The 72089-nt window shown below is 34.8% G+C and overlaps 1 protein-coding gene across 1 annotated transcript; it reads right to left on the bottom strand.

Annotated features, from left to right (window-relative positions):
• Positions 1-39729: 39729 nt before the first annotated feature.
• Positions 39730-71836, bottom strand: LOC149792611 (uncharacterized). The gene is made up of 6 exons (XM_089971241.1): positions 71509-71836; positions 56900-56960; positions 52646-54086; positions 51568-51718; positions 50602-50737; positions 39730-46073 (listed from the first exon to the last, which is right to left on the bottom strand). The coding sequence occupies exons 2-6, from the start codon at positions 56946-56948 to the stop codon at positions 45391-45393; spliced, it is 2460 nt and encodes an 819-aa protein (XP_089827367.1). The 5' UTR covers positions 56949-56960; positions 71509-71836; the 3' UTR covers positions 39730-45390.
• Between the last annotated feature and the right edge of the window lie 253 nt (positions 71837-72089).

Genomic DNA, 72089 nt, shown 5'->3' with positions numbered 1-72089 from the left:
ATCATTTTACTCCATTAATAAAATATAGGTATATAAAGTTGTTTACTTGTCTCAATGATTTCTTAATTAAAGTCGGGAACTAAGTGGGAAATAGAAACAGTGTTTCTGTTATTATGTATTTATTAAAAGATTCAGGTCAAACTGAATTTTCTGAAAAATATTCAATTCCTACTAAACAAAAATACATTACATTGACATATAATGAACTTGAAAATAAAAAGATTTTTAAACTTACAAACAATTACATTAAATCTAATATAGATTGAATCAAATAAACATAACATTATAACTAGGTCTTCTTATTTATATCTACAGGAGTAGTATATTTGATTAAGAGATACTTAACGTGGTCAGTGAAATTATCGCTAATAGACTTATTTATATATTTGTACAGGATTATATTTCAGTGAAGAAAATACATGTAACCAACGCTTGCTTAGAATTAATTTAAAAAAACAGGAAGTAGTCCATTTCTTGAGATATCATGGAATTATTTCCATAGGTATAATCAAACCCTCCACAAACTGAATTACACTACTTACTCAACGCTTGCGGCACAACATTCGGTGATAAAACCAACCTAGCTGTAATACATACACAGAACATGAATGCAACAGAAAAACAGAATACGGATATTCGCAATAATTTTGATTCTGCTGGCACTTTTTCCTAAACTGCTTCTAGTATTTACTAAATGAACAATAGAGGCCCTTATAATCAATCCCTTACCCTCTTTACCTACGCAATCTGACGGGGTAGGTATAACGATCTCTGCTTTAACTTGCAAATGTGCCAGAAACAAATATATACAAATTGTCGAACGGAATCAAAATCTTTTGGTAAAATAATTCATACTTATGTGTAGCAATCGTTCATATGTATGCATTGCAACTCTTCCATGCGTGTTATTGAATGTAGTATTTCATGCGATGTGTCAATGTAACCAATTTATGAATGTCATCGTTATACATTTTTAAATGTTTGTCTTATATCTCAGAAAAGGACCTCTCCATGCTTTGCCTAACTGCTTCACTAACTTTGCATGCTTGGGGTTTGGTATTCATGTCTATAAACTACCAGGAACATGGGTAGTGATAAGAACCCTTTAAGTTGTATAGACTAATAAAAACCCTTAAAGTTGTATAGACTAATAAAAACCCTTAAAGTTGTATAGACTAATAAGAACTCTTAAAGTTGTATAGACTAAGTTAACAGGGTCTCCTAAAGATTAGGAAAATCAATTTAACCTGGACACCGATGTAACATGTGATACTTGTCCATGAACATTCCAATGAAATATAGGACCTTTTTATTTCAAGACCTTTTCCTCTCTGCATGAGTAACCCGAGTTATGAAAGTTCTTAATATACTTATGTCTCCAGTAAAACATTTATTGATATTGAACATTTATGACTATACATTGTCATGTACAAAGTTTGCTCAAAATATAAAGAAAGGTGTATGTATGTATGTATGTAACACACATTGTTTCTGTCATTTGTCTTTAGCCTGGAATTATATCAAATCAATTTATTTCTCGTGTAGTATCATAGGAATTTACAATGTTTACCCACGTATGTTTCTACTTATATAATCTTCCTACGCTTAACACGAGACAAAATAGACATGCAGTTTAAATATTTCGATATTCTGTTAATCTGATATCTTTTCAGTGTTATTGGCACTATTGTCTTATATGGAAGTTGTAGAACTCTCTCTCTCTCTCTCACACACACACACACACACACACACACACACACACACACATTATATCCTAAAGATACTTTAGCTTTTCACTCTAAACAGTCCTTCTGTTTGCAGCAGTATTTATAATTATCGTTCTTTACGTGGTATTTTTCTATGATATTCTCCTGGCATCGTGGTCTTTTCCAGTCTTATTCCGGGGCAAATAATATTTACTTACACTGCAATACATCTTGTTCATTTGGAAAGGTTTGTATCAAAGGTGTCCTTTGCGTTATATACTGCTCTGTAATGTTCTTCATCTGTTATCAGAACTTTAGTATAATTCTCAAAGTTAAACATGTCAATAAACACTCCAACATTTTAACATACGAGGATACTTCTTTGAATTCGTTCTCGTATATTGTTGTAAGTTTTACTGAATTATCATTAGTCGTCCTTGTGTACAATGTATACCCTACTACATGTAAATTAAAGGAAGGCATCCATAACTTCAACAGAGTATGTCTCGATGGAATACCAACAGTTGTTATTTTTTGTATCTTTCCCTTTCTTCTTTTGCTGAACTACATATAAAGTAAGTTTAATTTAATATTTATATTTACTAATTTACTTGCAGATATTAAATTAATAATGAAATTCAATCAGAATCAAATTAACATTTGGGTCTCATTGGTAAATGCAGCCTCGCCTGATTTGGATTTCATGCAAGAAGTTAACAACAACCCATCTGTAAACAGGATTGATGTTCTCGACAAGCCATTTATAGATATGAACACTTCTGGCTTCCTCTTGATGCAGAAAATCAAAAGGACACTCTGGTGGCTCCACTGGATATCCACTGGGTATAGCATTGTCACATTATTTGTCCAAGAACTTACGCTAAAGACTGTATGGATATTGTAGGTGTGATAATCGACCATACATTAGGTAAAGATAGTCGTAAAACACTACAGAGATCACAACGTCTATGGAACCAAAAATACCAAGAAACACGTGAATCATTCGAATTGGACTTTAATACTTTGCCTTCGCAATCAAGGACTATTACATAAATGTCCAAGCTGTCATACGATATCAAGGAAGCTGCATCTAGGCAAACAGGTTTCTACTACCAGGTCTCTCTGCCATATTATAGAGATATAAAGTTTCTTGACAATGGATTGCTACGCTACAAGAAGTTCATTTTCCTGAAGAAGCCAATCCCAGGAGAATTTCTTGTTTCTTGCTATGACATGACCTTTTCTGGCATGCACACCAATAGCACCCACATATCTACAAACGTGACATGGAGGATCTCATTGGCAATCTTCGTAATCATGACGACACCGTAACTGATCGCAGTCCTTGATCCAAACTGAGTACAGCTGACCTTAACAGCCTGTGAAAGAATACATTTGGTGAAACGTTTACGATGCATGGAGCCAGGTATTGTGGAAATCCGCCCAAAGGAAAACTGTATAGCTTTGTCTCAATGGGTCATGGTCAATTTTCTACCAAGAAAACTAATGTCAAACTTGACAAAAGGTTTCTTCGGAGTATTTCTGATCATTATTCAAAATTTAAGTTACGAATCGCATGTAGTGCTGATAAGATGTCTGGACACCCTGTATTTATTCTCAGACAGAGAGAGAGACAGACAGACATACTGATTTTCGAGAGCACATAAATACGAAGTCGAACAACACCAGCATATTAAAAAGGTTATTTCTCTCAATCACCTGTAATATGAAAAAAACGTATATTCTTTGTCTTTCACCTATTCCAAATTAATCATACTGAAAGTAAACTTAGACCTGTGCATGAGAGAGAGGGGAGTACCATAATTGGGGGGGGGTACCATAATTGTGAGCCTGGGTGCTCATCAAGAGCGACAATATCATAACTATTTAACATGTTTCATAAGAATAAAAATGAAAGTGTTCAGTCTGTAAAAGTTATTAAATTCGTAATGTGTTTAATAATAGTCTGCTGCATGTGAGCTCAGTTTCTTGTGCAAAGATTTTTCTTAATGCCCCTTTTTCGTTGCTTATATCCCGGTTCCAAACTTAACATAATTCCACAGCGAATTTGATAAATGCCTTACTTACAAATAATATATCGATACAAAAGGAAAAGGAAATATCGGATTATAATAAATGATGAATATTTTCTCAAACTTTACCGTGATTGTTTTGCTTGCAAGTGATCAGGCGTGGTTTCCTGTTAGTGTAATTGCATCAGCAGTAACATTGAGAGTAAATATATAAATGTTAATGGCCACAGTATGAAGTCTTACAAGTTACGAACCGAAATTTGTTGCACTTGATTTGTTTTGGTTTCTTAAAACCTGCTGTAGAAACATTTTACCGTTGATCCATGGATTTGATCCAGTTCATATTAATGTTAAAATGGTATGGATTTGACAAACTGAGTCTAAACGAAGCAAAAGCCCTGTAGTTCGTAACAACATGACGGTTAGAAATCAATCATCACTTGGTGCATGAAGTAGCCAAAACAATATTTTTAACAATTACCCCGTTGTGAATGAAACATTAATGTATAATAAAGCAACACCATTTATGTAATCATAGACCATGTTAATTTTCCTTTTAGGTTTCCCATATAGTGACTTCCACTATGACTTGAAAGAAAAACGTGTATGACAGGTTTAAAGTGAGGAGATTTGCACGAGGGCAAAACCTTGATACAGCTGTAAATAACTTATGGTTGATGATTTTCAAATTGAATATTGAGGTAAATAGGTAATGGCTGTTACATTCGCAATTGTTTCTAATGTACCCTGTGCCTTTATCACATTTTCTTCAACGTAATAATACGACCAATACGGTATTTCAATTGGTCAATTTTCTGACAGAGTTTGAAAGTAAACATAGGTGTTTGTATGAGATGGGGGAGATAGTTATATTCCTTGTGGGCGAAATATTTTATTCTCTAATATATCTTATATAGATAATGAAAATAGTTATATGTAGAATACGTTTTATCCAGTTGGATCAGGGGATATATTACCTATGTGATCGTTGTTTAACCTGTCATGTGCTAATAAATGGCGTTAAACCCAAACCAGCAACATCAATACTGTATAAGGGTATACACATCTACATGGAAACTAAATGTATAATTGCTAACTGATATGATAGTTGTCTTAAGAGTTACAATCAGAAAATTGTTCTTTAAATACATGTCTCCTGTTCATATTGTGCTTAAAGTAGTGGAAACCGTATCAATACATTATATATATATATATATATATATATATATATATATATATATATATATATATATATATATATATATATATTGTTAGTCCATCTAAGTAGCATTAGTCTTAAAATCGTCTGGGACTTCGACCGAATAAGTATCAATGAAACAAAACTATGCATTTCACATCAATATATAGAGTCGATTTTCGCTAGCCAAGACTCACCGATCCACTTCTTTCCACATCACCCCTTCCGTTTCTAATGTGCATCAATGAACAAATGTGATGTGTTTTGGTTGGGTCTTTGTATTTTGTCTTCCAAAAGCGAAAAATGTCTTGATGTTCTTGTAGATTTCCTTACAAAACTTAATTTGAATGTTTAACAAAATATATTAATAAAAATTCTCAATATCCAATGAGCAATTTCTTACTTATCTAACATATTTTAGTTCGTTGTTCGGCTGTCAAGTAACAGAGAGCCAGTGTTGATGTCTTGAGTGTCTAAGCACTAGTGCCCCAGGCTGAGCCAGCCAGTTTGCGGAATCGGTTGATTGGAATGCTCAGGGACTGCTCTTGGTTGTCGTACGTAACCGGGATTCAATGCTGAATTTAGGTTGCAAGTTGGATACTTTGCTTCATCCATCCAGTAATGAGCGCTCTAGTTGAAAAGTTTTGCAATTATCAGAGGCATTTATCTTCATCGGCATAATTTTTTAATCCACATTCTGGGAAGATTATTTCCATCCAGTATTGAAATAGTGTGCGATTTAGTAACAACTGACAAAGAAAGATAAGTTGCTTATGTATCTTGTTAATGTTTATCATACTAAACTTTTGCAAAGAAATATAATTATATAACATTTTCAGTAATTTGTGAAATAGTCATTGCGTATCTGCGTAATACGTATGGATGAATTTGCATTTTGCAATATTAAAATGCCAGAAATTCCATAGTAGACAATCACAAAAATGCCAGAATTTTGTTGCTGTCTGCTTTAGAAACTAAAAATAATCGGAATTAATTTATTTGGAGAGCAGGTCTTCTATTTTGAATTACGATGCATTCATTTGTGTTTTTTTTTTAGGAATGCATGGATAATAGATACCTTTCCAAGGAAACCTTTCCTTAAAACCTTTCGAATTCAATGCCCATAACATTGTTTCATGACATTCTATTCCACAATGTGTTTGAACGAGAAAACTACCAATAGCTAAGTCGGTGGTTCTTACAGGGGTTTTTCCCTGGCTCTTCCTCCACCAGCTATAATGGCCGCTAAGAAATGACGTTAAACCCAAAAACAAAAAAAAACGACAGCATTATGTTTTCAACTGTGCCTTTCCTGCCCGAGGATTTGTGAGAGGTTTAAAATCATTCGATGCTACAGCACCGTTAGGGACCTTTGATTTAATAGCCATAAAGACATACTTGGTTGAGTCTTATTTTTACTTCAAAATATTTTTCGGACAGAAGGTGGGCTCATGTCTAAATTATTGTTTGCCATAGTCTCCATCTATTTTAGAATAATTCTCCATCTCTTTATTTGGTGGTGATCCATGTCTTAAAATGAGGTAATAATTTAACGCAAATTGATGTTCTTTACAATATGATCATGTGCGTTGTGTGTTGTGTGTCTGTGTGTGTGTATTGTGTGTAAACCTGGAGAGAAATCAGTTACCATTTGCACTATGATTTGTGTACAGTTCTGCTTCTAAAAATGCAGGATACGTTTTGACAAGAACTTCACTGAGTTCATCTATGAACACATTTGATATTAGCTCATAATTTTTGAAAAGAAATATATAGTAGAATGATCGATACGGAAGAATAACTGAAGGTAATATATAAATATAATAATTGTGCTCTATGGATCGACAGACTGACGGCCAGGCAGGTATAATAATTCTAAGTGCAAATGTGAATTAGTGAGAAAAGGAAATACAAATAGAACTGAAATGCACCTTGACCAAGAAATATTGATATTGGTATCAGGTGTAGAAGCAAATAACTTCCTGAAAACACACATGCAAGAGGAACAGGAAGTAAAACATCAGTCCATAGTATTTAGAACAGTTATTGCTGCGAATGGAATCAAATGTACAATCGAAATTGATTTAAAGAGATGAAACTTTTTTTTAAAATGTAGCGTTTTCAAAATGGCATTTTAAATATAAATAGTGAAAAAAGGTTTTGAATAAAATATAGAGAAAATTATCAGGTTAGGAAAATGATTTTTCTTATAATACGATCCATTAACCGCTTTTTGTCCTCTGCCTGTTTCTACTGTCATTTAAATTTGCAAGCTATTCAGTAACCATGGACAACTAGACTATTCATTTTCTTATTTTTATCACACAAGTGAAATAAATCGGATCTGCACCATTTGCATTTTAATCATATATTTTTATCTTATCTGACGAAATACTATCATACTATTGTATAATTCTATGGCACTACACTAAAGGTAAATGTTCGCGTCATTCTGAATAAGTATATAAACATCATTTGGTAACCTGATAAGAGACCGAAAAATTTCATAGTCGTGCAGATCGTTGGAATTTAAAATTATATATCATCGTGAAAGTCTATATTAAGAAATTTGCGAATGCAAAGTTTCAGGAAATCGAAAAATCGAGGTCATTTGGCAAACATGTTTCATCTTAATATTTGGTAGCATTTTCCAAATCTAAAACAAAAAATATAGAAACACATCGACTATCCGACCCTTTTTTTAATATGATGCAATAGTTTGAATTCTTAGGTGCATATTTAAATTTTACTAAATACGAGGAAAAAGTATGCAATCCAAATAAGATACACAAAATAACAATAGAATACAATCCGCTCGTGAGTTTATGAATTATATAATATTTTTAGTTCATGGGGAACAAATTGGTGAATGTAGAAAGGTTGCTGATGGTGACAATTACGCAGTCTGAATTATCAAAAATATATCCGGATACATGAGCTTCTTTATGCAAGCCACGATGTATTTCTGAGTAAACGTATGGAATCTAGAGGTTGTCAGCTTGATGTCAGAAGTATCAGTTAACAATAAATATATTGCCTGGACAAGGGATAATCATAAAGCGATAGTCATTTAATTCTGTAAATATATTGCCTGGACAAGAGATAATCATAAAGCGATAGTCATTTAATTATGTAAATATATTGCCTGGACAAGGGATAATCATAAAGCGATAGTCATTTAATTCTGTAAATATATTGCCTGGACAAGGGATAATCATAAAGCGATAGTCATTTAATTCTGTAAATATATTGCCTGGACAAGGGATAATCATAAAGCGATAGTCATTTAATTCTGTAAATATATTGCCTGGACAAGGGATAATCATAAAGCGATAGTCATTTAATTCTGTAAATATATTGCCTGGACAAGGGATAATCATAAAGCGATGGTCATTTAATTCTGTAAATATATTGCCTGGACAAGGGATAATCATAAAGCGATAGTCATTTAATTCTGTAAATATATTGCCTGGACAAGGGATAATCATAAAGCGATAGTCATTTAATTCTGTAAATATATTGCCTGGACAAGGGATAATCATAAAGCGATAGTCATTTAATTCTGTAAAGGAATTATTGAATATTCGGGATTAAAAATGTGTCAAAATGCGTTGAGTGCACTAACTCCCTGAGCATGCGCTGTTCAAGAAAAACATAATAATGCTTTTTTTCATTACGTAAGATAAAGTAAATCCTTGTTGTCTGTGATGCCACACTGTCAGCAGTGTCAGTTGTTTAAAAAAAGTCATTATATTTAGTTCTTAGCTTAAATTGATACTTTTGTCTGTGTATGCATACCCCCATTGACCACGATGGCCCATTTCCGATGTTTGTGTCACGAGTGACGTAGATCGTTTGTCTGCATTGATAATTCTTTTTATTTGTATACAGATTTCATCGTCGACAATGATGTACCATTGTCTTCAATCTTCATGAGTTTTGAAAATTATTATGAAAATTATTATTGACTTTCTTTTCAAATAAAGCACATATCAGCATTGTAAATGCATTCCTATGTCAAATTTAACAAAGGTACTTTATATATAATAATTATTATGAAAAATAATATAATTTAAAAAAGCAAATTCAAAAATGATATCAACAAAAGGTCAGTTTTAGATTTTATCAATAATATCATGGTTTCATATGTTGTGCAATAGGCTGATATCACCTATAAATTGTTTCTGATAGTATAAACTTACGCACACTTACAAGAGCGCAATAAGTGTCTTGGTGGGTGAGCTTCATTACAAAATCCGTCACGCGCTTCAGTCTAAATACATTGATGAACTGTATGGAATCAACTGGCTGCCACATTGCTGGATGAAGTAACAATTAGTAAATAACGACGGATGCATTACCTAGGGAAGGGATAATTATAATGTGGTCGTCCATTGATTCTGAAAATTGTTCACAATCTGTTTGAGATGAACAATACGAACCACAACTACGTCCGAGTACACTTGATCTCCTAGTCTGGACAGTTCATGTTCGGTTTAATAATGTTTCTCTTTATTGTCATTATGCAAAATATTGGAGTCCCAACTGATCATGACGTCACTTTGTCTACAGTTTCCATGTTGTAGTCAATCGTTATGCGTGTCCTTAGTTTGAATGGATTGTAAAAGCGAAATTCAATATTACTCAAAATTAATCATACTGCACTATCCTCGACCTATCACTATTTGCGATATATTTACTACCAGAAGCCGTATTTCTTTTCACTCAAAGACTGCCAGAATAAATGTCACCGGTTTGTGGTTCCTTACCAGAAAGTGTTTGGTTTTTGAACAGTAAATAACAATCTTTCCGAATGCACTGGATCCTGAAAAAGGCCATGTTAGTCAGAGGTTTTAATACCTCAAGTAAAAAAGATCATGGTCTGCATATCGGGCCCTCGATTATAGCATTGCTTTAACATGAATGGCCATGAATTCAAGTCAAATGTCTGACCGAGCGTGTAGCAGAATAAATTGCGTGGGTAAGCTCCCCTTTGCGTGATTAATCAGCAACGTGTTAAAGTGTTGTATTGTACTTATCAGTAATCTCTTTTAAATTATACAAATGATTGTAAATCTTTCTATTTGAATTACATTTCGTATTATTAACGGACACTCGTTCCTATCAACAATGCGATAGTTAGTTTCCGAACCAGCAACATTAATTACTTCTTTGTTTTAAGTATATCAAATATTCTATATATTAGACGATATCATTGTATAGACAGTAACATTCCATCTTGATTTTCCTTTCGTATCTTTTCTATCAAAACATTAATGCACTTGAAGATATAACAACTATCTTGAACATATACTATGCATCAACCTTGTAATCTATTTCTTCATCTGCTTTCAGTTATTCCTTCTTGTGGGACCCGAGTTTGTGTACTATGATCTCTCTGCAGTTATGTGTTAAATCTGTTACGTATATGCAAGGACTATGAATACAATGCATTATTTAAAGTACTTATTGACTATAATCGAGAGCAATGCAGTGTTTATTGACCATAATCTACAGTAATGCAGCGAGAATCACAAAGTGTCAGACGTTAAAAACTTCACGTCACCCCGGACATTGACCAGTCTATTCAGGAAACATTAATAATTACATTTCAGAGATCACGGAAAGTCATGGTCAAATTCGCCTTATATTTTGGTCCACATGACCAAGGCATATATAACAATGATCAAACAATCACTCTTTACTAATGAATCGAATCATGTGTTAAACATTTTATCGAGAGGAAGGTTACAAATGGTTACATTGCATTAGTCTATCGTCGTATTTCTCGTTTTATATGATCTTCTAGGCATACGAAATACAATTTTAATAAAACCTAATTTCTAAAATGTTATATTGGAGAAGCGATTTACTCCTTAATAGGCCGGAATCTTTTGTTTATCTTCAATTTTATGAAGTATGGACTAACTGAATACAACAATGAATCAGTAATAATACTGGATGTGAAAGACACAGTCATCTGCTTAATGATGACTGGCTTTATTTTTGCTGTCCCTGGTCATGGTTAATTAAATATCATTTAGAGCATCGTTAATGGCTTCGTTGTTAGTATAGCATGACACATATCAACAAACATAACCTATTTGTGTGTTAGGTGAGTGTGTGTAGCAGTATACCTATAATAAGAACGTACGACACTGTATGATTTCTAGAACTGATATTGAGCAATTTGTTCAGCAGAGTGATGTAAGCTTTGTTGTAAATTTCATCATCCAGGACGTCTAGGAATAACATGATGCAATTAATATCAAGTATGACGCAATACCAGCTTCAGATTGCATCATTCATTGTTTTGCCTAGAAATCAGCTACTGTTCAAATTCAGTCATGGAAATATATTCATAGATCCAGTCAAAGATGTATTTTTGTCATTTCTGGCTTACACTGAGATCCCTTCCCTTTATAACTCACTTATCCTCCGCCGTTTATAAATCAATGGTCGTATATAGTGAAACAGTATCATATCTTTAAAACTAGAGTCAATCAACAATTTTAAGCATTAATTTCATTCTAGGTGAACCAGAATTAGTATAGTTTGACTACATTTATTTCGGAAACGTTTTGACTTTAGACCTTAGTAATTACTTACCCACTTTAACAAAATACCTGCAGTGAGTGGACAAAAGTTTGAGGTAAGTAAATATATTCCCAGACACTTTGTCTTCATAATAAATAAGATAAAAATAAGATAAATAAAAGAACACGAGTTGGAAGAAGAAACATTATCAATATCGAATAAATGACTACATCGTTTTCAGTAATGAGACGGAGATCGATGGCATTTCTATTCATAAGGTAATTAGTCTGCATGTTTTCAGACGCACGGCATCTGGTTTGAAAGGACATTGTCTGATTTAATTACTGAAGTTAGTAAATAAGGAGAATAATTATATCCACATATACTACTACTACTACTACTACTAATAATAATAATAATAATAATAATAATAATAATATAGTAGAAGTAGTAGTAGTAGTTGTTGTTGTTGTTGTAATAGTAGTAGTTTAAAGGATTATGGAGATGATCTGAAAACGATAAAGGTAAAATCAATAATTAATACAATGCCAAACGTACATGGATGTCTTTTTCCTTCTTTCAAGGGAGATGATTCATGACTTTTTATTGACGCTCAACTAAGTTACTTCTCTTGCAGCGCTGTAGTATCTTGTCAGTTGATATGGACATATCTTATCCGAACGAAAATAAAAGGAATCATTTTTATTACAGCAACTGTCGTGTGTTTTTTTTTAGTTGATTTATCTTAGTTCATTTTCTTCAGGATACAATGTCTTAGATTCTTACCGTTCTACAATTAGCCTAAAGGCAATGGAGGCATGATTCATCGTTTAACAAAGTTCTTTTGATAAATGTTATTGTTGGTTTTGTAAAACAAACCACATGAGAAAGCAGGTAGTAAGTAATAATTATGCAAAAACGGATATCAATTTACTAATACATTGTTTATTTCTCACCAAATATGGACAAGAAATAAAGATGTGCATATTCATGGAACTATGTAATACGTGTTTTTTTAAAGCAATTGATTAACTGGTCAACTGACTGTGTTGCTGCTAGGAATATCAATGTTTTGATAGTGCTAAAATGATTTAGCAAAGATTTATATGCATTTTGTAAGATCATATGAAAGGTGACTTATTCAATTTCTTTGGAGAAAGGTAATGTGTTTTAATATTTTTGGGAGCAGCAGCAGAGGGGGCGAACAGATCGACTTTGGAAGCGTCCAAAAACCGAAATAAGGCTTCTTTCGAGCTGAATATTTGCTTGAAATAAATGATTGAGGACTCCGGTTAATTAGACCATTTATTTTCCTGATCTGAAAACTCGTGAAATTACAAAAAACTAACCAACTTGAGGTCATGAACCCCTCTACTGCTATTAATTTATCCAAATATTTTAATGAGTGCGTTTCGATTTCTTGTTCTAGGATCGTGCAAATTTATTGTTATAAACCCGTGCGGAGTAGCTTGCGCTCGTGAAAAGAAGTTTCTGAATTTAATTATATCCATGTCACCGCTGCACCAGGCTTGATGAATATTTCGCAACGTGTGTGTATCAACTCCATTAAACACAACTAAAATATTACAGTTATCTCTGATCACTTTTGGTATTTGTGTGTATCGTTGAGTAACATAAATGACATCGGTGTTTTTATGTCTACCTCGAGAAAAAATCCTAGCTGGATTTGATTGTTTATCCAGCATCACATCATCGTATACAACTAAATTATTAATAAATCCGTCTATGGAATCAACTGATGGTGCTTCATCAATATCGGTTATAAACTCGATAACATCGTTATCCGCGTTTTCATTAAAATCCTAAAGCACATTATAACATCGTTGATCATCAACTGACGGGGCTACCAAATACAATTTATCCCATTTTAGCCATCTCATTATAAGACTGAGTAACAACTGTGTCTTTCCACTTCCAGATGGTCCTATTATTATCATTCTAAATGAATTTGGTAACGCGGGATGGTGCTTGACAGGTTCTCGTTTTCTTGTCGCTGAGAAATCAATTATATCCATGCTGTATAAAATATCCATGGATTTATATCGTGTGAAGTGCAGGATGCGTACCCCGACGGATACACTAACAACTATTACCACAAAAAATAACAGATCAGCGGTTACGGGTAAGTGTACGCGGTGTGGTACAAAGAAGTTTAAATTTATTCCCGGTGATAATTCAGGAACAAAGTCAGCGTTAAAAAAAAGCAACGCGGAGGTGATATTGCAGCAAAATTAACAAAATTACCAGGGACTCCGTGGGCTAAATACCCAGGAGAAAAACACCTACCAGGATATAATTATTACGGTCCTGGTACTCGACTCGATATCAGGCTTGATAATCAGGATCAACCAAAACCAGGCGAGGAACCAATAAACGCTATTGATAAAGCATGCCATGCTCATGATGTTGCGTATAAAAGCAATGATCTACAACATAGGCATATTGCAGATGTGAAATTAATTCATGCGCTGAATTCTCTAAAAAATAAAAATATCAAAGAAAAATTAGCTAATTGGTTAGTAAGATCCGCGATGAAAGGTAAATTAGCACTAGGGGCTGGTAATATATAAATGGAATCGATTTATTATTCTCCAAGAGGATACCGGAAAGGTAAAGCAGCAGTTAGTAAACTTGCTGATGCAGCAGCGGTTAAACATTCTACTGCTAAAGCGTGGTCATCCAAACAGGCAATATGGCAAATTTATCTACCGCCTCCTAAGCAAATTCGATTTGCACATTTCAGTGTCGGTGTTCCTAATGAAGTTCATCAAGCTGATATTCTGTTCTTACCACATGATACTGTACGTAATAAAACGTACAAATACGCGCTAACTGTTCTTGATGTTGCAAGTAGATATAAGGATGCAGAACCGTTAACGACTAAAACAGCTGCTGAAGTTGCTTCTGCGTTTAAACGAATTTATCAACGAGGTGGTCTGCGATGGCCACAGCTGCTACAAGTTGATCCTGGCAAGGAATTTCTTGGTCCAGTATCATCGTTAATGAAGCAACACAATACCAAAGTACGATGAGGACATACTGCAATTCATCGTGATCAGGAAATTGTTGAACGATTTAATCGAACACTTGCTGAGCGGTTATTTGGATATCAATACGCGAAGGAATTGATTTCAGGATACGAGAGCTCGTGAATGGGTGGCAAGATTACCAAATGTGATAACTGCATTAAATAATGAGATTACTCGAACAACCAACATGAAACCTATTAATGCAATTGCAAGCGCGCACATACCAATACAACGACGTGATTTTTCAGCGCAACCATTATTAGGTAATATCACTGTTAGGTATTTATACGAGCCCGGTGAACATGAAGGTGGTAAAAAAAGAGCGACTGATCCTATTTGGAGTATTACGACGCACAAGATATCCACCGTGACAAGATCCTCAGGTAGACCCGCAATCTACAGACTGGATTCAACTGCTCCTCAACGTGGATTTGTACGTGAACAATTACAAGTAATTCCCGAGGATACACAATTACCACCCAAATCACTTAACTAGCTCCGTTACGTCGGTTACATTCAAGATAGGTCAACATGATATTTTCTCGTGTATGACCAAGATTGTTATTTTATCTATCTACGGTAAATTGTCTTGGATCATTTTTTAGATACCGCCATAACATTATACAATTACAACTTGCACAATGATTATTCTGTTGTTGTTTCAGCGCATTAATAAAATCAACATCAAGATCAAAATCGCGTTTGTTTTTTTTATCACACTGTTTATAACCAGATAATTTTTTTCTTATTATATCGCTTTGACATTCGTCAAGGCCTCGACGATCGAGGTCATCACTAATCACTGACGAGTCCATGACGAGTCGTCTTAACTGAGATATTTTTCTAACTCGAGACACTGCAAGATAAACTAGGTTCGACCATTCGATACGATCATCAACGATCCAAACAACTGTATCAGTAATAGTTAATCCCTGAGATGAATGAATCGTCATCGCGTATCCAAGCGTCCACGGAGATTTATCAGCACGTAGAGCATCTTCAACAACATCAACATCAACTGCAACAATATCATTCAATACAAGATTCTGTTTCCTTGACTCGGTCTGTCCTGGTATATCAACGTCAATATTTTGCCGTCGCGTATCAGTATTGTGTCATTGAGGAAATCAAACATAGTTGGTTTCCACGAATTTTTCTTTTTACCAAAATGAGCCGCAACCGACGGAACAGTAAAACAGTTGCTCAATAGTTCGACAGTGTCATCAGTATATTGCAGTGCAAGATTTTTCATTTTCTCGTGAAGAAGATCTGTTCGATAAATAACACCATTTGGTCTCACAAACTGATCAAATTGATTTTTTTCTTCCACGCAAGACTGAAATAACCATACTGACACAGGATCGTTTTTACTTATTTTGTTAATAAAATCAAACATGTCTCCGCGGTAAATTTTAACAGTTCGATCTCGTGGAAATATTTGTTACTGCGTTAGTCCACGCGTGTGCGTTATGATCAATAATTTCGATCGAAGCTCCTTTTGATCTATATTTTGATTCATACAAAATCTCTCATGTTATCGTCGCTACGGTTATTGGAAATTTTAATCTTTTTCCTAACTCAGCGACATCTTTGATAGACGCACCGGTATCTTTAACCATTTCTTCCCATGCGTTTATTATTTTACGTCTTTTATCCGTTAGACCGTTTCCACGAGTCGAAACGGTAAAATGTTCTGTTACTCGTTCAGCTACACAATTTATTTTTGAAAATTTCATCGGCGCCAGTTTATCAACGTTAGGTTTTTCATTTATCACATAGATTCCATAAATAACCGCGGTCACAGGATATGCTCGTTCATAATATGGTTTGTCAATACCTGTCAATAGACCTGGTTTGGAATCTCTACTTAGTAAGACAGTTTTTTTATTACCGTGGACAGGATCATATTTGTCACGGATAATCCAATCATCTGTTTCTGTCAACACGACAAAATTTTATTCTGAAAAGATATTTGCGATTATCAAGATAGTAAATGATAATTGCTGCTCGTTTGTCGTTCATCATAGCGTCGACGATATCTTTGTTGCGTATAATCTTGAACGTTGACCAGACATGAGATGCACCATCTGTGTGAAATTCTTTCTTGGCGTCGTGAATTTTATTAATCAAATCTTTGTTTTTCGGATCAACTAGATCTTGCATCGGTAGGTTAGGAGATATTCTGTCGAGATTAAATTTATCTCCGCTCAAGGGCTTTATTCGGGACAATCTATCGAATTCGTTCATATTATATTTCAAACAAATTTAAATTAAAATATTATGTATACAATGTCTCAATGCAAATGGCTCACGGTGGGTTCATTGACTCGTTGTAATAAAACCTGTGAAAAGGAATTCTGCGGACAACACATGCAGTGCGTTAACCGTGGAAGCTTAGGAACAATACCATGTCTGCGATGTGGTGCTGGAGTACGATGAAAAACACAGTTTTGTGCGTGTTCCGGTGTAAACGATACAGAGAGCTTAAAAGATATTATGACAAAAAAAATAACATCAATAGCAACGCTATAAAATCCGTGGAGGGTTATCTAACTAAGTTTTCAGACAAATTATGATTTAAACAAATAATATTGTATAATGGAGCAAAATAAGTTTATAAGACATCCTACAATAACAAACTACGAATCAAATATTGATGGTATGATAAGACACTGTCGATTGAAAAAAACAGTTGGTTTTGTCATTAATACTGGCTATGTGATATTTACTACAACGAAGAAAACTTATTTCTGTCATCGTTTCATATACGAGTGTCAAAAGGGGTTGATTAAAGACGGTCTTGTGATCGATCACATTAACGGCGTGAAAATTGACAATAGTTTATCCAATCTTCGAGCTGTTACACAAAGCGAGAACTCTGCACGGGGGGGGAGGTACTGGTAAATATGACAGAACAATTGTAAGAGGGCGGTAAAATCCACAAACATAGAGACGGGTGAAGAAATTTCAATCAATGTATTCAGCTGCGAAATACTTTGATATTAACTCGCGTGTGGTAAAATACGTCGCAGAAAATATGACCAAAACTACTTTTTCCAGTAAATATAAGCAGAAAATCACCTTCCAATATTGTTAATGAGATAAACTATCATCATTACCTCGAATTATATTTTTTAACCATTTTTGACCATTTATCCTTTTTTGTCAGAAAGCCTCATTGTTACACTACTGAATTTTTAATTATGCAAAAGGGAGATTACTTCTGTAATATATAGTTTTCTCCGTAAATTTCCGATTTTTATGGTCGTAATTGGTCAATTAATCATCTACGTCGTAATTAATTAATACCAAAGAAAGATATTTATGGTTTCTAACTTAGAAAATAGAAAAATAAACGTATTTCACATCATACAATAGAGTGAGTTATTTTTAAACCTGTTATGAGAAATCGAGGAAAAACACGCTGTTTTTAATGCAGATATTTACAATCTGTTCAGAATTGCACAAGTATTTAAACCGATCTGTAGGTGGTAAAACGTTTGATGGTGCCGTGGTAGTACAGAACACGCTGTTAGTGCAAGATCTTGGCGGAACACGCTGTTTTTAATGCACAAGTATTCAGAACACGCTATTTATAATACAGAAATTTACAGTCTTGGCAGAACACGCTATTTATAATACAGATATTTACAATCTATTCAGAAACCGCAGAAACATTTACGTAGCTATATAATAACCTTTGAAACATATATGGTTAGATGAATTCGATAGCTCAATTGGTAATGCATCTGGCCGTGATGCTCGAGGCCGCAGTATCGAATCCCATGACTGACAACCGTCGGTGGTTACGCATGTTAGAGATTTTTATAATGAATTGGGGCGCGCCACCCCCCCCCCCTACGCTCAACAGAACCCTCCAAACTACATTTCACCGGTGGTTGATACATGTTTTGTATCACCCATGGACTGATTATTGGGGGGGGGTGTTCTGTTGAGCATAGAAAATGGCCTCATTTCATTTCGTTTCATCTCATCTCATCTCATTTCATTTCATTTCATTACATATATTTCATTTCATGCTTAATGAACCTGCTAAAAGACTCGAATAGAGGTTCATTCATTGAACATATGTTTGTGCTGTCCTTAATTCATTGCATGCTTACTGAACCTGCTAAAAGACTCGAATAGAGTTTCATTCATTGCATATATGTTTGTGCCGTCCTCCCTCTTGGGCCTCTAGGCCGTTGTTTGACGGGTTAGGGGCTCTCGTAGAGGGTAGTATTTCGTGTGCCCGTTGAACTTGGTAGAATGCGGTGGCAAGCTACGAGTTCTGGGTTTGTGCCGTCCTTAATTAAGATTTCATTCATTGCATACTTACTGAACCTGCTAAAAGACTCGAATAGAGGTTCATTCATTCATTGTGTATCCCTTCCTGAACTTGCTAAAAGACTCGAATAGATGTTCATAGGGGAAATATTTTTTTTATTTTAAATATATATATACTAAATAATGAACTACGAAAATATTAATGATGTAATTGTTGCTATTAAAAAATTGGAAAAAGATGGAATTAATATATTTGATGAACTAAATCCTGAAAAAATAGTTTCTGATTTTGAAATTTTACAAGAACGTAAAAACCAAGGAATACACACACTATCATCTGAATACAAGTTCATGAAACGGATTCAGGCGGCGATGTTCCAGTCGCTAGCTACTGTAGAAGATAATCAGTTGAAGGAATTCGTTCCTCTCTCTGCCGCAGTAGAAAAAATTAGATTGGAGTTATCCCACGAATACGAGGAAAAGAAAACAATTAGTACTCGCATAAGACTATTAAGAAAAATTATGCTAGCGAGTAACCTCGTTGGTGAAGTAGTACAAAATAATTCTGGTGAAAATGGAAATGAAAGTTTCGGTAACTGGGCCTGATCTTTGACCAGAAATATTATAGTTATTCTGAGATTATATTTATTCTGAAATATTATACATTTATTCTGAAATATTTTATTTTTCTGAAATATTTTATTTTTTCTGAAATATTTTATTTTTTCTGAAATTGATGGGCTAGAGTTGGTACTCAGAATCATGCAAACCAATCAATTTCGTAATTTTGATAGGCTAGAGTTGGTACTTAGAACTATGTAAAATGATCAATTTCGTAATTTTGATGGGCTAGTTGGTACTCAGAATCATGCAAACCAATCAATTTCGTAATTTTGATGGGCTAGTTGGTACTCAGAACTATGTGAAATGATCAAATTTTCAGAAAAAAATAAAATATTTCAACATTTGTTAAGGAAAATTGATGAATTTTCCAATATCATAAGGTCAAACCTCGAGCGGTTCTCTAATTGATTTATCGATAAATCGTTAAAAATCAGTAAAATTAGCTCAAAAAATTAGATTTTTCATGTGATTTTTGTTTATTTTTCTGGTAATTTTCTTAAAAAGTAAGGATTTTAACGATTTATCGATAAATCAATTAGAGAACCGCTCGAGGTTTGACCTGACGAAAAACTGTAATTTGACAAATTTTCCTTGACAAATCGACTAAAAATAACAAATTTGACTAAAAATGTTGGAATATTAAGATCAAAGATCTATGATAAAATAAAATATTTTTGATCAAAGATCTATGATCAAAATCATTACGATAAAAGTCTTTCTATGATCAAAAATCATTACGATAAAAGTCTTTAAGACAGAAATCTTAAGATTTCACATGTTGATTGACAATCAATTCCTCCCCACGCAGGTCAATTAATCGTCCTATGTGGTCTGTGAGTTTAAAATTTATTCGTGACAAATACTGATTATGTGTGCGTAGATAAACAGGATTGGTTGGTACTTGCACGATCAAATCCCCAGGGGGAACTTGTGGTGTGAACGTGTATAAAATGTATCCTTGTTGAGCCTGATTTGATTTTCCAAGATCTATTTGATAACTGCCTTCGATTACGTCACAAACTAGATTAACCGCGATTGTCGATGTTATATTAACGATTCCCGGAGATACGTATCTGCCGCCGCCGTGTGGATCATTATTATATCTAAGAACAGTTGCTGGCGGGGCTATTTTTTTCCATGCATCGAGTATTTTAGGAAAGAACTCATCAATGATTTTGCTGGTGGATTTTCTTAACTCGGTTACGTTATACAAAGGAAGTTTAAAATTCGGTAAATTCGCCTCTGGTATTCTAAAGAAATCTACAAATTGCTGCTTATATTTATTTTTATCGCTGTCAACATGATCGAATATCGCCTGAATTAATCGCTGATTAAAATATTCCATGTCATATACGAGCTGATTTAATATCTCAATTTGTTTAATAATTTCGCTGCGTAAGGTTATATCAAAAAGATGTTCTTGGAAAAGTTGCCGTAGTCGCTGTAGTTGTCTTCTATACTCCTCATCAATGAGTTTGAAGTAATCATTGATCTCATCTAGGCGTACATCAAAGTATTTAGCTGTTCCTCTTTGGAGATTTCATTCATAAGTAAAAAACCATATGATATTATCCTTACTGTGAAATTCAAATATACTACCCAATGTTGCGTTTTTTAGCTGAATTAAATTTTCCTCGTATAATGGTGAAACTCCGTGGTATGATTTATTGTCCGTGACATAATCAGACTTTTTAGGTTCTGATACCTGTGCAGGTATTGGTGGCGATATTTCAGGCCAACCTAGCACGGAACTTATCGTGGACTGATAAATATCAACGACGTAATCAGGCGAGTTTATTTTAACGTCGGCTCATGAACATTAATCGATATTTTTGATTCTTTTTCTGTTATTGATTTTATTCTACGCGCAAATTCATCATTGATTTGTTCGATCTCATAACTACCAGTTGGTATTCCAACAACAACCCAGTCAGGTGTTTCATCGGGTTTGTTTTTATTAGCAAATACAAGTGAATTATTTGCTGGTGTACCATCAAATGATCTTGATCTGATGTTTGGCCAACCATGGTATGCTCGTAATTGCACTAGTGCAATTTCATTTGCGCGAATTGCAATTGGAAAATTGATGTTAAATTCAGGATTAATCGAGCTTACCGAGATCATCGTGGTCTTTTGCGGGGTTCGTCACGATCTGCTGGAGTAATTCCGTCATTATTAATACTCGTACCTTTAATACCAGCACAGTTGTATATTTTAATCATCTCTGAAAACTCAAAATCGGATATAATTCCATCACTGAGACTCGCTGATAACAACGAGGATAACTTCGAGTATGCGACAGTTGCTATGTGTAATTTTATCATGTAATCGGATAATTTTTCATTCGTGCAAGTACATAGTTATTTTGCAATGATATTAAGCACACCTGCAATCGTTGTTGCTGCTGAAATACAAATAGTCACAGCTACTGGCGCCATCATTGTTACCGCGGATAATATTATTCCAGCTCGAGCAACAACAGCGGATACCGAATAAACAACAACGTCGATGATAACTAATCGTCGTTGATACTTTTTTAATTTTACTGTATATTGTTCAACTCGATCTTCCAACGCTGCCTGCCATTCACGCGCTTGATTGTACCTATAATGTTTCGATGCAACATCGATTAAGGTACTCATTATATTTTATGCAGTAACCAATTGAGGTGTTTCAGCTACAAATTCCAAACACCACCAGAAAGATGTTGCGGTTAATTTCTTATCAGCTGCTTCCAGAATAAATATTTCCTCGTTTCCGCTATTTAATATAACAGAAACAACCCCGGAAAACTTATCAGTTGAATGACGCCATGGATACGTTGTAAATATTTCTAATTTTGCAGCACTAAACACAGACAGCCTATACACGCCAGTGACTGTTGCGGTATATTTGATAGTTTTATTTTGCTGCGACCATGTTGCGAATCCCGATGATACCGTGTATACGATGTTGGTAATATGCCCGGGAGTTATTCCGGCTGGGATTTTAATCAGATTGGTTTTATTAACGATCTCAGGAATCCCCGCTACGATGTTTTGCTTTGTTTGTTTGATCGTGTCGATGTTCGTCTTGATATCAACCAGTTTTATGTCAATGGCGTGCAGAGTGCCGAAGAATTTATCTATGGATTCATCGTTTTTTTTTTAAAATTTCTTCGAAATCTTCCAAAAGCGCCTACGTGAACGTTATACTCGGCCCGCAACGTGGATAATTTACCGTCAACGGTGCAATAGTTGACGTCGACGTATTTTTTTGTTGTTGCGTCTTCGTCGGATGTTGGATCTCTTAAAAGTACTATCTTATTCCCGTTCATGCTTAGTTCTTCCGTCATTGTGTCACCGGTATTTTTCACGCGACTAGCAACACTTGTTGTAATTTGATTTCTAATGGATGTAAACGATATACTTGAATCCCTAATTCTGCCGCTGTCAGTAAACACAGGGATATTATCCGAGACCGCACCGAGTACTCGTCGAACTATATCATTCCATTTGATATTGCTCGTTTTTAGTTTACCATGTGGCTCCTGAAAAATAACAACCTCATATGGGTCAACTCCAGCCAGGTTCATAATATCAGCTAGGTCATCTTTAGTCGCGTACTTCACTTCGACTCGGTCATTGATCATTGGACCTTTACAAGTCCATCTTCTACTTCAGTAAACGCCTCAGCGGGTAAAAAATATCTACTTGTATCCTGAACCTGTAATTCGATTCTCCCACGCGGATTTGGTTGTCTTGCGTCATAGGAATAAAATTGATAATCACGTACCGATTCATCTTTGAGGACCGGTGCATCCATGTCAAATGCTGGGTCGGACATACGTTTAAACATTTTATTGTAATTATCATTTTTCCAAATGATGATCTAAAATTATCATCGTCGATGAAGACCGCTTCCTGCTATTAAATTTGCTGTTATATTTCTTTCTGCTTCTTCAGATAATTCCGCTAGTTTTTGATTTGCAGCTTGATTTATTATTTTACTGACATTTGCTGGCATAACCTCAGTACTTGGTAATTTTATTGGTTGTTGTTTTTGTCTTATTAATCGTGCTAGTCTATCTTTGATCGCAGAGAACGCCTTACCAGCAACATTGACAATTGCACCAGGAGCTTTTTCACAAACAGCCTCAATAGCCTTCATCCCTAATTGTTTTGCAATCGGTATTGGTTTTGGAGCCATCCTTCTAAATATACCCTGAACAACATCACCAAGTCCATCTCCGTAAATTGCTTTGTAATTTGGCAGTCGTGAGTTTACTACCCTGACCATGATCGGTCCACGTTGAAGAGTGTGTATAATCATTTTTATATACTGATTAATTAATTGTTTAGTCGCTGTGATAATCATCAGTAATTTCATAAAAAAGGTAACGATAAATGCTGCGATCCATAATACCACCTTGAAATAATCTTCGACAAATATCAGATATTTCATTAACAATTTCTGAAGAATTGTTTCCAGCTCGTTTTCCTCCAATTAGTATTTCTAGTCGTTGCACGTCAGAAAGAACACTGTTAGGACAGGCAATAAGACCACCTCCTAAGCCACTTCCAGTAGCGCCAGGAGGATCATCACCAGGATCTCTTTCTTCACCCAGCGAACGTAATTCCTCCTGCTGTTTCAATTCTTCTTTTGCTTTTTGCTTCATTTCTTCTTCTATTCTTTGCCTCACTTTTCTTGCCACCTGTTTTATTTTCTCTCTAGGTGGTTCCAACATCATCTCTTTCTGCGGTGAAGAAGATTGTTGTTGTTCTATTTGTTGCAGAGGTGGAGGAAGTTGATATGAAGGTTCCTGCTGGGAGAGTTGTTGTTCTTGTTCTAGTTGTTTCAGTCTCTCTCTATAAAGTCTTTTTACTTCTCCACTAAGATTTTCGTATTCTGGACCTCTAGCCTGTTTTTTTTTTTGTAATACACGCGATATATCCATCTAATAAAATTATCATCACTTACTTTTTCATGACGGGGTTTTAAAATACCAGATTTATTAAATATACCAAATAATATTGCTTCGGGTAATTTTTTTCTTTCAGTATTCCTAATATCTTCAACAACCCTTTCGTTAAATCTTGCAATCAATTCTACGTTTCCTTCTACTGGTTTGGGTTCAGATGCAAGTTTTTTTCTTACGTCGGCGACTTCAGTACGAAGTTTTCCAATATTTTCAAGTATTTCTTCATCGACAGGTGGAGGTTGAGCTGCAGCTATGTCAGTTGGAAGGTCTCGTAAAATCCTTTTTGTTTTTTTAGTTCTCGCTGCTATTTTTTCAGTCTGCGCTGCAGTTTGTTCTAATACTGGAATAAAAAACTTTTTTCTCTTCTCATCTTCCTCCTCAATATCTCCCCATATAGTTTTTTCAACAGCCGCTGAAGCTTCCTTGGTAGCTGCAGTGACGGGTTTAAATAGTTTTTCAGTGTCCTCTTCGTACTCAACTTGTGCTTCCTGCTGCGCTTGTAGTTTTTTTCTGAATGAATCTCTAACAGGAATAAATTTTTTGATTGCTTCTAATCGTTCTCGAGCTATCCTTGCAGTATGATATTCCGGATGTACCATTTTATTATAACAATGATTTAATTATAGCAGCAGAGGGGGGCATGACCTCAAGTTGGTTCGTTTTTTGTAATTTCACAAGTTTCCAGATCAGGAAAATAAATGGTCTAATTAACCGGATTCCTCAATCATTTATTTCAAGCAAATATTCAGCTCGAAAGAAGCCTTATTTCGGTTTTTGGACGCTTCCAAAGTCGATCTCTTCGCCCCCTCTGCTGCTGGATCTCATGGTTGCGACAACCCACGAATCAAGAAACGCAAACATAATATACTTCTGGAGAAAAAGTTTGACTACTAACCCAACCTACGAAATAAAGTGCCGCCAGAGCATGGTTGATTATGAAAGAAGAAAGAAAAACGTGAACATGTATGCTCAAGCAAATGAATGAATTAATATGAAATATAAAATATTACTTAGCTTTGCAAAGGACATAATGAAACTCATCTACTGTTATTTCCTTGCCTCGTTGACGATCCAGTCTAGATTCAGTTAGTACAGTCATAATTTATAAAATGCGTAGATAAAACCAATCTTGCGCCAAATGTTTCTTTTTTGTATCAAGAATATCAAAACATCACTGACACAATTTGAAACTTTGCGACAGGGTTGTAAATTGTTAATTGTGAGTGCTTACATGCACAAGTACTAGAGTTTATGCCAGTACTTCACAAAGCATCAATCGATCCATGGGTTAATTAACGCTTAAACCAGACCAAAACATCTTTCTTTCAAAGTTAATAAATGCTTTCTAAAGTAATGCGAAATGCCAACATACTACATTGAAACGTTTGTGATTCATATTTAATATTTCAACATACAGAGGAAGGTCAATCTGATTGGTCTCTTCGGTGTTTCACTACTTGACACTTCCGATAAACAAATGATTTACCCGATAATTAACAAATTTGCGACGTCATATTCTAACATATAGACAGACGGACCATGATGAATCCGATAACAAATCAAATACACTGATGAAAACTGTTGCAATAATTAGAAGCCGTTAACGATTTAATAACAGAACGATACCATCTTATACAAGAAGTGGAAGAATTACTCATTCTTGAGGTAATTACCTTAATTTCCAAAATACCCGTGAACCTTTATGATGGGTACATTGTCATACACATTTGTTTCTCAGCAAACTCTATCTAATGAATGCCACGGTCGTCTCAGTAACAGCAAGACAAATATTCCACGAACACATCCTGAATAAGAAATAATAGAAAATAATAACGCCGACAATTTTCAACAAGTTTTTTTTTTCTTTCACAGTTATTTTTATTACTAATTCCCGCTTCGAAACCATTTTCACCACGTCTTATATAAAATTTTCTTGACCATTTATACAACCATATCCACAACAGACACTACAACCCACATCATCCCCGCATCTGCATCTTTTTCCACACCTTGCTCTATATATTTTACCACACTCCTCTCCACATCTGCCGCTTCATCCACTACCCCCAACAATCGCATCCTCTCCTCCACGTGCCGCAACCAATGCCGCCACAATCTGCCAAATTATGCCACCGGCAATGTATCTGAAGTCGCCAACTCCATCTCATCCTCGACTCTTGGTACTATCCTGAATCTAATAGTAATAATGTAATGCCCCATTGAAACTTTCATACAAAACCGATACATGTTATGAGAAGGAATTACTTTCACTGCAAGATCACTTTTCTGATTTTACTTACTCCGGATAGATTTGTACAGTTGGCTGAGTCACCCATGCATTATTACGACATGCAAGACACTGAGTATACAGAAACGACTCGTATGACATAAAGAAATCAATATCTCAACAAAACATACACCGCCATATACAGCCACACAAAACTGAAGATGTCAAGGTAAACAAATGATATTTGTTTTTACAAAGAAACTACTAAAACAGTTAAAATAGTCGGTAAAAGGTTTATCATGACTATAATGACAATGAGTGTGGATGGAGTGGCTAAGAATAAAGGTATATTCATTGTTTAGGGTTCTCAGCGTATGTATTGTAAACAAATAACCAAGTGTCTTGATTTATGTGAACACGAAAGCAAAAGGATACATATTTTATGTTTACGGAAAAAATAATTTACTAAGTAAGGCGAAACAGTCAAGTCACAAAACAACGCTATGTTCCAAAGTGACCGCAAACTCCGCTAAGGTTGTTGTATCTGTCCGCACTTTTCTGATTGTTTTCTTTCGCAGCTTCGATTACTTGAACACAGAAGAATTTAAATGTATTTGTGTAAGTATCCCAGGCGTTCCCTTTCTGAACTAGTTCAGCTACTGATAGCAGTATGCCAGCCTCCGCAGTTAGTTTTTATTAAGAGTGCCCTTTTATAGGCTCTCGGATTCAAGAATCTTTCATCAATGACGAGGTGCAACTGCTTGACATCTGGAGGAAAATAAAAGTAAGTTTATTTATTCAGAATGCCCTTTCATCGGCCCTTGAGTGCAAGGACCTTAAATTAAGAATGCCCTTTCATAGACGCTAGGGTTCAAGGACCTTTGATTTAGATTGTGCTTTCATAGACACTCGAGTTCAAAGACCACGTTCTACTGCTTGATATATGGAGGTAAAGAAAAGCAAAAATATTTTAAGGAAACTGTGGACCTTAAAGAAGGAAAAAACACATATGGCCACTTTTACAGAATTTGTCAAGGTGTCATACATTTTAAAATCTCTTCTTATTTTGGCCACATTCCATCAAATAACTGTTGAACATAAAAGGTGTCAAGTTCTCGTTCCACTTGAATTACGTTCGGCTCAATACAAATAATTGAGATACAATACCTATACGCATTTGTCTTAACGTGCTTAGACATTTCGGTCATGCTGGTTTCTCGACAACTCTTTCGTTCCCTGGAGATGAAAACTCGGCTATGATTGCTGGAACATCAACATTAATTAACGTCTCAATGCATATTTAAGTACTCTGTTGCTGATATTTGATTAAATGTATCGGCTTTTATCAGTCGAAGATTCAATTTACACATCAGATAGAATCCTATTTTCACCTACATTAGTGGTGCTTTCTACGAGAAAACAGATAGCAGCTGCGTAGTACGTCAAGCCGAAACCGAAAATACTTTAACGGCCTTATTGTAATAATAAGTTCTGAAGTATTTATCAGCCAATTTACAAACAGTGTAGACCAGTCTTTCAATATGGCATTACGACTTGTCCGATATTTTGCACAAAATGAAACACGTTTCGATCTTCAAATCGTTGTCTACAAGACGAAAACGCATAGTTTGAACCTCTCTTGACATGTCCTCAGGCATTTGTTTAAGATGGAGTATGCGGTAGGTTTGAAATTATGTTAATCCTTGTATTAAGTATGCATTAAAGATATGCGCCACATACTTATTTATACTTATAAGTGGTTACAGTGTCCGCCTCGGATGAGGGAGGTCGCGGGTTTAAACCCCGGCCGAGTAATACAAAAGACTTATAAAAGTTGTACTAACAGCTGCCTCGCTAGGCGCTCAGCATTAAGGGGTTAGTGTTAGGATTGGTCAGCCTGGTGTCAGGATAATGTGACTGGGTGGGACATCATGCTACATTTATACATGTCCCGGTGTTAAACATCTCCATAAACTGCCACACTGCAGACATCGTAGCGATATGAAAGGAAAATTGTTAAAACGACGTTAAACATCCATATCACACACACACACACACTTGCAAATAAAATTATGTCAATGGTATCAGGTGTTGTTTCTTTTTGTAGAATCCAAGGATAGCGCTTTTCGATATATATATATATATATATATATATATATATATATATATATATATATATATATATATATAATATCATGATAGTACTTGTACAGCCAACATCAATAAATGGAGTCAATAAAGGAATTTGTATGTGAAAACCACTTGTCCAACATCATTCTTGTTTAACGTACATGACACGTAAAGACCACAAAAATCACAAGTGATATTTTTTATTGCACAGTCTGTGAAAGATCATAAAAATACAGAGTACAAGTACATCATAAACAAAAGAATACAAGTATATCGCAAAAATACAGAATACAAGTACATAATAAAAGTACTGAATACAAAGACATCATAAAAATACAGAACACAGGTACATCATTAAAGAAAATGCAAGTACATCATAAAATACAAATTCAAGTACATCATAATAAATACAAGATACAAGTCCATCATAAAATTACAGTATACAATTATGAATACAACTATATCATAAAAATACAAAATATAAGTACATCATAACAATACAGAATACATATATACAGTTAAAGTAAATAAATGGTCCGTTATAGTAAATAATGGTTTGAACACTTTAAATTGCTTTAAATCGCCAAATATATGCTTGCTAAATTTCACAGGTATATCGCAATTGAAAGATGCTTCGGTATGTAATAATATGCTTTTCCCCAGGTAAATCTCTCCAAAATGTACCATATGTTTAGCCTAAAATAATAAAGATATCAGGAGCATGACAATTTAGTGAGGAAAATGTAATTATTTGCAAATGTAAGTAAAGATTGCAAATAGTTGGCTATATTACCTGCAGTTCAAACTTAGTGATCTTTTGTTTAAATTATTTATTTTGAGGATGAAAGGGAATTTATTCAAAAATATACATTTTCAATTTAAAGAGTTATTGGTGTGGGAAAATCTTGTACCATAATAAGAAGTCATAATTGTCTATGTTCTAGCAAAGCACCTGGTTAAGGCAAAAAAGTACAAAACCATTGCAAGCATTTCTTAAATGGCGTGAAGATATCTGTGCGAGTTTAAGGTGTGAAACGATTATTATGGAGCAATATCGCTTTTATGTGAATAATTTTGATATCTAATGAATTATGGCTGATGAAACTATGCAATCAAAAACATGCAAAATGCATTCACTTTCATTTGCATGAACTATTTTGAGGATTTTCCTTTGGAAGGAAACATAGTTTCCTGTTGTACGGCTCACACCTATACATCGCTCGGTACATACAAACAATTCCTTGAACGTTTTCTTCCATATTTCCCGTGTAGTTAGATCAGCTATGGTACGCCTAGATTCTGGATTTCTGTCGTTGACAGTATCATCATGTTCAAAGAGGGATCCAACCCAAATTGTGTTTCTTCCTTCTACTTAAGTTGATGAAATTAATGAGCGTGTCAAATGAGGTCCATATGAAAACAAGGCACGATACATTATTGGGGTGGGCTTCTTAATATAACAGAGCTCATTTTCTAGCTTTAAAAATAGGGCCTCTATTTTGCGGTAGAGAAATTTGGTAATGAAACAATCCTTGCCTAACATCACCCAGTTTAATGTCATAAGATATATTTAACAATTTTTCGAGTGCTCATTGCTTCGGATTATCTCTGGTGTCATCCACATGAAAAGGCTATTTAAAAAAATGTGGTCTTCTGCATTGCCAGCAATCTTCAATACGTATCGTAGGTAATATCTTTGAAAATGCACAGGACAATGTTATATTCATTGATTGTCAAATGATAAAATGAAAATCTCATTACTGTACCCTGCCTCTAAGTGGTCTTAGCTTTTGAGTGCCGTCTATACGCCTTATTCGTGTGTAAAGTTCCTCGTACAAGCTCCAAAAGGATCGGATGATATATCGCTGAGTTGGCAAGTTTTATACTTGATTGAACATTATATTAATTGAACTTCATGTTGATTTAATATATTAAGACAAAGTAACTTTTCAACTTTTATAATAAACTCAAAAATACATTCCTTAACTTGTGGTGGGGTAATGAACGAGCATCTTTCTATCTGAATGTCACAAGAGTTATGCATGTTCAGAAAAAAAAAGTAGCAAACAATAACAAACAGGAAATGTGTTCGTAGAACACTAAAACCCCACCACAGTGACCTAACACGGTAACTTTATCAGAAGAACGTACGGACGGACAGACCATATTAGCATTATATGTTCATTCAGTATTCGTGTTTGGGAACTGAATGAGAACAAAACAAACATATCTGTCACATTAGTGCCGAAAATTGCCATTATCAGTGATTCCATGTATATTAATTAATTCCAAGCTCAGTCAAACACCACAAAATTGGAAGAAAATACGACACGTATTTACTTACAAGCAGACTTCAAAATAAATCATGTAAATACTTATTTTGCAAAATCTAATTTTCAATTCATTTTTTCTATTTTTTGTATCTAAAGTGATGCTACCTTCTTAATATTGTTAAATGGGGCAAAAAAGGCTGCATCAAAACTCACTTTATTGCTATACACACGCCTATATACCTGATTAATACTATACACACGCTTATATACCTGATTAATACTATACACTGGCGTATATACCTGATTAATACTATACACTCGCGTATATACCTGATCCAACTGCAAACTTCAAAGAGCCAGATCTGAATATACTACACCGTAGGCCCGAGTCTATGCAGTTTAAGAATTAGAACAAACAATATAGACCCTGATCGGTCGGTGCATCATGTTGTTTGCATTTGCACCCTACGAAAAATCTAGTATTTTATTCTTTTTCTTTTTGCCTTTTTGTTTAATTGTTTGTTTATCTATTTGTTTTTAATGCTAATCCTATCTGATATTCTGCATTACATAATTTCAAATGGTTTTCTGTATTTTTGTATTGTCTTCCAGAAAAGAAAGAAAGAAAAGGAACGAAAAACCAGGTTCATTTTTCCTCAAAGAAGCCCCATAAGCAAACTTAGGCTGGCCGTTCCCTATCGATCTAGCAGATATCTAGTGGATTCAAAATTGAATTTGGTTGCTATCCTAATTATGAATTATGGCATGTGCCTTCTGCCTGGCGTAGATGGCATCGATTTGGGATTGATACTAATTAAGATTTGTAGTAATAGTCTAGACCATTCCCGGGAGAGTGAAAAGAACACAGCACGAAACAAACGAGAAGACATTGATACGATGCCTGGTAATACATATACACTGAACCATTCTTTAATCGACAATTATTTACCAAGAACATTTGCTCATGAATGGCACTGTACAGTCCATTTTCTGGTCTCATTCGACATGACCAGACGCATGGCTCTGTGAAATTCTCGCAAACGAGGGTCTGGTGAAAAATAGCAGAAACTGAGTTTTCTTAAAAAGCCAGAAGCATGTTTTCTAATAAGGCTGGAAAAGTGATTTGATTTGCGGATGGCATGAGGTAATGTGCTGATGTGCCAACAGTCTTGATGCTTAACAATGACATTGCCCTGAGCTCATTTAAATAAATTTGCAATAGTCCCAGAATTATATTTTAGTCCAGAATCAAAGAGCACTTTCCAGTTCCAATGAATAATCCATATACAGCATATATAATTCTCTTTAACAGAAAACGAGGCTTGCCGCTTTTCCTGTCAATTTTAATTAAAAATTAATACAGCGAGTGGTATATCAACGACACATCGCACATACTATACATATATTTAATTTATATGGTATGCACATACACATACTTGCATTTCCAACAGAGTGATAGGTGGCTACAGACAACTGTGTATGGGTGGATGTGAGGATGTGACCTGTCAATCAGACTAGGTATATTAATTAGTTTTGACCAATCAAAACTAAGTATCATATTTATTGCGTAGATATGCGTTACTATGCACCACATATATGCACTAATGACAACGCTTGGTTACTTTTTTGTATTATATTGCAGAGGAATTCGAAAGATCATGCAAAGAGACACCGAAAGTTTTGAGTTAAACAGTTTACCGTTGCACTTGGGGCACATATTTTGCAGATTATTCTTATCCTGAACGGATTAGGGGTGGGGGAGAATTAATAAATTTTCCAAAGCAAACACAAGATTAAACAAATGTCTGCGTTGGAGGAGATAAATTAATTCTGCTTATATTTTCTATATAAATACACAAAACTCTTTTAAAATAATGACCTTATTTGCTGTGCTTGTGAAACTTCTGAATATAGTTTATGTTAAATGTATGCTTATGTTCGAATTGTATATCTTATTTGAGTCAGAATATTACATGCAATAATAATAATATCATGCATGTACGTCTTGTTTAGTTTTGACTTTTTATTGTACTGATTGTTTGGGGAAATTTGAAATTTAAATTTGGAATTTCGATATCCTGCATCACTACGTCATTGTTAAAATGTTCAAACTGAGCATTAACTGAAAACTGGTGTCAAGTTAACAAAGCATGGTTGTCGTCTTTTTCTGTTCTTTGATGGTCTGGCAACTACTACATGGTTCATTGGCACTAGTTTTATTTTAGCTCCACTAGGCACATGACGAAGACTTGCAAAATTCTGCTGGTCAGGTACCTTTTTAAAATTAAGACGTTTGAAACCTCTTAATGACTTTATTTAGCCAATTAATTTATAAATAAAACTTATCTGTTACAAATTACTGATTTTATCGCTAGTGCAAATATCATCACACCAATTAAAATAAAATCAGTCACACTAATTAGCGAACAACGGTAAAAGTACTCAGGCAAACTGTTAATTGACATTTTTGTTTTCTATTTTCCGTAATATTTATACATATACGACAAAACTAATGGATGCAAATACATTAGTGCGATATTTAAAATATTTTAAATGAATTTTTAAAACATATATTACTGAAGTTAAACAAGAAATACATTATTCGATTTAATTATTAAATATGCACAACTTTGCAAGAACATGAAGGTCTTGTAAATTTGTCTTCTTATAACGAAATACCCACTCGAAGTTCTCGAGGATGATCGTTCGTTCTCATAGATCACCGGAAACGTGCTGCAACTCTCACCTGTCACCTGATTTTCGCCAGTGAAAATCCTGATTGTATGAATACTGGATACGCCATTTTGACGATAGCCTGTGAGCCGGAACAACAGTAACTAAGTGGAGAGAGCTTATCGTTGGACAATTGATTGAAGCGTCAGTGAATTCTTCGCATTACTGCTCAGTCTGTGTGCTACAAAATGTAGTTCGGTACCTTTTGCGGTTATTCACAATCCTCTTTGCAACTTGATAAATAGCTTGTTTACTTTTTTGAACTTATACTTCAGATCATATTGATTAAATGAATATAAGACACTTCTTACTGAAAAAAGAAAGATGGTTTGATCGAAAAAGTGGAGCACTACAAACACAGCATGGTTAGCTTCTTGAACGCGGATCACGTAGCCATTCAGTCACCTGCAGGTACATTGAAACGAAGAATGATAAGCCAACAAGAGGCAGTTCAAACATTTAAATGTATTGCTTTAATTAACACTGCGAGCAACTATATGATGTTTTATATCCTCCATCACTTTTTTATTTTTCTGTTGGTAAGTTTGCTTATAAATTTTACCATCAGTCATAGGTCCAGAGACATCGTCGCATGTTAAAGCCGAAAACCCGCTACGCTCCTTTATTGACTTTTCTAAGGTGCAGAGGAAGAGATACACTGTGGTTAAACTGTTATGCTAACAGACCAACCAACAAAGATTGAGACAGACAAACAGAGAGACATACAGACAGACCGGCCATTACAGAGAGATTCATGGGTTGTCCCCGTGGATGACTGAACTATAATAAGCCATAGTCCCTTCCCAATCGCTACGCCCACAATCTTTCCATCGCATGCTAGAAATAAACCTCAAATGCTAGTAATGATCATTCTGAACCCCCACGAGCACATAACTGTTATTACACCATAACGACTTGTATCTTCACTAACAGCAACCTACCCAACAGTTTCAAAATATTGAAACCGAATGATTTCTTAATTTCGTTTTAATTACAAAATTGTATGAATAACATTACAAATCTTATTGGCATTTTATTGATTGTTGAAATAATGCAGGGTGCTTTTTTCAAATCTTTTCTTTGTTATCAGAATATGTTATTACAAATCTTGATAAATATTCTTATACCAAACACTTAATACTTTTAGATGTGTACCTCCGATTATTTCCAACTCCCAGTCAGAGATTCGAAGTCATTCAACTTGTGTTGGGGAATTGATGATGATGTTCCGAATGGGTTTCTGCGGTGCAATCGGAACACCTCCTATCGTCCAACATTTATTAGTTCTACCTTCGCTATTGCTGTCGTGGACTATACAAAACGCCTTTTGGTCCGCTAAGCCTAGTACTCGAAGTCATAAATTTGCGAATAGATTGAATATATGATGTTTATGGGTTATGTTTACTAAACAGCGGAAAAACGACGATGTAATTTCATCTTCGGCGTGCTATAAAATAAAACGATATCGGTAGACGTGGGAAGTTAAGTTCATCCTCCCAGCCGCTAACTTCACCTCCACTTTTTATTCCTGACAAATGGCAATGTGATCTATTACTATTTTACATCTCTGTTGGGCAATTCCTTTTTATATGCATTGTCTTGTTTGTTGATTTGTTTGTTTGGATTGATTTGGTTTGGTTTAGTTTTGAATATTCTTGTTTTTTGTTTTATATTAATTCTGTTTTTAGAACAACAGATTTAAAAGAGATCTCAATTAAAACAAAACAATTTAAGGCTGAATTAAAAAGTTTTGTTGCACAGTATTACCTTAAAAGCCAGTTCATTGGCAATGTACCGCGGTACAACCGTACCACATTATACCGCCGTACCGGCTAAACCTGATCCCAAGTATTTAGTATGGATTTTCATCAAGACCTATCTATTTCGGAGAAAAGGAGAATTAGTCAAAAGGAGTTATTTCTTTGTAACGCATCTTAATTTAAATTCACAACACCTACAGGATTTTCGAGATTTTTTTTTTCTTCATCCATATAAATCAGTGTTGATAAGTGTGAACAAAAGTTGTGGTCGTGATGTCGTTAATAGATGTGTTCACTCGAGAACCGGGAATTTATGACGCTGTGTCCAAACAGTGCAGTGTCAGAATGCGAGAGGACGATTGCAGCACTTCAAAAGCATTTCTTGGAGCTTTCTGAGGTTTTGTGTTTTTTCAAAATTGCAAAGATTAATATATTTTACACAGTAAAGAGTCCCGGACATCATTCCGCTTATGAAATTATAGACAGGTTGATGTTTGATACTAGAATTATTGACTGCGTACAGTACTATTCTTTTGTGAACATGCATCTTTGCACGAGTATTCACAAAACACCACTTGTAAGTATCGGAATGTATCCTTTCAATTGTCATTCTTTGGATCAGCATGTCTGTCCTTGAGTTCACCACTCCTTTCATCTCTTTTACCTTTGTTTTTAACTACACTTTTGGCACTGCAAGCCACCAGAGAACTGGGATTAGGAAAATTATAATAAGAACATATCAGTATTAATTTCTTTTTTATAGTTCTACCTTATTCATTAATATGATTATTATTTTCCCAGTGCATATTACTGTATTATGTAACGAATAAAATCCTATTTTGCGTTGAACTACTGCTGTGCAACTTAATTTGGTACAGACTTCAAACTTTTGGAAATGTTACTGAATATCAAAACGCGAAACGCTGTACGACATTAACTCGTGCAATAAAACGCGAAACGCTGTACGAAATTAACTCGTGCAATAAAACAACTGGTGACTTCGGATTCTGGTTGACAAAGGTATTTAATAACCTCCCCCAATTTGTTTTCATCTCAGGTTCGACCAAAGTGTTCGTCACTTTTCTGTGATTGATAAATCCTTATACCATCCTCATTGTAATAACTGATTATATTACAGGTCTTCGGGTTCTGCTTAAAATGCGTTCAATGCGCAGTGAAACCTGTCTATAAACGACGTTAAAAGAACCATATACTTTAGGTTTTTTTTGGCTTAGTATCCTTCATATGAAAGCTTAATATGATGATGTAGAGTATAAGCAGGTGTACTGTGCATAGAATAGTCCTACAATATACTTCGGACTATACAATTGTCTTGAATCAAAACAATTATACTGAAAAGTCTTGATAATTGTCAAAGGCAAGGCTGCACTTATTTTTTAACTACATAAAACCAACAATACCATTTCTGTTACATATTAGCTATCAGAACGCTACATTGTAAACAATAATCAATGTTCGTGCACTTTATTCATTGGAAACCAGGCAAAGAATTTCATGCACTTCAAATCACTCCCTGCAGAGCAAAGCATTAATACAGTTATCTAAGATGCGTATCAGACCACCTATACAGTTTTGAAATAGTTACACAGCTTTAAACAAGTGTATGTGTGCTCCTTGAAACGTAGATTTCAAACTTTTTCAGTCAGATCGCTACGATGTCTGCTGTGTGGCAGTTTATAGTGGGGCATCATGCCGCAGACATGTAGCATGACGTCTCACCCGGTCATATTATCCTGACACCAGGCCGACCAATCCTAACACTAATCTCATAATGCTGAGCGCCAAGCGAGCTAGGACCATCTTAAAACAAATATTCAGCTTGGAACACCTATACAGCTTAAAGCACCTATATAGTTTGACACACATACAGCTTAGAATGTAACAGGTATATCATGAGAAGAATAAACCAGACCTTAATTACTAATATATATATATATATATATATATATATATATATATATATATATATATATATATATATATATATATATATATATATATATATATATATTCACACGAGTACTTAGCTATTCATCCTGTTAATCAATACCAATGTACCAATACCAGTAATAGTTCGTTCAGGCAATATTGCAACTCGATTGATATCTAAATCAGACAGGTTTCGTTTGCTTTAGAGTACAGTAGTAGAGTTAAATAATTTAGTGTAGCAGGTCGAAAATAAAGAGCAGATTATATTTATCTCAACTGCTGCATTTATTCTGTAACTTGTACATTATAAAAGCGAATAGTTGGCAACATGTGCACATAAGATAAAACAATAACTACCTTAATCCATTTCTGATCATTTCCGTACATTCGTTTTACGATGTAAACATGTTCTTTATCAAAATTCCGTCGCATTAACACTATTGCAGAATATTCTGTATCATGAAAACATGTAATATAATGCAACCTTTCATTAATATCTGTACTTACCTGACAACAAACCATCTAAATAAAATGAACCAATCCTTTGATGCTTGTCAGTATCATATTCCAATGAAAATTATTTCAGTACTATTTATTGAACGATAGTCAAAAGTCACTACCAGTCTGAACCAAAGAGAGTATAAGCTACGTGTGTTACACATCTATGTAAATAGAACAAAAGCCAATATACGCGAAGAAAAGAGAAGCAACGAAATTCTGATCTCCATGGAACAAAAGAGGGGCATCGAAAATACGATTAAAACAATTTAATTGGAGCTATGAAAATGCCACATCTTAACAAGACCTTGTATAGATGTTCAAAAGTAACACCCGCCTAAGTAAGGTAAAGGACTTTCCGTTTGCATTCTCAGATCAATGCTCGTTTTGCTTACATCCGGTCACAAAGAGTAAATCTGATAAACATAACTCTATTTACAACATTTAGCGCACACATTAACCACTGTTCTCATGTGCAGTTCGAGCCTACATATTTCCTAATAAAAATCAACCACTGTATTTATTTAACTACATGAACACATATATCAGCAAGGTTAATAAGAGAACACGTTGCTCATAACTTCTTGAATAACACTATTTCTGACCTATTTTCGAATAATAATAATAATAATAATCAGAATAATAATCATAATATTTTGATGATAATACATTGGTTCAGAATAAAGCAATCTTACATGTAGTCCCATAATAATGAAATATTCTAACCATAACTACAGTGTGTTTGTGCAAAGAAAACCCCTAAAACAACGTCTGCCACACACTAAAGTGTCTGCCACACTCTATAGTGTCTGCCACACTCGTATTTAATCATTAAATGTACATACACACATACATACACAGGCTAGATTACAACATGCATAAGGTAGACATATATGTTCATGGGATTGGAAAGTAGTGGGTTTAGCCAAGATAGACATCTCAATTTGTTTGAAATGTTGGCGTAAGCAGAAAGTAGAAATTTATAATGCACGTTTCTAAATAAGAAAAGCGCTTGTGTTTGTTTAATATCATTTGGAATGGTGTCCCACAACACTGCTGCAGCATACATAAAAAATGTTTTGTGTGAAGTCATTTTGAATTTAGGCAATCGAATATTAAAGTTAGAAATATGCCGTGAATGGATATTGGAAGCTAAAAATAAAGAACATAATTTACTATAATTAAATGTTTTACATTGTACATTAATAAACAAGAATGGATAACCTTTAATTGTAATAATTCAAACGGCAGCACTGCAATTATCGTAATATCCTGAATAATAGTACTAGCCTTGCAGTTTCTCTAGATGGACCAACCATAATCAAACAAAAACAATATGTAGCCATTAAAGGACATTTTAGAATAGATTAGGTTCAGGTAATGTCGTTCTTTAAGACACTGCAGAACACACGCGCTTTATTTGATTTTGCCAAGATGAATCCCTGTCAAGTATCAAACCTTAGCTATTTTGTTCTGTTATTTAATTTAGTTCGCTGAACATATATGTTGGTTATGTATGTTGCTATCGTCTCATTTCTTCATTCTGTGACTTATCCGATAAGCATATAATTAGGCTTTCTCCGTGTCTAATTGCATTTTAGTGGTTTCGCACCACAATATAACAGCCTCAAACTCCAGCTGTAAATTGTGTTCAAGGGCAGGGCATGTTATCACTCGACATGTACGGCTGTCACCCGCAAAATTAAATCAGTTTCAGTGGCTTTCATTTGTAGTAGTGGGGCAATAATAACAAGGAAAACGACTAATGGTGGGAGACGTTCTAATTGGTCAGTTTGAAACACCATACATTCCAAGTGTAGCTATGTCATATTAATATGGCTTATATTTTATTTATGTTACAACCTTCTTGTGACACAAAACACATAATGAAATGTTACATTCTGAATAATATCCACATGCAGGCTCCTAAGAATACATGCATTAAATACTGCCACAAATTATAAACATCAATAACGAGTCTAAATGCAACAATCACAACTTTCATAGAAACTTGACAAAGACTTCAGTAATATATTTCTTACTGAAACGAACCTGCTGTTATATAATGGCGAGGCAACCGGAGTGAAGTGCCTTAAAATAAATGTTTCTTGAAGAACAGATTGGTAGCTAGAGCGATTTTCATTTTCATGTAGCCAATTGGCACAGCAATGTTTACAATTCCGTTTAGATCCGCGCTAACTGATTTAAATGTGTTATTTACAGGGAACTAAGAGTATAGTTATCTGTTCTATGTGCATAAAAATTGATGTAATGGAAATTCTTTGAAAACAGATTTCGCTGATATTGACGTTAAAAGGGTTAATTTCATCAAATCCCATGTTATCTATCAATTTAACTCTGGCATACCCAAACTATATTATGAAGCAGATCTAGTTGTATACATTTAAATACGTTCCCATTAAACATGTTGTAAGCTTTAATGCAAAAAGATATCAGAAAATAATTCAGTTTTTTGTTACTAAATTATAGCAGCATGTTTGATGTTTGATGTTAACTTGAAGTATATCCGTTAAATATGTTTATATATATATATATATATATATATATATATATATATATATATATATATATATATAATACAAATCATATGGCAAATAACAGTCCTTTCAAGTGCACTGGATCCAGCAAGGGATCACGTTTGTCGGGGATTGATTAAAATAAATGTAATTATATATATATATATATATATATATATATATATATATATATATATATATATATATATATATATATATATATAGTTATTTTTTTCAAGGTAATACATATCAATTATTGGACAGATATAATCATCTGTTTGGCTTCACAGAACACGAAAAAATCATATCTGTACATAGATTTGACATGACAGGTAAGATATATCGGAGTATGTTTGTTTTTATAAGCAAAGGAATATTATAAGAACTAATAGTATTACATTTTAGTACAAATGTATTATATGATGACATAAAGGCATATTATAGACATCTAGTGTCCCCAGAAGTGCCAAAATCTTTGATTTAATACAATAGACTTCTGGTGTCCGTAGAAGCGCCACAAACGTTTATTTAATGCAAAAGACTTCTAGTGTCCTTAAAAGTACCACAAACATTGATTTAATACAATAGATTTCTGATGTCGTTAGAAGTGGCACAAACGTTGCTATAATACAATAGACTTCTAGTGTCCTTAGAAGCGCCACAAATGTTGGTTTAATACAGTATACTAATGGTGTCCTTAGAAATGCCACAAACGTTGATTTATTACAATATACTTCTAGTGTCCTTAAAAGTGCCACAAACATTGATTTAGTACAATAGACGTCTAGTGTCCTTAGAAGCGCCACAGACGTTGATTTAATGCAATAGACTTCTGGTGTCCTTAGAAGTGTCTAAAACGTTGAATTAATGCAATAGACGTCTGTTGTCCTTAGAGGTGCCACAAACGTTGATTTAATGAAATAGACTTATTGTGATTTTAGAAGTGCCACAAACGTTGATTTAATACAAAAGATTTCTAGTATCCTTGGAAGTGCCACCAACGTTGATTTAATGCAATAGACTTGTCTAGTGTTCTTGGAAGTGCCACAAACGTTGATTTAAGTTGCAAAAGTTATATGGAAGACAAAAAGAAGCATACTTTCTTTATACAAGGACATATAATTGATAACCTAAGAATTTTCTATAATGATGCAAAATAATAAACTGCAATAAAATATGCCCCGTCACTGTTTTAACATTGAGATCACAGTACTGAAATAAAGGCAGTACTTAATATGCACCTATGGCTTTGTTCATATAATAATTATTTCTCCTGACTGTTTCCACATTCAGACCGCTCCGGTGGCCTAGTGGTTAGATCGTCCGCCTTGGATGCCTTGATGTCGTGGGTTCGATCCCCGGCCGAGTCATACCAAAGACATTCAAAAATGGTACTAACAGCTGCCTCGATTGGCGCTCAGCATTAAGAGGTTAGTGTTAGGACTGGTCGGCCTGGTGTCAGGATAATGTGACTAGTTGGGACATCGTGCTACATGTCTGATGCATGATACCCCAGTGCTAGGTATCAATATAAACTGTCACACGGCAGACATCGTAGCGATATGACAGAAATATTGTTAAAGCTACGTTAAAAATTCAAATCACACACACACTCCACGTTACGATTTATTTTGTGTAATTTTCCGTTATAAGTTTTCAGAGCTACAAATATGTAATGATATTCAACTGATGCTCATGGCGTTTTAAAAATTGCCGGTGGAGTTGTACATTAATTATCATATTTGATATGGATCCTTGATGGGTTATGATATGTCTGCATCTTTATTAATCAATTTTAAATTGCATGCTTATAAGTATTGGGTATTTATCGTATTAGTTGTAGTATTCAATTTTCGATATGTTGTTGTTTTACAGCTTGGGGACCAGCAGTGTAAATACTCTAATACATCATTTACCTACACAACATTTCACAAATGTTATTATTATTTGATCTTTCAGTAAATTAGATGAATAACGAAATAGATGAAGGAAATGACTTCATGGAAAAGAGAAGAAAAAAAGACTTAAGAGAAAAAGAAGACATATATGCTTCATTCACGTTACAGGATCAAACTCTTAATCTTTCACGTTAGTCTCAAATAAAGATTCAGATATCAGTTTGAGGAAGTTAAAATATATACGTAAAGAAAGTTTGACTCAACGTGTAGGTTCCGGACAAACGAAGGAGTATAACTGTAAACAAGTACTTGTTGAATATACAGTAGAACACAGATGCGACCATGACTGTTAACAGATATTTAAAGGTTCCCGATGGAAATCATCATCTTTCTTGTCAGAACAAACATGTGCATCTCAAACTTTATGCCGATCTTTGGTAGACTCAAATGAGATCCCTTTCAATGTAAATGTTCTCTTTGGATGAATCAAATGAGATCCTTTTACATGTACATGTTCACCAGTATTCTCCATCCTTTGTCCAGATCCTACAGCTTGAGTCACCCTTTGTTTTACATATATTTCTAACCTTTCTCATTGTGTTATCTGGGTCTTTGTCTCGGACGAACATGGAAATGATTCACAGTTTGATCTTGCACAGTAAACGACGCATATATGTCTCTTCCTTGTCACTTATGTTGAACGATCATCGTCTTCTCTGTTTCTCTTTTGTGAATCCATTTTCTTCGACATTCTTATCTCCAATTCGCTGGAAGATCAATTAACAATAACAGTTATGGCATCAATTTATTCTGCAAATTATGGACTATTGTATTTACACCGCCTCTCCACAGACTGGAAGTAAGCACTATATTGAAAACTGAGCACTAATGCCAACGATAAATCTACAAAATGCAATAGCGTTGCAAACTGTTTATATTAAGATGGAAAAAAAGCTTTAAAAAGGTAAGAGTTCGGGATTAATTGAATAACATTTCAATATCTACATCCCAATATGCTTATACAATGGCTACAATGAATTCCACGAGACTTGCACAGTGGCTCAAATGAATTCCAAGAGACTTACACAATAGCTACAATGAATTCCAAGAGACTTGCACAGTGGCACAGTGGCTCAAATGAATTCCAAGAGACTTACACAATGGCTACAATGAATTTCAAGAGACTTGCACAGTGGCTCAAATGAATTCCAAGAGACTGACACAATGGCTACAATGAATTCCATGAGACCTGCACAATGGCTCGAATGAATTGCAAGAGATTCACTCTTACAGTTTAATACAAAACATTGAAAACAAAATGCATATAAGATGTGAAAGCAAATTTGATTTTGGGCAAAAACACCAAATTGAGTCTTATACACAGTTACTAGACATTTGTAAAACCTTACTGTGGACAATTTGGTTGGGACATTTTTTATGCTGATTGTTGTTTTGGACAGTGGAAAGCTCCGGATATATTATGTAAAGGTTCACTACCTTTAGCAAGAGAAGATTGTAATTGTGGCCATTATCACCACACCCCACAAATCACTATTTGAATATGTTCATATCTTTTTTTTCTCCCTCGTTTGGCATACCTAAACATAACAAAATGCCTATGGGATAGTCTGTTTGTGGGGAAAGGGAGGGGGTGAATGGTAAGCTTAAATGGCCCACGGACTATAACGGTTGTCCATTATATTCTATCACAGAGTGAGGCAACACATGACAGGTTATCTGGCGGAAATTAAAGATCGCATAATGCATAAGCTGTTTCATTTCTCGGTACATAATAATAACTATATTTTATCACTCTTCTACATCGAGTGGTATTGATGTATCTCCAGTGCACTGATAGCATCGCCTATTTGTTAGATATAACATCACACAAAGTCATCTTTAGTATCTGCGTCTGCTTTAACGTGTATGAATGATAAGTACATATAATGAAAATTTTACAAATATTGGTTGAATGTGTACACGTTATAGAATTTTATCTTTTATATCTACATTTGCTTGAACGTGTATGAATGATGAGTATATCCACTGAACATTTTACAAATATTAGTTGACTTTGTAAACGTTATAGAATTCCAGTTGGCTAGGCGATGGACCAGTATGCCCTTCCAGCTAACCATACTTATGTGATAACCTAATTCATAATACTTTTCTTCTAATTATTATTGATTAGCGGATCATGGATATAAACATCTGTTTGACTGACTTACTATAATATAATAATTTAATTCTAAATGATCAGTTATATGTCTAATTTCACCTAGCAATCACTGAGACAGATATATGTCTAAATTCACCTAGCAATCACTGAGACAGTTATATGTCTAAATTCACCTAGCAATCACTGAGACAGATATATGTCTAAATTCACCTAGCAATCACTGAGACAGTCATATGTCTAATTTCACCTAGCAATCACTGAGAGTCAATATTTCTCGATGTCAGTTAAATTCAGACTGAACCTCTTCTCTTTTATAGTCGATACTGGGTCTTCAACATGGTTCTTTACTACAATGAATCATCGTACTTCAAAATCTCAGAAACGAAACTGATAGTATTTACAGCAGACTGATCGTTACAAGTCGGATCAATGAATCATTACTGCATAAAAAATAAAATCGTAAACATCATTAACAATTGAAGCATGTGCAAATAAAATCCACATCGTACTGAAAAAACTCGATCAATATATACAGATAAGCTTATTGTATAATTACTAGTGAAAATCAAACGAAACAAAATGCATAATATTAAACCTTTCCTAAAAAAACCACCCTGCTTCTCCCGATTCACAATCTGTATCTCATGTTCAAAAACATTACTCTATTTCGCAGCCTCATATTCCACAGTACATCAACGCATTATAAAATTTTAACTTGCAACTGGCGTTTATTTGACTTATATGACATTAAGATTCTTTCTCAAAATCAGGTAACGTCATCTCTACTCAACTGATACTAGTAGCAGTATTTTAACCACCACAACCCCCACACCCACCACACCCACCACATCCTCCACATCCTCCGCAACTACCACAGCCCCCACACCCACCGCAACCTCCGCATCCTCCTGCATCTGCAGTCCCATCACTGGGAACCACGGCCTCGCAATCGAATCCATCATCAGCGGGAGTCAGGTCGTCTGCAACATCTTCAAAATCCCACACTCCACCGCCGCTACCTCCTACACTGGCGTTTTCTGTGTAATAACCTGAACAGCCCGTGCAGGCATGTATGCCATAGTGTGATTGTATGTAGAAGTTGGATGGGGTATCTAACTGAACGCCACAGGCAGCAATGAACATCATATCGTCTGATGGTATGCCAATCACGGCCTTTGTACCTCGCTTCTCATTCCCTATCTGAGCTCTCTTCCCCGCCCTCCAGTTAAACGGCCTAGGCACGCACAGAACGTGCAGAAGTGACACAGAAAATGCAAGAGACAAATTTTCGGCGACTTCTCCCTTACACAAGTTGACCTCAAGGACCCCTGCCTGCAGGTCTACAGTTACGTTCTCCAGACTGAAGCTGAAATTGTTTGTCAAGTACCCTAATTTAACACGAGACCATTTCCGGGTTGACATTTTGTAGAAGCGGACACTAAGGGTTCCTGGAGATCCAGGTATTCCTCGTCTTCCTTGCTGGCTACAAGATCCTGAAATATTTTTAAATACGTCAACATAATAATAAACTAATCTTTCAAATGGACTAACGCTTTACTGGCGAAACTTATTTGTATGAATCCAAGTGAAGTCTGGGGCGTATTTGCCACTGTCCCCGCTTTTATCCCTTTGACTGCGGAATATTGAATAATTCTTATAAATATTACTTAAAAATTTCAGAATTCACAATGGCGTTAATTTTTAAGTGTTTGGCCTCGTATTTATGAGACTTGAGAACACTCTTATGCTCAGACCTTGATATCTAAAAATTAATAAACTAGTTGAAATACAGTATTTCAAGGTAGCAATTAATTTTGATAAAGGTGGTTGTTAAATAATTTAAGATTATTTTGTAAGAATGTACATAATACAAGTCATGTGTCAATGACAATTTTGAATCTGAGTGAGCATTCAAGTTGAGAACGTTTTGTGCATACCTGTCCAGATTGATATGATATGCATTCTGGAGCAACTGCATAATATAAGAAAAATTTAAGGACAAAAACACAAGTTAGTTCTACTCAGTTCGGTTTTTATAACCACATGCCTGAGGACGGACTTCCCAGTGACTGTATATTGGAGGCCAGATCAGCACATTTTACATGCATTCTTATTTATGCATTGAAAGGAAATTTGCAACAATTTAGAAGGAGTAGCGGTAACAAATATTTCAAGATCGGTGTCGCAGATATGATTGAATTTTCTAAACTCAACATAACGATTCCAGATTTTATTCCAGATATTCTAAATTTTACTGGCACATTGACAGTTTAAATGCTTGTTCACGGTGTAGCATCATTGATATATATATATATATACATATATATATATATATATATATATATATATATATATATATATATATATATATATATATATATATATATATATATATATATATATATATATATATTTATATATTGTGTTTTATTTATTTGTTTATTTATTTAAACTTTTCTGTAAATTATAGTATATCTCTAATATATATATATATATGTTATTGAAGGAATTATAATATTACTTGGATTAACAAAAGGATTTCACCGAAAAGAACTTACAATTAATTTTATGATCAACTTTTAAGTAATTATTTTGTAGAAATTCCAAGGCAAGCGTTTCTTCATTAATAAAGACAAAGCAACGTCGAAACTGACCTTACTTCAGCCTAATAACGTTTATTCTTTTTAATCCTTGATCTACAGAAGATCTTAAATGAGAGTTCATTTCAAACGAAATTTATGAAAGGAGTAGAGTAATTTCTATATATTGCACATTGTTGGGTCAAAATAATTGAAACTGTTATGAATTGAGCACCTACGTCTTACGTATACTATATTTTCATTGTTTGTTAGATTTTTTATTTTATTTTATAGTATCATATTGAAAATTAACATTGTATGTTTGACTTAATCTTGTCCGAAATCAAATTTATTTTCTATTTGACCTGAATTATTGACGTTTTTTATTCTGTAAACAATTATCACATACCTAAAATATTCTATTCGTGTATGGGTTTAATATCAGTATCATTATTATTAGAAGCAAACATGTTAATTTAGGTCTGGGTCTACGTTGATGGAATTCCCCTACAATTTGCATTGTGTGCCTGATATAGTCCAGGTTATATATTATAATTTTAGCAACAAACATTTTAATTATAGCTAACATTGCATTTTGTAAACATTATGAAGTTTCTTGAAGGTTAATTCATATGAGGTAATAGTTTTAAACAAAATGCTAATTGTAACCTGAGGTCAAGGAGAGGACCATAAAATCGTGTTAATGGAAAGGTTATTGGTGTATTATTGTTGAGTCCATAAGTTCATTTGGGCTGTAATTTATCTCTTCAAATTATTTAATTCAATATAAAAAAAAACATCTGGAAATATAGAGTGCTCATAATAATAATATTCTTGGAAAGAGACATCCACTGGGATTTATAATTTTATAATTAATTAAATCATGTAATCATATTACTGTGTTTTAACAAAAGATTGTTGGTACAACACCAAGATACAGGCCGCCACAGGCACATCAACACCTTGGATTTCCACTAACGTTTATTTAGAACTGTTATTATTAGGATTTGTGTTAGTAATTTTATGACTATTTTGGTATATAAATCGCAATACCGTAAGGTTATTTTTCATTTTCACTTTGTATGCTAATGACATAAATCATTTTTGTGAATTTTACAAAGCTTGATGCTTTGGACTCTTTTATGTTACTTATTTTAAGAGCATAGGCACGTAAGACATGTAAAGAATAGTATGATGAGATATCTTTGAAATGCATTCAAATGCCTCATTCGTTATGCTTTCCTTATGTGGCCTTATGACGTAATTGTTATATATATATATATATATATATATATATATATATATATATATATATATATATATATATATATATATACATATATATATATATATATATATATATATATATATATATATATATATATATATATATATATATATATATATATATATATATACTCTCAAATGGGTTAAATAACTTTCAGCTTGAGTGAGCCTTGCCTATTGTAAGCTAGAAATTCAATGCATTTATGACATAGTATATTATTTAAAGTTGTAAGAAAGAGAAGGAATATATGATTTTCGGCACATAATTCTGTCTCAAGTATGCATTTTCACATTGTTTTGCGTGAAATAAAAATCCCAGACGTGAGTTCAAACAATTTGATAACAAATAACATTTAGAGGTATCATTTGTCTAAGTAATAATTAAAACGGCAACTATCCATCTAATCAATAAAACGTTTTTCATGAATATTATGAAGTTTCAAAATTCGACCGCCTCTTGAAATTCCGAACAGTTATTACATACTTCACATGGTTTGGTTAAGCCAGGAGTAGTTAAAGCGCCTTATACACGAACTGGCATTTGACTGTTTGGCACGTATCCACCGAAAAGTATGTTTCTGTTTGGATACCGACATTTGTTTACATTATTTGTAAAAGAGAGGCGAGTTTATTTACTCATATAAACATTTAAACCACTCTTGTCGTTTGGTTGGGGTAACAGGTTAGGATCCTCACCACACCCACCAGCCGTGTATCCATTGGCCGACACTCTTAATTGTAACGAGCCCCATGTCGAATAAATTGACCATATTCCTACATACGTAATCTTTCAACCCTAATGTCCCAATTGGAACGAAGGCCGCAAATGTTTTCATAATAATACATTTCAAAGAAAGGTTCCAGAAGACGGGTCAGGGAAAATTCCCACTGTCACAATCAATCAGTAATACGAATGCTGCACAAGAATTTCATTGGCTGATTTGGACCATCAGTTCACATCAAGTGATATGTTAGCATGTTGACATGCTGCCTTAAACAAATAACAAGCTGTACACACTGTATGTAAGGTGTACTATCTGTGATCAACAAAATTTCGATATGGATATATTGATGTGAATAGCACAGAAAAAATGTTGTTTCATTTCAGTTGAACATATTCGTAGATGTTTTGTGTTATTTGACTAAACGAGACGAAAATAGTTCGTCTCGCTGCTGCACTTTGGTTTGCTTCTACCAAAATGAAAAGCACTTCGCGATAAAGGAAGCTAGTAAATCAATTGATTTCCAAGTGCCAGTTTACAAAAGGTCAATTTTCACAAGGTCGAAAAGCTCTGCACATCAGGTTTTAAGTACACGTATGTTAAATCAAGTTTAATGTGTTAGATACTGAGTACATCTCATCATACGTAATGTACTTGACCCTGACTTTAATCAAAGTGTATATAAGTAAAGTTTTGTTGGCAAATGTGGTGCTCATAAGATTTGGAGCTATCATTGTTAGCAATTAGAAGACATAACATTATAAAGTTTTTCTACCTAACCCTTGTTAGATTTTCCCATGTTTAGACTGAAATGCAAAGCTTCTTATCTAAAAAAGATATAATTATTTTTATTTATTTACAACAAAATGTATCGCAATTGCAGGAACAGTAAAGTCTCAATGCAGCATTAAGTTTACATGAACAAAGGTCTCAAATACTTGCATAATTTGTCACTACTTTGACATCGATGAAAGTCCAAAGAAACTGCATAATTCGTTACAAAATTCACATAGATAAATGTTCAAAGAAACCACATAATTCGCCACTAAATTCACATAAATAAAGGTTCAAAGAAATCGCATAACTGGCCACTAAGTTCACATAAATAAAGGTTCCAAACGCCACATAAATCGCCCCTAAGTTCACGTTAAAAAAGGTTTAAAGAAAGTGCATAATTCGCCACTTAGTTCACATCAATAAAGGTTCAAAATAACCGAATAATTCGCTGTTAATGATGTTGTATCCGTCCCCAGTGTGTTTGCTTTTTTTGTTTAAATGGCCGTTGAATACAGTTACAACTTAATGGTAATACGACAAAGCACTTGAACATAGAACCATTCGAATGCCGTTAGCAGTTATGCACTTCGACACCTCTATCAGGTGTATTTCCTGATAAAGAAATGACGCATTACCTTTTGTCACGAGCGCATTACCTTTTATCCCGGGCGTTCCTTTTCTGTACCCTGTCCAACTGCCAATAACAACGCCCCAGTCTCCCATGTTATTTTTTATTAAGATTGCCCTTTCATGGGCTCTCGGATTCAGAGACCAACCTTTACCTCTTGATATCTGAAAAAGGTAGGAATTCTGTAAAAGAACAATAGACCTTAAAGTCGTTATCAGGAAATAGAAAACGAACACATGTGTTCACTCTACATAGACTCTCTCAAGATCACATACAATATATTATCTCTTCTTATTTTGGTGATTTAATTTACGTTCTTTTCAAGGAGATTAATTGAGATAAAATGCAAATACCCGATTGCTTATCATTTCGTTCACGCAGGTATTCTCTATATGTTTCATTATGTTGGGGTGTAAATTCTCATCTTATCTACTCGGATAGCAAAGACATGTTTATATACAAATTCAAATGATGCTAATTTGCCTCAACCTTTTCAATACATCTCATATTTAAAAAGTTCCATTCGTGCATCAAATATACTCGTGTTTTCTACTCCAGGAACTGCTGCATTCTGGGATGAAAACAGTGAAAAGTAGTTATGTTAAACTGAAACTGTGAATGCTCTAAGCTGTATTCTAGTGCAATTTCGAAGCAAATATGAACCAAGTTGCGAATTGTGATCTCGCAACATGACAAAGTAACCAAGATAAAAATTCGTGAAAAGAAAAACAACGGACATTTAAAAAAAAAAGCTAAATCGAAAATCTCCAAAAACAATGGGATTGTAGCTATTGAACTAGTACGTATAGTACATATCTACACAAACACACACACATATATATATAGTCATATTTCTCTGTAGTACAGTAACTACCTAATTATTCTCCCTCTTCCTTCTCTGTCTGTCTGTCTATCTGTCTGTCTCTGTCTCTCTCTTTATATATATATGTGTGTGTGTGTGTGTGTGTGTGTGTGTGTGTGTGTGTGTGTGTACCTGTGTTGGCAGTGGAAGTTGGTCTGATCCTATTAGGTGAGCTACGGCCACCATTTTGTCATGATAATATACCTGCACAGCCGACATCAATAAAGGTAAACTATGAAGGACTCTGCATGTGAAAACCACCTGTCCAAGATCATTCTTTAACCTACATGAAACGTTAAAGAAGACAAAAATAAGAAGAGATGCCTGTCATTCCACTCTATAGAAAGATCATAAAAGTACAGAATAAAAAATGTTAACATAATTACCTTGTATTTTCTAGTAATTCATTTTGTGAATAATTTAATATGCTTCAGAAGGCAAAGTTTATATTTACAGTTTTCATTGGAATAATTTAATTATATGTCTATCTCTATCGTTTAAGTCTGTAGCACATTTTTATGGTCGTAAACACAACTATTTGCATTTGGACGTACATCACACAAATTAACAGTATGTAGTAATACACTGTTTCACCAGAAAAAAATCCCTCTGATATATTTCATTGCTCTAAGGAACTTTCAACTATCAATTGTAAGATCGAGGCGGAGGGTCAGGTGAGTTTATATATGTTTAGTAAGAAAGAACAAATCAGCGGGATAATGTAAAAGCAACCGTACGATTTAGTGACAAAACGTCATTATTCGCAAATGTGTGCAAGTCCTTTTGCCTGGCTTATCATTTACTCCTGCAGTTCACACTTATTGCTCCTTTCTTTTAACTATACATTTTGAATTTGAAAGGCATACTAAACAACAGTTGAAATGAATGAACAATTAGTCTGAAAACTGGTATTACCATTTCAAACTGGCGTATTTGCTATTCTAGGAAAGCACTGCAAAATATGTTATAGTAATTCTGGAATTACGTGAAGTTAACTGAGCAGGTTTTTTCATGTAACCCGTTGGCAATGGATTAATATCAACTTTACAGGGTGTGTCCGCATCCTTTCTAAAACTCGTTATTTCGTAACTGAATTTTATTGCTGAAGCCCACAATAATACGATTAAATATAATATGAAACAAAATGTGTAAAATTTATTTGGTCTTTCAAAGAGTACTCAACTTTCCTACCATGAAGTCTTAGTCTTACCTATGTGTGGCCGCCACACAACGGTTGCTGACACCCGGTTGAAGAGGAGGAAGTGCTATAGGACCCCAAAGTTTGTCCGCCTCTACTGGGATAATGGCATTTTCGTATCGACCAATGTCCAATGAAAGGTGAGCATATCCGCTGTCAGTTGGATTGGCAGTTCCTTTCAAAGTAAACCTGACGTCGTCCATGAGATTTAGCGTGGTCTCAAGCGGGTATCCATATTCAGACAATCGCCCCGACAAAGACAACAATTTGCACTCGTTTGCGATTGAAACATAGGATTTTAAACCACAGCAACCGAGTCGATTCGGTTCCTTTAGTGCAACACATAACTTATTAACTCGCCAAGGGTCTAGAGTAAACGCATTTGGACCCCAAGCCCCGTGCTCCTTCCAAGTAATCACATCACAATTCTGAGCATCTTTTGGTTTTCGCAGTGAAAGAATACGAGTTGCCATAAAACTATCAACCTGAGAATATATTTTCAGTTTAAAATTCCGGTATTTTCCTGGCGGTCTCTGCAAAATGCATTCACTCAGTATGATTTCTGCTCTTTTGCGTGAAAGTTTTTGAAGATCTTCCTTTGGAAGGAAACATAGTTTCCCAGTGGGAGACTCACCCCTATACATCGCTCCGTACATAGAAAAACATTCCTCAAACGTTTTCTTCCATATTTCCCTTGTGGTTAGATCAGCTATGCTAAGCCTGGATCCTGGATTTCTGTCGTTGACAGTATCATCATGGTTAAAAAGGGATCCAACCCATGCTTCCGTTTCTTCCTTGTACTTAAGCGGATGAAGCTGATGCGTGTGCCAAATAAGGTCAATGTCATAGCAAGGCACTAGAAACTCACCTGGGTTTTGTTGCTTAATATATAGGAACTTTTTGTACCTATTTAGGCTAGCCTTTAAAAATACAGGATCTCTGTAGTGTGGTAGAGAAACTTGGTAATAAAATAATGCCTGCCTAGCTGTAGCCAGTCTAATATCATACAACAAATTTGAAGTTTTCGGGAGTGATTTGTTCTTCGGATTATCTCGGGTGTAATCTACGTGAAAGGGCTCACGATACTTTTGTGTCCAGAGGTCTTCAGCTCTCTTTAGAGCCTTTTGTCTCTCCTTCGTATTCAATAATTTATGGTCAACCACATTACCAACAGTCTTCATGCAATCTCTGACGTAAAGTCTTGGACACAGCATATGGCAGTGCCATACCCATTGGACGTCCAATGGGGCAATAAGAATTTCATTATTGTACTCTGCCGCTAAGGGGAGCCATAGGTGTTCGTATCTTTGGATAGCCCTCTCGAGCGCATTCTCTTTCGTCAAATATGATGTAGCTTGTACAAGTTCCAAAAAGTTCAGATGATATATTGCGGCATCGATTAGGTTTATACTAGACTGAAAATTACTTTCCTTGAACTTCATAATGATTCGATCTGTAAATATTAAATAAATTTCAACTCTTTATATGATAAGGTCATATACAAATTTTTGGTCTCAACATCACAAGAGTTACCAAAGTTTCAGAATATTATAATAGAAAAAAATAACTATGTATTCACAGAACACTAAACCGCTGTCCATGCAACATTTGTGTTGGGTTAAGTTAATAGTATTTGTTCTTACAAAATGATTGCACTGCAGCGGACAAAACCGCAAACAATTGCAACCGAATACATATAATTAATAGCAAGCAGAATTCAACGTAACGCATGTACATACTTAATAAACTTTAATTACCTTTCATTATTTGTAACTAGCTGCATGCTCCTTCTTAGATATTTATTACATGGGCGAAATGAAAGGTAGTGTTAAAGATCTGTACAATACCATACACTGGCGTTATGCTTGATTTCAGGTACGACGTGGCAGTTATACCTTTTTGAGTACACATAAGTTACGCTCCATCGTTGCAAGAAATGCCTATATATATAACATTTTATTCTTGATTATTTGAAAATGATATTAACCATATCTGATATGCCTCTACAAGTAAATTTAAGTAATTCAGGCATTATATAAAATTCGCGAACATAAAGAAAAAGAAGAATAAAAGCTAGAATCAATATTCCTTGATGACGTACCCCCCATCCCCCACCCAAAAAAAAGACCAAGCTAGGAAACTATTCCTTCGTCTAGGGTAGGTCATTCTTTATCGAGTTTGAGATATATTTATTCGATTCAATATTGGATTATTTTAAGCAAAATTGAATTTGTGTGCTATCTTTGTCTAGTTTAATATGCATTTCGTCAGTTAGGAACAAATACTGAATAAAAGTTATGGTCGAAATCTAGACCATTCCCAGCAGAGGGAATAAAGCTACAGGAAACAAATGAGAAGGAAAACCAGAGACCATGCCTGATAATACATATGCATATTCCGTAACGGACACTTGCATATAAATGATACATTTTCATAAAGGGTGTTCATGGGTCACTTATCTGTTCTCTTTCAACCAGACTACTTGATCTTCTTCCAAACAAGGGTCAATTAAGAAAAAATCAAAACTGGATTTTGCACGTAACGAAGTCTTCCCATAATTTTGTAAAAGTTTTTGACTAATTGATGAGATGAGGTGACATACTCTAAATAAGAACAAGTTGATAGACCAAGTACGTCCGAATAAACCAATGTATCAGTGTCTTCTTCACCAGGTTATGCAGAATACCATGCTTGACATTTAAAGTAAATTTCGTATAATATGTGGAATGGGCTTAGTAGTTTTGTTCAGTCTGAAAGTACGAGGTTTGGTTTCTCCAGAAGTAACGTAAAATGGCATTACGATATTAAAGTACGTCATTTTTTGTCTGAAGAATAAAAGTAGCATGACTGATTCAGGTACGGTTCTTACACCGGCATATCTTAAAGTAAACTATATTTAATGGTATCCTAGTTTGCAATATAATATTGTCTTGAATCAATGAAACAAGTACTTCTTGATAAGTTATACGATTAGTGGGAAATGATTTTGTAGTGGCTTCCATCGGTTACAGCAACTAAAGAAGCAGTATAATATATCCACATATGGCGGATATCACAATGAGACAAGCAAGAGTCTGGATGTATAAGACCCTCACTTCAATTGATCATTTTAACATCGGTGTAAAGATCGATAAAAAAAAGTTGTGGTCCTTTGAGTATGATTGACACACATGTTTCACAGTATAGAAAAATTAAAAGAAAGTTCCATGTACGAAATGTTTAAGACCGATGATATGAGGGCAACGACTTACGGTGGCAAAAATACGTGATATTGCAGATTGAGAAGGAACACGTGTAAATAGTGAACTAGACGAAATTATCGTGAAAGTAATTTAGTATGCGATTTTTTGGGGAACCTTAAATGTAAGATAATTATGTAAAGCAAAGTTGGCATCTGCAATACAAAGTCTCCACAGTATAAATGAGAAACTTCTGTAGATGTAATAACATCATTGGTATCATGCTATATTGCTACATCTACCGCTTAAGCACGCGTATCTTCAACATACTGAATAAGAATTATGTTCATACCGTCTCTGACGCGATGTTTCAGTCATTCAAACCTGCACTTGCCTCTACCTTTTCAGAAATATATAATCAGTTAAATTTAACACTACTCGTTTCTACTGACATAAGTTTCTAGACTATAGTATGCATACCAAATAATGTTTCTCGGGAAAATTACAGAAACAAATACAACTTAATTTGCTTTACTAAATATGTAAGTTTCATCGTGATGTTTTGATCTTGTTGAGTTTTCTTCTCAAGGGCTAAAATAATCAAACAGGGGAACATCAAGATGATATTATAACAACAACAAAAATTATAGCTTCTTCTCCTATTGGATTTATTTCAGAGCGCAGCATAAACATAAACAAAGCAATACTAATGTATGCTGCAAGTTAACATCGTATTGAATGGAAGCCATAGGCTGATCGTAAATAAATATCAGCCATTTGAAAGATTGGTCGGCTCGACATGACATTAAACCAGTGTCTAGCCAGTTATAACAACTTACAATTTAGACATTTCGTAACCATTTGACCCTATCGGACTACAAAGCAAATCTACCTGGGCAATGCAGTGTAGGGAGTTTTGTTGTCTGTTTAGTAAATGGAACATAGCTGTTGTGAATGATTTCACCAGTATTTTTTAAAATCTCACATTTAAGCATATGATAAGAAAAAGTTGACTTATAAGCAAAATTATTATATTTCTTTTGTGAACTGTTTTCTAAACTTGTATTGACAATGTGTGTATACAGACCTTGCATTCGTTGACTATACGGCCATGGAACTTCGAAATTTACTTGCATTCGAAATCAAACCTTCAAGATAAAAGGCATAAGATTACAAGGGAAAGGTTTTATTTTTACAATTATTCCTCATTTATATTGCTATCTACAATTTAAAAATATTATATATAAAAAATTCCATTAATTAAGAAGAAAAAAATTGACATCAAATACTTCTAAAGTCAGATAGAAAAGAATAATGATTGATTAAGATAAGAAAAAATCTAGAGGATGCTGACTACATTTTAAAAATAAGTCTGAATAAGTTCTTCTAAATATGCACGAATTGTAAAAACACTTATTTGCCTCTGAACATCAGTGTTGAATGCTCCACAAGACACTTTATAACTCAGTACATTATTCTAGCTAGTGGTAATGGTGCAGCTGTCCAATCTGAATCATGTTGCAGTCACATGCTCCCCAAATGACTGAAGGATTGTTATGGCCGATGGTTATTTTCCATGTTAGTATAGTTAGTGGAACTCAGAGTATTCGTATTGTGATACAGGACAGTATATTCGAATAAGTATTGCAGAAAACTTGGAAAATCTCCGTAAAGTTCAAAACAGTATGGTAAACAAGAAGTTAAAGATTAGATGGCTTTATTTTCAATTTAATTGAGAACATCAGTACAAGTGAACGAGTCCGAAACATCCGTATATGTCGACGAGTCTAATCTGCATGAAACAAATTACTGTTCAGATTACATCTTCTCGCATCTTGCTACATTGATGACTAAATTAGGCAAAAGATGAGGTAATGCTGGCATTTTTAAAAATTTAAAGCTACGCAACCAGTTTGGAAACAAATCTTACAAATCTTAAATCCAGTATAAGAATCGTTATGAGAGATCATATCCAGACGCAGAACAAGCTCAGTCTACGAAATAGTTTAACATTGATTCCTGCATACAAACAGACACCTGTTCACCGACCTGCATGGTGTGCCCCTTTACGTCAAGACCAGGGGCAAGTTGTGGTGCATTCAAAACACCCCCTGCAGCTCAACATGGAAGCACTCCGTGATTGTTGTTTTTTCAAGTCAACTAAAGAAACTTTGTGTAGTGCTACTTAGTCTAGCTTTCGAAGTCATCAACATGCTAGACAGGACTACTACAAATTAATTCATGTACATAATTATATCCCAAAAACAGTATTAGGTAATCTTTAATGTATTATTCGACAAGATGATGTCGGCATACATGGATGTTTAAGTTCGTCGTCCAGCGCATGAACTTCACCTCCACATTACATTCCTGGTCGTGGACAAGTGTTCGTTTTTCTTTGAACCAGGAGGTCAAAGAAGTCCGGCAGCATCTGAGTCGACTGGGCAGTCCTGTTTAAGTAAGCACTGCTCACCTTAGTAAGAAAATGGACTAGAAAAGGTGTCCTAAATATTGCCTCTCCTATAAACTATCCATTATTGATGTCGACACCATAAGTATAAACAAAACAAACTCATTCTCGGTACATGGAGCGTACGCACACTCATGCCTCAGATAAGAACAGCCCTGATAACCAGAATTCTGGGCCGATACAAGAATGACATTTCCGCTCTTAGTGAGACACCTCTAGCCGATGTAAGATCTGACTTTGAACCCGAGGGTGGCTACACCTTCTTCTGGAAGGGAAAAACAGAAAATGAACAAATAATCAACGGAGTCAGTTTTGCCATTCACTATATTCACATTGACTATATCATCGTCCGTAACAGAGATGTCCACAATGTACGGATAACAAGAGCCACTGAACAGTCAGGGCTATCTTTGATCTCAATATTGTCCCGCCACAGCCCAAAAAGACGAAGCTTACCCGAATCAAGTTCAATACTGCAAGGCTGAACCATCAGCATGTGAGAGAGCATCATCAAGCCCACATTGAAAACCTACTGACTGCGCACGGACATCTGACTGGTGACCCAATCTCAAAGTGAAACCAGATCAAGGACATGTTGAGTGAGTTTGCAAATGTCATCCTAGGACCCAAGAGAAAAGTCCACCAAGACTGGTTTGACGAAAATAACGAAGTGATTAGCATCCTCGTTCAACAACAGCGAGATACCTATATGGAATGGCAGAACTACGTTGACTCAGTCTCAAAACGTGATCGCTTCAAAGACCTGCAGAGCAAAGCCCAAAGAAAACTCCGCATTATGCAAAATATCTGGTGGGACCGCAAAGCAGATGAAGTTCAGCATTATGCAGGCACTAACAACACAAACGAGTTTTTTTCCGGTCGTTGGAAGATGTCTATTGACCGTAGAAAGCCTGTAGGATCCCGCTATTCTCTTCTGCCGGGATTACTCTGCTCAAGGACAAAAAGAACATCACACTTCTCCAACCTACTAAACATACCCTCCACCGTAGACTCTTCAGCGTTAGATGCGATTGTACCGAAGCCAACTATCTCGGACCTAGACTTGCCCTCTACTACGGCAGACATCGAGCAAGCCATCAAAATGATCAGCTCTGGCAAGGCACCAGGAACGGATGGAATTCCTGTTGAACACTTCAAAGCAGCTGGCCCTAAGGTACTTGAGGCACTGCACAGCATCCTGATCAGCATTTGGGAGGAGGAATCCATGACACAGGAGTTCAAATACGCAATGATTGTCACCTTATACAAAAAAGGGAACAAAGTTGACTGCGGAAACTATCGAGGCATATCACTCCTGTCGATTGCAGGTAAGATTATTGTGCGCGTCCTTCTCAAGCGTCTGGTCGGTAATGTCTGGGAAGCCATACTGCCGGAGGCCCAATGTTGCTTCAGATCAGATTGGAGCACGATTGACATGATCTTCACAGTGAGACAAATACAGGAAAAATGTATTGAACAATACATGAACTTCTACGGTGTCTTCATAGACCTCACACAGGCCTTCGATACGGTCAACATAGATACAATATGGGTCATCTTAGCACGACTCGGTTGCCCTATGAAGTTCATTAAGATGATCCGATTTTTTCACGACGGCATGACGAGACTCGTTCTCAAAAATGGGGATGTATCTAAGCCATTCAACGTTCCTAACGGCGTGAAGCCGGGTTGCATTCCCGCCACAGTTGCATTCTCGCCACAGTATTATTCAACCTATTCTTCACGTGTGTCCTGAACCATGCTACACGTGATCTCCAGAAAGGAATGTACATAAAGCACAGACTGGATAGTTCTCTCTTCGACCTTCGCCGACTGAATGCCTGGTCCAAAACAATGGAGAAACTTATTCTTGAAGCACTTTTCGCGGGTGACTGTGCTCTCATGGCATACACGGAAGCATATCTTCAGATCAACGTTACTCATTTCACGGAAGCCTCGAGACACTTCGGACTTAGTATCAATCTGAACAAGACAGAGGTACTTCACCAACCTGTTCCAGGCACCATAGCTCCCCCACCCGATTGTGTCTATCGAAGACACCCAGCTGAAAGCTGTCGATCACTTCAAGTACATTGGAAGCATCATATATTCCGATGGATCGCTAGACAAAGAGATAACGGCACTCATCAGCAGCGGAGTCAATCACTAGCTCTCCGCTTTCGCGTGTTGAGTCACAGGAATATCAAACTGTCCACCAAGATAAACGTATCTAAAGCAGCTGTGCTAACAAGCCTCCTATATGGATGTGAGACCTGGACAACATACAAGAAGCATATCAAGCAACTTAAGCGCTTCCTGCGCTAGATTATCGGCGTCAGATGGCAAAACAGAGGGAAGAACTTAGAAGTGCTGGATAGAGCAGACTTCAACAGTATCGAAACGATGGCCATGCGAGACCAACTCCGGTGGACAGGTCATGTCATCCGTATGGAAGAGTCTCCCGAGAAAAGATTCAAAGACACTATCAAGGACAGTGTGAGACGCAGCTCGAAATCTATGACAAACCTCTTGTTCTGCGCCAAGGATAGAACGCAGGAAGGCCTCAATGTCAAGAACCAATCCATGCCTCCAGTGTACACACTGCTCCAGGACATGAAAAATCTAGGCTAAGTAGCACTACATCACGTTTATATAGTTCATGCGAATCTCGTATCGGACTCGTCAGCCACATGAGGACCCATCAGCGAAGAGCAGCGCAGGATTGGCTTCATCGAGCCCCGATGGTCAACCAACAGCAACAACAATTATTTGTACATCTTTCTTGGAAGCTTTTCTTTCAAAATTGCTGATAGACGAGTGATTATGAATTTCTATTTGGCACCATTTCATACAAGACTTCAGAAGGATATAACGTGCACTTTCTCGACGGAAACAGCTTTCAGAAATATTTAGCTCCTTTGTAGAACAAGAGACATCGAAAGACAACAAAAGTCAAATGGACCACATTAGGGCTGAAAGAAAAACGTTAGATAAAGGTCATAAAGCTAACTCTAGATGATTATCAATGCACTGAGATCAATAATCAAAGGATTTATACCACAGTATACAGATATACCGGTTAAACGCACACCCCTGGTGATTAATAAGGATTTATTGAACACATGCTGTTGGGGGAACAGAATGAGTTACATCGGGGTTTTTTGTGGTAATTATCTTTATTTCAAACCAAAATGTAAATTATTGGATTTTCCACAATTAATTTTCTTTCCATAATGGTAAATGTTGATACGTGAAAACAAATGTGGTTCGTGACGTCGGGAATCGGTAGTTTATGTGACTGTCTAAACAGAGGAGGAACACAAACATAAGATGAGACAATAGCAGAAATTAAACACCTCAAAATACTGCGAGCTCAAACTTTTGCTCGAGTCTACTGAGATTTCAAGTTTTTCATTGTCGCCGAAGAGAAAATCGTTTGCACGGGGCTCTGAATTATTATTATTCGAGTTATGCATAGTATTCGAACTAATGATGTTCGAGTTACCGAAGTTTTACCTTATTGATGCGTTGCTAAAGAGTTGTACTCTAGTACCGTAAGAACTACACAAAATGAATGGTAAATCGTCCCGAAACTGTCTTTGCTTAAACATTTTATCACCCTCATGTACGCAGACGAGGTTTACATAACATTTCAAAGGGTTACCTGAAGGCTTCGACAGAGTTTCGGGCATCATTCCGCCAATAACGTCATAGACATGGAACTGTCCAATACTAGGATTACTGATTGTTAACAGTGATACTCTGTCTTGAGTGTGCAACTGTTCCCGAGTGTGTACAAAGCATTATCTTTAAGTGACGGAATCTTTGATTCCATGTGTCCATCTTTATATCCATATATCTGTCCTTCTAGGTGCCTCTCATTTTGTCCTTGTTTACCAGTTTTTAAGTTAATGTTCTTCCCCATTGCTTGTCACGTTGCTCTCTCATTGTTCATCTCTTTTCTGAGTTTGATTAATCTGTGTATTATCCTCATCAGAATCATTGATTACATTATAAATTTTCTGGTTTTGCTTGAAACACTTTCAATTACAGTGAAACCTTCTATAAAGGTCTCTACAGACTTATACACTTTGTTTTATTGGTCCAGTGTCCTTTATATGGAAGTTAATGCAAACATGACATTTATAAAAGACACTTAATGTTGTCCGTTATAAGCAGGTGTTCTGTACATCGAGCTGTCCTATATTACTAGTCTGACTGTACACTGGCGTACCGTATTCTCGAGGTACTAAGGAAGAAACGAATCACAAAAAAAGATAATAATGTACCTGCTTTTGAAAGTTGCCGTACTTGTTTATTCCTCATTTATCTCTATCCTTGTATTCAGTAAATACTGTAAATGATGCCTGTTTTGCGAACGTGCTGTGTGTGTGTACAGCAATATAAAATGAGATTTTCGTAATCTCGCGGGAAATCGGTGTACAGGGTTCCAAACAGTGCATGAAATAATCGCAATGTCGTGCGTAGAAAAATAAATAAAATTAACACTTTCAAATTATTAAATATTTAGGATCGTTACGAGTGTATACAGAATAATTGATCTTGAACTTTCTAGAGGCAACTGTGATATTTTCTGGAAACATTGTTCTTCTTTTTTCACGCTTTTATTAAATACAAGAATTAATTGCTTATTACTTATTCATTATAATGTTTTCTGGTAATGTAGTATGGATTACTGGTATATTTAAATTTAAATATTTTGGAATATCGTCAAATATAACCATATATACAGTCATACACCATTGGAACATTCCAGGAGGACGTCAACGTTTCAATACAACGACCTTATTTCCTACACTGGTTCTTCTTTTGGGAGGGGCGATTTTTTTCTTTTTGTTTTTTTTGTTGGGTGTTTTGGGGAATTTGTTTTGGAGTAGGGTTGTTTTGGCAATGAGCAATATGTAACCAAGCTTAATTATGTGACTATGCTTGTTAGAGTGTACACATCATTTTTCAACCAAGTGAATTGTGATTCGGCTTTCGGTATGAGATGTAGGAGACTTGTATTTGGATAGAGTTTAAAGGAATGGTAAATCTTTGATACGATTTCTGTTGAGTAATTATTTTTTGTTTCAGAAAAGGTAACATTGCTGAAGGAATGCGTTACTATTTACGATCAAATACTTCTATTTAACAAAATTGTCGTTATAAAATACCAGCAGATGGTGCGAGTGTCTATTTAGAACCAAAATATTCGATACCATGAGATTATGGAACCCGTGAGAATATGAGAAACGAGTATACATCTACAATATAATGTTATGGATATCATTTCTTACGCATATTGGTTACTTTTTGAAAACGATAATCAGCTCGTGTGTGTGTGTGTGTGTGTGTGTGTGTGTGTGTGTGTGTGTGCACATTATTCATGGAATACCAATAGAGAATGCATTAACTTCAAACTCGGCATCATTGTCAATAGATTAATCAATTATGAACTCCTCTGAGATAAAAATCAGACCACTTCTACGGCAGTCCAGTACTAGCATGACAACAATACACCACACCTTACTTCCTAATCTATTCCCCTAAGAATAGTTAATTATTCATCGTGTTAATCAATACCGATGTACAAAACACAAGTATGTGTTGCTGGTCTGTCATGGAAATAATACACCACACCTCAGTTTCTAATTTATGCCCGTACGAGTAATTAATTATTCATCGTGTTAATCAATATAGGAATACAAATACAAGTAATAGTTCCTTCGGGCAATGTTGTAACTCGATTGATATCTTAGACAGGTTTCGTTTGCTTTGGAGTTTTGCAGCACGGTAACAGAATAAATTATTTGTGTTGCAGGTGGAAAATGAGTCGATTAAATTTAGCTCAACTGTTGAAATAAGAAACATGTGCCCATGACATAAAAAATAACAGCAATAGTCCATGTGCCCTCATTTCTGTACATTCAATTTATGATACAACACATTCTTTATCGATATTCTAGCACCATACCTTTCGCGTACATATATGCTTTATCAACATTCAGACACATTAAATAGCTTGCAGAGATATTGTGTATCATGAAAATATTTAGTACTATGCAACCATTAATTTCTGTCAATATTCACCTTGCAACAAACTATCTAAATAAAATCCATCAACACTTCAGTATTATCAGAGTCAGGTTCCAATGTAACATTATTTCAGTAAAATTTTATGGAACGTTAGTGAAATCTCTTTATCAATCTGAACCAAGGAATGTGTGAACTTTTTGTGTTAAACGTCAAATGTATATGGAGAAACACTGAAAGTGTAGACTAGTGATGAACATGGAATGAAAGAGAAGCACTGACAGTGTAAACTATTGATGTACGTGGAATCAAAGAGAAGCACTGAAAGTGTAAACTATTGATGTACGTGAATGAAAGAAAAGCACTGAAAGTGTAAACTATTGATGTACGTGGAATCAAATAGAAGCACTGAAAGTGTAAACTATTGATGTACGTGAATGAAAGAAAAGCACTGAAAGTGTAAACTACTGATGTACGTGGAATGAAAGAGCAGCAATGAAAGCGTAAACGATGTACAATAATGAAAGAAAAGTACTGAAATTGTAAACTATTGATGTACGTGGAATGAAAGAGCAGCAATGAAAGTGTAAACGATGTACAATAATGAAAGAGAAGCACTTAAAGTGTAAACTATTGCTGTACATGGAATGAAAGAGTAGCAATGAAAGTGTAAACGAAGTACATTAATGAAAGAAAAGCACTGAAAGCGTAAACTATTGATGTACATGGAATCAAAGAAAAGCACTGAAAGTGTAAACTATTGACGCACGTGGAATGAAAAAGAAGCACTGAAAGTGTAAGCAATTGATGTACGTGGAATGAAAGAGAAGCAGTGAAAGTGTAAACGATGTACATTAATGAAAGAAAAGCACTAAAACTGTAAACGATTGATGTCCATGGAATGAAAGAGTAGCACTGAAAGTGTAAACGATGTACATGAATGAAAGAAAAGCACTGAAAGTGTAAATTATTGATGTACATGGAATCAAAGAAAAGTACTGAAAGTGTAAACTATTAATGCACGTGGAAAGAAAAAGAAGCACTGAAAGTGTAAGCAATTGATGTACGTGGAATGAAAGAGAAGCACTGAAAGTGTAAGCCATTGCTGTACATGGAATGAAAGAGTAGCAATGAAAGTGTAAGCGATGTACATGAACGAAAGAAAAGCACTGAAAGTGTAAACTATTGATACACGTGGAATGAAAGAGAAGCACTGAAAGTGTAAGCAATTGATGTACGTGGAATGAAAGAGAAGCACTGAAAGTGTAAGCCATTGATGTACATGGAAAGAAAGAGTAGCAATGAAAGTGTAAACGATGTACATGAATGAAAGAAAAGCACTGAAAGTGTAAACGATTGATGTCCATGGAATGAAAGAGCAGCACTGAAAGTGTAAACGATGTACATGAATGAAAGAAAAGCACTGAAAGTGTAAACGATGTACATGAATGAAAGAGTAGCACTTAAAGTGTAAACGATGTACATGAATGAAAGAGTAGCACTTAAAGTGTAAACGATGTACATGAATGAAAGAAAAGCACTGAAAATGTAAGCTATAGATGTACATGGAATGAAAGAGAAACACTGAACGTGTAAGCCATTGATGTACAAGGAGTGAAAGAGAAGCAATGAAATGATGTAAATGAAATGAAAGAGAAGCATTGAACGTGCAAACTATTGATGTATATGGAATGAAAGAGAAGTTCTGCAAATTTTGATTGAAGCAATTAATATTCAAAATGACACCTTCTAAAATAATTGCAGAAATGTAATACTAACATTCACCTAAAGTAAGAGAAAGATGTGACCTAGACATTCTCAAGTCAATTTTATCAAATCCCTGTCAACAAAATTAGCTCTGATCAAACGAGTCATTCCTACAGTCGCATTGAAGTATTAAGACACTCATGTGAGATTCGAACCTTTATCTGTACGAAGCTAAATCCATCACTTTAGTCAATGAAGCATATGAATTCATATATCTTCAAAGTAAGAACTTGTTCATAAATAATGAATATACAAGATGGCAAAAGTCAAAAAAATATAACAACCTAAATTATGTCCACGTTCACAATAATGCCATTAATTACAATATACATACTGAATTTAAATGCGGCAATTTAGGATTTCAGAGAAGCTGGACTCATTTTTTAAATAATTATATGTTTAAAATGTTAATATGAATTTAAGCTTTTCACTGTTACATTTGTTCGTAAGCATTTCGAATAATGTATCACTGCCAAGAACACACCACGGTAACCGACACGGACTAATCACGTTCTAGAATTAGAGCTCTCTCCGTTTTTGTTGCCCGTCAGGCACGATATCCATTATATTATATGTGTGAATTCCTCGAAGTTATTTATATGTCTTGATTATTTTAGTATATTAAAATGCATAGAAATGTAAAGAGTTAAACGGTATACACAAATGGATAGATGGATTGAGGGACAAGATAAAAGTTTGTTTATTTGTATTACCTCATTTGCTGCATTGTTTAATGTTATGCTCTTTGACATAAAAGGTAAATTATACTGAGGCATTATTTGTTCTATTATTTTCTTCAAATTCTTCAAAATGATAATTAGACAAGATCAAATAGGTTTTCACAAATTAATGTGAAACACCATATCCTGAATCAAATTAATGACTCTACCGTTATGGAAGAACTAAAACCAAAAGTAAACAGGAAAATTTATAAGCAATTAGAAGAAGAAAAAACATGTAAAAAGTATAATCTTAAGATCAGCAGCAAGGTGATACAAGTCTGGTGAAAACATTTCAAACAATCACAGTTTTGTCTTAATCTTTAATATTGCATATGGAAAATAGAAGAAGGTAATAGCGCAAAAAAATGTTAACTCTACGTAACGATGTTAGGAAAGATCATACCAAATAAAAACCAAAAATAATGTGAACTTGGAGAAAATCGTAGATCTTAACTATTCAAGAAAGGAAGCCATGAAACTGCTTGACTGGTTGAGTGGAAGAAAGTTATCCTTATTGGAAATAATGCTTTTATAAATTTTTTATTTTGCTCGATTTCATTCATCGTTTTACACCTCCATCAAACGTTTCACCTCATGTAGAAAATGGGCTGAATACATGATTTGCCCAGTCTATTTATGGCCGTAAATTTGACAGTAGTAAGAGAGACATTCGTATAACTTCTTTAAATGACGGCAAGTTAAATCTAATTCATTTATACTCACATGTGTGTTATTTTAAATGTTCCTGCATTTGGTGTTATTATGTATATTTAATTTGTAGAAATTGTTTGAACTTTGTCCGCGATTGAGGGTAGAGGATTGGCCAACCTCGCCTTTCTTATGTGTTTGTCATATTGTTTAGTGATATTAGAGTTCAATGTCTACTTTTATTTACAAACTTTGAATGATCCAAAACCCTCCTTTGTTTACAAGTTAGTGAAGTTTTCCAAAACATAATATTGTGGTATGTGCCAGGTGACATTTATTACACAAGAATGAGGTAAACAAAATTATTCATTCCTTCTTTAAGTTCAGTCAGCAGAACTATTTACCGGTATGTTCAGATACTATTAGAGATTAATAATTTATTTTAAAATTATTTAATTTCAAAGACAAATTCACTACATTAGGATTATTGTGAATTCATTCAAAGATATTCGAATAATATCATTCTGATACATGACGAGCATTGGTACATAATCTCATTCAAGATTATTGATACTTCAGCACATTCAAGATTATTCGAATTCATTCGGATCATTCTATAATTTTGTATTTGTCGTAGATCTTTTAAGATTATTTTGAATTTAATTCACAATACTGTATGTTCATATTTCGTTTCACTTTGTAACTTCGAGAAATAAATGTATTAGTTGACTACAATAAACGTGCTGGTTTTGCTTTGCTCTGTTGCTAAGTTTAAGACCAAAGAGTCATAGCATAGTCATTTAGTAAACAAAGAAGGTTTATGGCACAAATTGCTTTCTTAAAAAATATCTGGAAGATTTCGATTTCGAGGTACACGGTTATTTAAATTAGGAGAGAGAGAGAGAGAGAACACAAACGAATCATGTCATGCAGACGTTGCTTTGATCTTGAAGATCCTGGAAATGTGGGAAAAGAAAATGTCCTTTTACGTACCTATCAACAAAATATCTCTTCTCGGAGTACGAAAAAAAATAGTTGTATTTACAAAGACCTGTTAAGTGCTAAAATACAACAGGCAATGGTAAATATGGAAATGTGGTCCAGACAGTCAGAGCAAGCAAATAGTGCAGATCTGTGAATGAAATCTTTCTAATTTTCTTTTTTCTGCACAAAAGATACGAAACTAATTAGCATTGGTTTTACCTTCCTTCACGTAAATATTGTCACAAACAACTATTTTTTAAGAAAAACAAATGTTTAAGTGACAATGATGAGAGCATATTTTCTATGGAGGGAACAAAACATATCTAGCTATGTGTTTATGACTGTCCAGTTACTGTACTTTTTGGGGAAATATTTTATGAACTTGATCCGAACTGGTGACTTAATTTTAGAATTAAACAAAAGTGACATCTTTATGGAAAATAATAATCTTTAAAAGCTCATTAATTTCCTAATTTGCTTGCAAACTATCTTGTATACAGATCATTATATATCACAGATCTTACGTGTCATATTAATAACATTTTATCTCTTGTAAATGTTGGAAACATGTGCAACCTAAGTGAAAGACAGAACTGTGAGTTTGAGAACAAATGGACACTATTGTCAACTTTTGCTATATAATTTTTTTCTTATTTTTATTTTAAAGCAACTGTTTTACACTTTCATGCGTATATTCAAAGGGAACAAAATTACATTTCACGAAAACAGGTAAATTAATAGCATTATGAGTTTGTGTGCAAAATCGATCTTGTATTCAACATTTGTGAATGCGTGTGTTTGTCTGCGATAGTGTGTTTATATGTGTATGTGTGTACGTGTTTGTGTTTGTGTTTGATTTTGTATTTGTTTGCAAAGTTAGAATTCAGACAGATGTTAGAGATGCAAATCCTAATTATGTTTGTATCATAAATGAAGGAAACAAAAAGAACTGAAAGACGCTATGGCAACGGTTATAATCAGTTGGTTACGTTTCTCAGTCAAGAGATAACGCTAATATTGTACTAACTATTGAAGATAACAACTGTTATAGATCCTGTAATATTGAATTGGCTATTGAGGATAAAAACTGCCTTAGACCCTGCAATATTGTACTGGCTATTGAAGATAACAACTGCTATAGACCCTGTAATATTGTACTGACTATTGAGGATAACAACTGCCTTAGACCCTGTAATATTGTACTAGCTATTGAGGATAACAACTGCCTTAGACCCTGTAATATTGTACTGACTATTGAGGATAACAAATGCAATACATCCTGTAATATTTGCAGGTTATTTTATTAACTTTTCCACTAATGTAGCCTTTACTCTTCTGAAGAAACTACCATAAAAGCAAAATCCAATTCCAACGAATTCAAGATTTCATTGTCGACTTACAAAAAAGTTTTGTCACAGTGGATCTTCAAATATTGTGTAACATTTTAAGATTTTTGTGTTTGTGGAACAGGTTGAATCATTTCTAAAAAAACAGACAACAACGTATTAGTGTTGACACTTCAGAATCCAGGCATTCGACAATATCACGTGGTGAACCTCAAAGTAGTATGTTTGGATCTATTCTTTATGTTGTGTGATTGACATGGTAACTAAGATATGTGCTAACTGTAAGCTGCTATTATATCAAGATGAATATGTTATCGTGTTTTCACATTAGGACTCTGATTACATATTTTTTACTAAATCCTGGGCAGGAACTAGAGTAATGGAATCTCTGGCGAACTGACAACAAACCATCATTACATTTGGGTAAGATAGCATCCTATTTGGCTTAAAATGAATAAACAATGAAGAGATTTCAAGATAATATGTAATGGCTATACGATCAATTTTAAAAAATGTGTTAAATATTTAAGCATCCATAAAGGTCATTTAATTTCAAGTAAATGAATAGATAATAGTATAATTAAAAACGTCAATTCTAGGGTATACTTTGAGCATGAAAGTTCGGGAATGCTAAAAGTGGACAATAGAGTAAAACCATTAAGGCTAGATTGTGCTCATGAGAAAAGTCCATCTTAATGAGCTTCTATGTATGTATGTATGTATGTATGTACGTATGTATGTATGTACGTACGTACGTGTGTGTGTGTATGTGTCACAACTGTTTATTTTGCTTGATTTACGTACTGTGTCAATGTTATTTAATTGCTGTATGTATCAATGTATTGTTGTTTGTTATTTGCTAATTCGGCTGATCCTACCTGCATAAAGGTATGCTTATTAGTGGTAACTAAATAAACGTAAAGGTCAGGATGCAAAACAAATCAAGATAATCCTCCTTACTCCACGTCACGCGATGATTTGGGTGAATAATGTCAAAATCCTGACACTTTATCCTCCATAAAATAGACTTCGCGCCTGTAGAGTCAAATACATCAAGCACAGCTGTACAGTTTTGAACATAACACTGGGGGATGGGATAGGACAGGAAACAAGGCGATAGAATGGGGAATGGGAATTAAGTTAAGGATGTCATACCTTGTGCTTCTGTGAACTATTCATCTTTTTTTCAAATTTAAGCACAGTATTTTACTCTCAGTCTAATGCATAATTTAGAAAATACACGAGTAAAAAAGTCGTCGGAAAATCACTGTCAATCTATACACTTTTGAAATATATATATATATATATATATATATATATATATATATATATATATATATATATATATATCGAACTGTCCGTCTGTCTGTCAAACGTATTCCTGCAAGATTAGATCCAAAATATCTCCGAAATTCATGAACTTGAATTCACACTCTAACTTATACACATACTCTTTGAATCACGTAATACCTTTTTTATTTTAGCAAAAAATTGCTTTGCATCTTGACCTATATTTTTCAGCTGAATAAGTCATATCGTTTAAATACTTTGGATTTAAGTTTCTCTACTGTCGATATTCAAAATTTTACATTAAATAAGCATTCAAATGTAAAGTTATGTGAACAGTGAATACTGTACCAAAATATTACGTGTTCATGAATATGTCTGAATTTGTGTACATGCCAGCGTGCATATGCGTTAAATTTCTGCGTGTGTGCTTTACCTGTATACGTAAGATATCTCATAGTTCATCTATCTCAGCAACGAATGGCAGGTTGCTCCGATTCAGCATAGGCCGACCCAGATCATCTGCACTTCTATGAAATATTCCGCTGCAACGGCAGCAGCTAAGACTGCTAGAAGATGTTGGTTGTATTTATAGTATTATCGCGAAAAAATATTTCTACAAATGTGTTGAACAATTGTCGTCACGATAGTTGCTAATGAGCGACTTCTTTGGCTGGATGAATGAAATGATGTTTCTTTAAATGAATGGTGTATCTCCTTGCATCCCCTCGCATGCTAAAACTCGATAGTTAATGGTACATCTCTCGTCGTGGATTGTGTGTATAGTACTATCCGAAACCTATGTGTGACGTCATAACATTAATACCAGAATCCGGTGCTAATATGTACGCAGCAAGTACCGGTATGCTGCAGGCGAACATAAAATATTCGAAACGAAAACCGCCTAACAAGCAGCCACGACTATTGCTTCTATAGAATAAAGTAATACGTGCCTGACTCTGTCATAACTGAAAATTCTCCATCAAGCCTTGTCATCAAAAATATCTGATTACCGTA

The sequence above is a fragment of the Sinohyriopsis cumingii genome, chromosome 9, assembly GCF_028554795.1.
Source record: "Sinohyriopsis cumingii isolate HCF-2022 chromosome 9, ASM2855479v2, whole genome shotgun sequence".
In the NCBI taxonomy this organism is placed as follows: domain Eukaryota; kingdom Metazoa; phylum Mollusca; class Bivalvia; order Unionida; family Unionidae; genus Sinohyriopsis; species Sinohyriopsis cumingii.
Note: the sequence above shows the minus strand (reverse complement) of the source record. Positions and strands in the feature narration are given on the sequence as shown.

Excerpts from the sequence above, each read along its gene's own strand:
- LOC149792611 (XM_089971241.1), bottom strand. The coding sequence starts at position 56,948 with ATGCAAGTAAATTTCGAAGTTCCATGGCCGTATAGTCAACGAATGCAA. Across the intron at positions 54,087-56,899 it reads GTATAGTCAACGAATGCAAG|ATCGAATCATTATGAAGTTC; the intron begins GTCTGTATACAC and ends TAATATTTACAG. Across the intron at positions 50,738-51,567 it reads AACTTCCACTGCCAACACAG|ATATCAAGAGGTAAAGGTTG; the intron begins GTACACACACAC and ends TACCTTTTTCAG.